Source organism: Salvelinus sp. IW2-2015, unplaced genomic scaffold (assembly GCF_002910315.2).
Source record: "Salvelinus sp. IW2-2015 unplaced genomic scaffold, ASM291031v2 Un_scaffold2876, whole genome shotgun sequence".
Lineage (NCBI taxonomy): Eukaryota > Metazoa > Chordata > Actinopteri > Salmoniformes > Salmonidae > Salvelinus > Salvelinus sp. IW2-2015.
In genome coordinates this window covers 63,101-135,189 of record NW_019944176.1, presented here as the reverse complement: position 1 = coordinate 135,189, position 72,089 = coordinate 63,101, and the positions used below count along the sequence as shown (strand labels likewise).

At 42.8% G+C, this 72,089-nt stretch overlaps 2 protein-coding genes and 1 pseudogene across 3 annotated transcripts in view; 2 read left to right on the top strand and 1 right to left on the bottom strand.

The window, feature by feature from the left end:
* LOC112074922 (polycomb group RING finger protein 5-like) overlaps positions 1-3,437 on the bottom strand; it is a 12,806-nt gene extending 9,369 nt beyond the window's left edge. The window contains exons 1-2 of one of the 2 annotated variants that reach the window (XM_024141999.2): positions 3,293-3,437; positions 2,150-2,456 (exon numbers count right to left, since the gene is read on the bottom strand). In XM_024141999.2, the coding sequence (XP_023997767.2) occupies positions 2,150-2,276 (127 nt within the window). In that variant the 5' untranslated portion in view covers positions 2,277-2,456; positions 3,293-3,437. The remainder of the gene's footprint in view (positions 1-2,149; positions 2,457-3,292) is intronic. The other variant, XM_024142000.2, reaches the window with a different exon arrangement.
* A 17,116-nt stretch (positions 3,438-20,553) lies between these two features.
* LOC112074925 (ankyrin repeat domain-containing protein 1-like) lies at positions 20,554-26,409 on the top strand (annotated as a pseudogene).
* A 21,641-nt stretch (positions 26,410-48,050) lies between these two features.
* LOC112074921 (transmembrane protein 87A-like) lies at positions 48,051-67,449 on the top strand. Its single transcript, XM_070440717.1, has 19 exons — positions 48,051-48,261; positions 49,341-49,401; positions 49,531-49,622; positions 49,991-50,125; positions 50,364-50,417; positions 50,672-50,849; positions 53,493-53,554; positions 53,993-54,176; positions 54,521-54,620; positions 54,746-54,839; positions 55,415-55,490; positions 55,851-55,955; positions 56,171-56,229; positions 58,179-58,282; positions 58,730-58,803; positions 58,903-58,979; positions 60,071-60,123; positions 60,451-60,481; positions 61,416-67,449. The coding sequence occupies exons 1-19, from the start codon at positions 48,106-48,108 to the stop codon at positions 61,455-61,457; spliced, it is 1,737 nt and encodes a 578-aa protein (XP_070296818.1). The 5' UTR covers positions 48,051-48,105; the 3' UTR covers positions 61,458-67,449.
* The last annotated feature ends 4,640 nt before the right edge of the window (positions 67,450-72,089 follow it).

The following is a 72,089-nucleotide window of genomic DNA, read 5'->3' as shown; positions in this document are numbered from 1 at the left end:
CATTTGAATGAACTACATGACAAAATACAAACCGTCCAACCCAAAAAGCCTGTGGTGTTGATGGTATCCTCAATGAAATGATAAAATATACACACAACAAAATACAATTGGCTATACTAAAACTCTTTAACATCATCCTTAGCTCTGGCATCTTCCCTGATATTTGGAACTAAGGACTGATCACCCCAATCCACAAATTTAACCCCAATAACTACTGTGGGATATGCGTCATCAGCAACCTTGGGAAAATCTTCTGCATTATCATTAACGGCAGTCTCGTACATTTCCTCAGTGAAAACAATGTACTGAGCAAATGTCAAATTGGCTTTTTACCAAATTACCGTACGACACACCACGTATTCACCCTGCACACCCTAATTGACAAACAAATAAACCAAAACAAAGGCAAAGTCTTCTCATGCTTTGTTGATTTCAAAAAAAGCCTTTGGCTCAATTTGACATGAGGGTCTGCTATCCAAATTGATGGAAAGTGGTYRTGGGGAAAAAACATTCAACACTATAAAATCCATGTACACAAACAAGTGTGCGGTTAAAATTGGCAAACATCAAACATTTCTTTCCATAGGACCGTGGGGTGAGACAGGGATGCAACTTAAGCCCCACCCTCTTCAACATATATATATCAACGAATTGGAGAGGGCACTAGAACAGTCTGCAGCACCCGGCCTCACCCTACTAGAACCTGAAGTCAAAGGTCTACTGTTTGCTGATGATCTGGTGCTTCTGTCCCCAATCAAGGAGGGCCTACAGCAGCACCTATAGCTTCCGCACAGATTCTGCCAGACCTGGGCCCTGGCAGTAAATCTCAGTAAGACAAAAATAATGGTGTACCAAAAAAGGTCCAGTCGCCAGGACCACAAATACAAATTCCATCTAGACACCGTTGCCGTAGAGCAAACAAAAAAAAACAACACATACCTTGGCCTAAATATCAACACCAAAGGTAACTTCCACAAAGCTGTGAACGATCTGAGAGACAAGGGAAGAAGGGCCTTCTATGCCATCAAAAGAAAAATCTAATTCGACATACCAATTAGGATCTGGCAAAAAATACTTGAACCAGTTATAGAACCCATTGCCCTTTATGGTTGTGAGGTCTGGGGTCCGCTCACCAACCAAGAATTCACAAAATGGGACAAACCACATATTGAGACTCTGCATGCAGAAGTCTGCAAAAATATCCTCAGTGTACAATATAAAACACCAAATAATGCATGCAGAGCAGAACTAGGCCGATACCCGCTAATTATAAAAATCCAGAAAGAGCTGTTAAATTCTACAACCACCTAAAAGGAAGCGATTCCCAAACCTTCCATAACAAAGCCATTACCTACAGTGAGATGAACATGGAGAAGAGACCCCTAAACAAGCTGGTCCTGGGGCTCTGTTCAAACACAAACCGACCACACAGAGCCCTAGGACAGCAACACAATTAGACCCAACCAAATCATGAGAAAACAAAAAATTATTACTTGACACATTGGAAAGAATTAACAAAAAAAACAGAGCAAACTATAATGCCACTGTGTACTCTCTGTTTAGGGCCACAGTGGCAGAATGACTGACCCAAGCTTAAGGAAAGCTTTGACTATGTACAGACTCAGTAAGCATAGCCTTGCTATTGAGAAAGGCCGCCGTAGGCAGACCTGGCTCTCAAGAGAAGACAGGCTATGTGCACACTGAGCACAAAATGGAGGTAGACACTGAGCTGCACTTCCTAACCTCATGCCAAATGTATGACAATAGAGACACATATTTCCCTCAGATTACACAGAGCCACGAATTTGAAAACAAACCCAAATTTGATAAACTCCCATATCTACTGGGTGAAATACCAGTGTTCCATCACAGCAGCAAGATTTGTGACATGTTGCCACAAGAAGAGGGCAACCAGTGAAGAACAAAGATCATTGTAAATACAACCTATATTTATTTTCACATTGTTACACACACACACAATATGACATGTCTTTATTCTTTTGGAACTTCTGTGAGTGTAATGTTTACTGTCAATTTGTATTGTTTATTATCTACTTCACTTGCTTTGGCAATGTTAACATATGTTTCCAATGCTAATAAAGCCCTTGAATTTAAAGACAGATGGAGAAGTACAGGGTGTGTGTCTTACATGTGTGCAGGCACTCAGTGACCGTGGTGGGTTTGATCAGGTAACCTCTGCACAGGTAGCAGGTAATGAAGTGGTTAAAGTCTTTGACCAAGCTGGTTTGGACCAAGGGTGTCCTCCGAGTGGCCATGGTGAGCCACTGCAGAGCTGGGGAGATCAGGGATGAGGTAGGGTCAACAATCACAGAGGTCCCTGCAGCCCCTGACACTGCTGGGGTGTCCCCTGTATCTGCGTCATCTTCATCATCCTCAGCCAGTCCTCATCAGTTGGGAAACACAATCTTCTGAAYATATTTTCACTCTCAGATGACCTGTCAGACACAGAATACAAGGGAAAAGAGAGGAAAGTAGATGATTATGCCATATGTTACATGCAGGTGATACACAGGTTCATTCACCTATTGGCTTGGCATGTTCATTGAATGAATGAACATTTGAAATACAATGTGCAAAATAAAATACATACAAGTATTTACCACGTTTCTGAATGCATGCCTTGCCTACATGCCTGACAAAATTCATGCCTGACAAAATTCAATTAAATGTTGTTTTTTTTTACTGTCACGCTGCCACTAAAACATGCCTCATCTATCCCCATCATATACCACGCATTGACAAGCAGATATCACAGTTTAGAAATGTCCTGTTGACAAAACACACTTGTAAATTAACTATAAATAGTAGTCGTACAAATAGCGTAATCATACAAATGCCTCCCTCGGTTTACTAAAAAATCCTTGATACACAGTTAAGAAATACAAAAGCCTTGTGAAAAATCYGTAGGCTGCACTAGGCTCTCATCGTAGAGGACCTCACGCTTTGCGTGACCTGTATCACCGTGTGCATCACCAAAACAACATTAAAGCACCACACATATAGTTACTGACTGTAGCGACGACCACATACTCGAAACAAAGTTGCGACTCGCAAGGAGATAGCACAATGAAGTCAAGTCAAATTAAACCTGTTCTATAAACGTAAAAAAGAAAAAGCACTAAGTGCAGTTATGTCACACACGACAGACGACACATTCGCAATCATCCCACCCCCAAAGTTTGACTATAACAGGGATGGTGTGAAAGCCGATTTTTTTGTAGGCTATTTCTGTCTGAAACGTTTGAACAATATAGGCTACATTTAATCTTACCTCGTAACCTCTCTACCTTTTCCATTAGGTTATTATAGCTGGTAGAATGGGAATAATAGACTGACCATGACACTGCGTTCTCCTGGTGATATCAGCGACGTAGGCTAGTATGAAACTAGTGGCAAGAATACGGAATTTAAGTTRCGTTCAAGACAACTTGGAACTCGAAAAAAACGACCTCGTGACGTCATTACTCTTCAGCTRGGGGAGGTAGGAGCATTAGGAGGACTTGTATTTACGAGTTAGATGACCAATCGGAAATCGTTTTTTTCAGAGTTCCCACTTTGCTTGAACGCACGGAAATTGGAGGTCGTAGATTTTAATGGTTCCGAGTTCCAAGTCGTCTTGAACGCACCATTACCCCTGCCTCCAGCTATGCAGATAGAAAAAGTGGGCGGGAGATCACCAGCATGTGTGATTTTGCCAATTCATAGACCTAGTGTTTCCTCGGGACCCCAAGGGGTGCATATTTAGTTTTTTGCCCTAGCACTACAAAGCTGATTCAATTAATTTAAGCTTAGTTAACCTTTTGAATCAGCTGAGTAGTGATAGGGTAAAAAACTAAATGTGCGCCTCTTGGGATTCGAGGACCGAGTTTGGGAAACACTGGCCAACTACAAACCAAATAACTCATATTTCTCGTTTTGGCAAAAAAATGGATTAAAACAAGCAGGGGCACAACTTTGGTTTTATATACATTATTTTTATCCAGTTGGATAAACACTCCAAAAAGTCTGCATGGTCCTAAAACACATTGTCGCCTTTTTTTGTATCACATTCCAATGACAAAAATGCAAATTCAGAATGTGGGGGGGACATGTCTCCCCCGTCCCAAGGGAAATTTGCACCACTGAAAAGTCATATTCTTATAATATCTATACAAATGTGTTTATCGCTATTAAGAATTCAGGTGTCATATTCAATACAACAAGAACATTTTAAATTACATATGCGACATATGTTGGCAATAGCCCCACTAAAAACAGGAAATGAGAATGAGCAGACCTACCCAAAATTTGACATTAGATTGTACAGCAAACTCAGATTTGTATACCTACCTAACGTTTTTATAAATTTTGGGGGCAGATAAACACTCCAAACAGCCTACCCAACCATTCGGAGGCGTCCGCATGGTCCTAAAGCACACCAAAGCCTAGRTTTGTATCACATTCCAATGATAAAACTGGGGTGGACAAAAATGCAATTTCAGAATGTGGGGGGAATATGCCCCCCCTCCTCAACATACAACAATTTCAACGATTTTACTGAGTTACAGTTCATARACGGAAATCAGTCAATTGAAATAAACMAATTAGCCCCAAATCTATGAATTTCACATGACTGGGCAGAGGGGCAGCAATGGGAGGGCCTGGGAGGGCATAGGCCCACCCACTTAGGAGAGATGCCCGCCCACCCAGGACAAGCCAATCAGAGTTTTTCCCCACAAAAGTGCTTTATTACAGACAGAAACACTCCTCAGTTTCATCAGCTGTCCGGGTGGCTGGTCTCAGATGATGAAGCCGGATTTGGAGGTCCTGGGCTGGCGTGGTTAAACGTGGTCTGCGGTTGTGAGGCCGGTTGGATGTATTGCCAAATTTTCTAAAACAGCGTTATGGTAGAGAAATTAACATTAAATTATCTGGCAACAGCTCTAGTTGACATTCCTGCAGTCAGCATGCCAGTTGCACACTCCTTCAAAACTTGAGACATCTGTGGTATTATGTTGTGACACAAAATTGCACATTTTACAGTGGCCTTTTATTGTCCCCAGCACAAAGTGTACCTGTGTAATGATCATGCTGTTTAATCAGCTTCTTGATATACAACACCTGTCAGGTGAATGGATTATCTTGGCAAAGGAGAAATTATCACTAATAGGGACGTAAACTAAATTTGAGAGAAAAAAATATTTTTTTGCGTATGGAATGTTTCTGTGACCTTTTATTTCAGCTAATGAAACATGGGACCAACACTTTAAATGTTGTGTTTATATTTTTGTTCAGTATATATATACAGTTGAAGTCGGGAAGTTTACATTCACCTTAGCCAAATACATTTATATTCAGTTTTTCACAATTCCTGACATTTAATCCATGTAAAAATTCCCTGTTTGAGGTCAGTTAGGATCACCACTTTATTTTAAGAATGTAAATTGTCAGAATAATAGTAGAGAGAATTTTTTATTTCAGCTTGTATTTCTTTCATCACATTCCCAGTGGGTCATACATACACTCAATTAGTATTTAGTAGCATTGCTTTTAATTTGTTTAACTTGGGTCAAAGTTTCAGGTAGCCTTCCACACGCTTCCCACAATAAGTTGGGTGAATTTTGGCCCAATCCTCTTGACAGAGCTGGTGTAACTGAGTCAGGTTTGCAGGCCTCCTTTCTCACACACACTTTCAGTTCTGCCCACAAATTTTCTATAGGATTGAGGTCAGGGCTTTGTGATGGCCATTCCAATACCTTGACTTTGTTGTCCTTAAGAAATTTTGCCAAAGGTTTGGAAGTATGCTTGGGGTCATTGTCCATTTGGAAGACCCATTTGCGACCAACCTTTAACTGCCTGACTGATGTCTTGAGATGTTGCTTCAATATATCCACATKATTTTCCTTGCCATCGACTTTTTGAAGTGCACCAGTCCCTCCTGCAGCAAAGCACCCCCGCAACATGATGCTGCCACCCCCATGCTTAATGGTTGGGATGGTGTTATTCGGCTTGCAAGCCTCCCCCTTTTTCCTCCAAACGTAACGATAGTATTTATGGCCAAACAGTTCTATTTTTGTTTCATCAGACCAGAGGATACTTCTCCAAAAAGTACGATCTTTGTCCCCGTGTGAGGTTGCAAATCGTAGTCTGGCTTTTTTATGGAGGTTTTGGAGCAGTGGCTTCTTCCTTGCTGAGCGGCCTTTCGGGTTATGTCGATATAGGACTTGTTTTACTGTGGATATAGATAGTTTTGTACCTGTTTCCTCCAGCATCTTCATAAGGTCTTTTGCTGTTGTTCTGGGAATGATTTGCACTTTTTGCACCAAAGTACGTTCATCTCTAGGAGACAGAACGCGTCTCCTTCCTGAGCGGTATGATGGCTGCGTGGTCCCATGGTGTTTATACTTGCATACTATTGTTTGTACAGATGAATGTGGTACCTTCAGCTGTTTGGAAATTGCTCCCAAGGATGAACCAGACTTGTGGAGGTCTTCAATTCTTTTCTGAGGTCTTGGCTGATTTCGTTAGATTTTCCCATGATGTCAAGCAAAGAGGCACTGAGTTTGAAGGCCTTGAAATACATCCACAGGTACACCTCCAATTGACTCAAATGATGTCAATTAGCCTATCAGAAGCTTCTAAAGCCATGACATCCTTTTATGGAATTTTCCGAGCTGTTTAAAAGGCAGTCAACTTAGTGTATGTAAACTTCTGACCCACTGGAATTGTGATACAGTGAATTATAAGTGAAATAATCTGTCTGTTAACATTTGTTGGAAAAATTACTTGTATCATGCACAAAGTAGATGTCCTAACCGACTTGCCAAAACTATAGATTGTTAACAAGAAATGTGTGGAGTGGTTGAAAAACGAGTTTTAATGACTCCAACCTAAGTGTATGTAAACTTCTGACTAAAACTGTGTTTATATATACAGTGCTGCTTGAAAGTCTTGGTTTCATCAGACCAGAGAATCTTGTTTCTAATGGTTTGAGAGTCCTTTAAGTGCCTTTTGGCAAACTCCAAGCAGGCTGTCATGTGTCTTATACTGAGGAGTGGCTTCTGTCTGGCCACTCTACCATAAAGGCCTGATTGGTGGAGTGCTGCAGAGATTGTTGTCCTTCTGCATGGTTCTCCCATCTCCACAGAGGAACTCTGGAGCACTGTCAGAGTGACCTTTGTCTTCTTGGTCATCTCCCTGACCAAGGCCCTTCTCCCCCGATTGCTCAGTTTGGCCAAGCGGCCAGCTCTAGGAAGAGTCTTGGTGGTTCAAAACGTCTTCCATTTAAGAAAGATGGAGTTCTTGGGGACCTTCAATGCTGCAGAATTTTTTTGGTACCCTTCCCCAGATATGTGCCTCCACACAATCCTGTCTTGGAGCTCTCAGGACAATTCCTTCGACCTCATGGCTTGGTTTCTGTTCTGACATGCACTGTCAACTGAGGGACCTTATCTAGACAGGTGTCTGCCTTTCCAAATCATGTCTAATCAATTGAATTTACCACAGGTGGACTCCAATGAAGTTTTAGAAACATCTCAAGGATGATCAATGGAAACAGGATGCACCTGAACTCAATATCAAGTCTCATAGCAAAGGGTCTGAATATTTATGTAAATAAGTTCATTCTGTTTTCGCATACATTTCTAAAAACAAGTTTTTGCTTTGTCATTATGGGTTATTTTATGATGGTTGATTATGGGGTATGAATACTTTCCAAAMGCACTTTATATTTTTGTACATATTCCTCTCTCTGCCCGGCTTGCTAGTATTATTTCCTAAAATCACCCGTGCTCTGCTATCCCACAGGATAGCCTGAAACATGGGACCAACACTTTACATGTTACGTTTATATTTGTGTTCATTATAGTTTACTCAACTTTGGCATACGTGTTGAGAACACTCAATAATGCAGGCTATGTAAGCAGAACTTCCCTGCCCCAGAGTTGAGTAAACTACAAATTGTGTTGTTTAAATGTTTTGAAAGGCTACCTTAGGTTGTGTACACAGTGTAGGTATAGTTTGCAACTGAAGGTCAAACAGTAAGGGTTATTGGTCACCACTACAGTGCCTTGCAAAAGTATTCATCCTGCCTTGCCTCCTGTTTTTCCTATTTTGTTGCATTACAACCTGTAAATTAAATTGATTTTTATTTGGATTTCATGTAATGGACATACACAAAATAGTCCAAAGTGGTGAAGTGAAATGAAAAAAATAACTTGTTTAAAACATTTCTTAACAAATCAAACAGAAAAGTTGTGAGTGCAAATGTAATCACTCCCTTTGCTATGAAGACCCTAAATAAGATCTGGTGCAACCAATTACCTTCAGAAGTCACATAATTAGTCAAATTAAGTCCACCTGTGTGCAATCTAAGTGTCACATGATCTGTCAAATGATCTTAGTATATATACACACCTGTTCTGAAAGGCCCCAGAGTCTGCAACACCACCAAGCAAGGGGCACCACCAAGCAAGCAGCACCATGAAGACCAAGGAGCTCTCCAAACAGGTCAGGGACAAAGTTGTGGAGAAGTACAGATCAGGGTTGGGTTATGAAAACATATCAGAAACTTTGAACATGCCATAGAGTACCATTAAATCCATTAATAAAAATGGAAAGAATATGGCACCACAACAAACCTGCCAAGAGTGGGCCACCCACCAAAATCACAGGCAAGGAGGGCATTAATCAGAGAGGCAACAAAGACACCCAAGATACCTGAAGGAGCTGCAAAGCTCCACAGAAGGAGATTTGAGTATCTGTCCATAGCACCACTTAAAGCTGTACACTCCACAGAGCTGGGATTTACAGAAGAGTGGCCAGAAAAAGCCATAGCTTAAAGAAAAAAAAAAGCAACATGTTTGGCGTTTGCAAAAAGCCATGTGGAAGACCCCCCTAACATATGGAAGGAGGTACTATGTTCAGATGAGACTAAAATGTAGCTTTTTGGCCATCAAGAAAAACGCTATGTCTGGCGCAAACCCAACACCTCTCATCACCCTGAGAACACCATCCCTACAGTGAAGCATGGTGTTGGCAGCATCATGCTGTGGGGATGTTTTTGTCGGCAGGGACTGGAAACTGGTCAGAATTGAAGGAATGATGGATGGCGCTAAATACAGGGAAATTCTTGAGTGAAACCTATTTCAGTCTTCCAGAGATTTGAGACTGGATGGAAGTTCACCTTCCAGCAGGACAATGACCCTAAGCATACTGCTAAAGAAACGTTGAGTGGTTTAAGGGGAAACATTTAAATGTCTTGGAATGGCCTAGTCAAAGCCCAGACCTCAATTCAGTGGTACGACTTTTGATTGCTGTACACTAAGGAATCCATCTTAAAGGAGATGGAGCAGTTTTGCCTTGAAGAATGGGCAACAAATCCCAGTGGCTAGATGTGCCAAGGGTATAGAGACACCCCAAGAGACGTGCAGCTGTAATTCCTGCAAAAGGTGACTCTACAAATTATTGACTTTTGGGGGGGGTAGTTATGCACACACGTTTTCAATGTTTTTATCTTATTTTGCATCTTCAAAGTGGTAGGATGTTGTGTAATCAAATGATACAACCCCCCCCCCCCAAAATCCGTTTTAATTCCAGGTTGTAAGGCAACAAATTAGGAAAAATGCCAAGGGGGTGAATACTTTCGCAAGCCACTATATCTGGATTTCTGCATAAATTGGTCATAAAATTATATCTGATCTTCAACTAAGTCACAACAACAGACAAACCCAGTTTGCTTAAGCTAATAACACACAAATGATTGTATTTTCTTGTCTAAATTCAATACATAATTTAAACATTCAGTGTAGGTTGAAAACAGTATGTGAACCCCTAGGCTAATGACTTCTCCAAAAGCTAATAGGAGTCAGCTAACCTGGAGTACAATCATTGAGATGAGATTGGAGATGTTGGTTAGAGCTGCCCTGCCCTTTAAAAAACACTCACAAAATTTGAGTTTGCTATTCACAATAAGCATTGCCTGATGTGAACCAGAAGTACAGGTAATTCCAAAGGGTTCACATACTTTTTCTTGCCGCTGTGTGTATATATATATATATATGTGTGTGTTTTCAATATATTTACATATGAGAGGGACCAAGATTTCCTTCCTCCTTGGGATAAACTGACTGAAACATGTTCATTCATATTCTATACCACTGCATTGTGAAGAAACCTGTGGGCTACTATTTAACAGTAGTCATGTCATTCAGCCATCACAAACTATTGGCTGAGTGCACATCTCTGTGGGGTTTCAAAGTCTTAAAGGTCCAATGCAGCCATTTTTGTATCAATATCAAATTATTTCTGGGTAACAATTAAAGGTAGACTCTGCAAATGACATTACCATGAGCAGCACCACAGATATTGAGATTCCAGACTTTGCTCTCACACAGTCACACACAGTATCTGCGCATGGGTTCGCTGCGCACTGTTACAGCGTGGTAGCCAGGGGACCAAAACAGCTGAGAATTTACTAGTGATGTCACCACACAGGCCAAAACTCCATCCCACCAAAAACTTCCAACCTCATAGTATGGAAATATATATAAAACACAGGTAAATCACGTTTTTTGACTGCACTGGGCCTTTAAATACCATCTTTCTGTTCTCAATCTATTTTGGAACTATTAGCCTTCCTTTTAAAAGCAGCCAGAGAGAAGAGGGAAGGAGAGAGTGAACGAAGGCTTTCTCCAGTCTTGAGATCCTGCATGTCCATTCTCCCTCAGTCTGCTTTGGCCAAGATAAGACTGGCATCAATTGAATAATGAAAAAGGTGGTTGACGCAGTGAGCCAAGGGAAATGACGTGTCAGTCATGCACTCTGACTGGTTTAATATTAAAGGAGAGTTAATATGATTCTGGACTATCAGCATGCTAATTCCACACACAGTACCTAAGCCCACCTATGGTCAAATCATGCAGATATTGCAGATTTATAACAAAACCATGAGTACACTGTAATTACTCTGAATTTTACAGTAGCTTACAGGCAGCTCGGTGGCAAATATCATTCTGTATTTCATATTACAGTACATCTATTGTAAACACAGTATCAAACCAAGTACTGTGTAATGATACACAGTACAATAGTGTAAAATATACTGTATTATACTGTAAAAAAGTAAATGCTACCGTAATCAGAATGAATGAATTAAGGAAATTAATTGAGGGGAGGGGCTTGCATTTCATAGTATTTTACTGTAATTACAAGGGATTGGTGGAAGCAGGTTGGCTGCTTTGGTTGGCTGCTCCTATGCTTCCTGGCTGATGTTTTGGTCACTTTTGAATGCTGGCTGTGCTTTCACTCTATTGGTAGCATGAGACGGAGTCTACAACCCACACAAGTGGCTCAGGTAGTGCAGCTCATCCAGGATGGCACATCAATGCGAGCTGTGGCAAGAAGGTTTGCTGTGTCTGTCAGCGTAGTGTCCAGAGCATGGAGGCGCTACCAGGAGACAGGCCAGTACATCAGGAGACGTGGAGGAGGCCGTAGGAGGGCAACAACCCAGCAGCAGGACCGCTACCTCCGCCTTTGTGCAAGGAGGGGCACTGCCAGAGCCCTGCAAAATGACCTACAGCAGGCCACAGCATAGGAACTGAGAAGTGGTCTGTGGTCACCACCTGCAGAACCAGTCCATAATTGGGGGGTGTCTTGCTAATTGCCTATAATTTCCACCTTTTGTCTATTCCATTTGCACAACAGCATGTGAAATTTATTGTCAATCAGTGTTGCTTCCTAAGTGGACAGTTTGATTTCACAGAAGTGTGATTGACTTGGAGTTACATTGTGTTGTTTAAGTGTTCCCTTTATTTTTTTGAGCAGTGTACATTATGGCCTTTCTCTTGCATTTAAAAAATGATGGTACAAAAAAATACAAAAGAACGGTTGTTTTTTTCTTTTTATTATCTTTTACCAGATCTATTGTGTTATATTTTCCTACATTCCTTTCACATTTCCACAAACTTCAACGTGTTTCCTTTCAAATGGTACCAAGAATATGCATATTCTCACTCCTGGGCCTGAGCTACAGGCAGTTAGATTTGGGTATGTCATTTAGGAAAAAAATTAATAAAAGGGGCAGCTCCTTAAGGGGTTTTAACAAAGGTTCTATACTGGCAGTGACTACAGGACAGCACAGACCTAAAGGACATGGCTAAATGCTCAACCATGGAAAATTATTTAGACTAGCTGTTCCTCCAATCTGCTCTATATACACATTGATGGGCCACTATAACACCATAGGAGTACAGCAATTCTAACTCACGGGTGCAACAAATATAACCTCTTACAAGGCATGCCTCAAAATGTGTTAATGAGCCACAAATAACAATACCATGCACCCACTAGTGGTCAAAAGAAGATACAGTACTGTATTCTCTGGGCTGGAATTACAGTACCAATCGAAATACAGCAATTCTTTAGCTGCATTTTCCCACAATGCATCACAATTTACACTATGCTGCAGTAAAACATTTCAGAGTATTAAAACTGTTGATAATACCCCAAACTACGGTAGAATTTACAGTTTTCCATTACAGTGTAGGCTATTCTACTTATTATACCACATGCACATGTTTCATAAAGGATAGCGTTAAAGTAATATGTTTTTGTTGCTCCACTCTGCCTGAGACATATTTGAAAGTTGGGTGATGATCAAAGCTGAAGAGTGTCCATTTATATTCCCTTCATCCAGAGACATCACAGATCCATTCCTGAAATAGGCTGGGTGACAGCAGAAATGCTTTTATCAACAGCTGAAAGGCAGATAGGCCTATGTTTACTTCACCACGGCTGTTAAAACAGCCTCAATATAAATAATAACACTGGTTATTTTGGCAGCATCTATTCAGTAGCCTCTGAGAGCATGCAGCATGTATATCAAAGCACATGTTTCTTGCCTGTCATGCTCTGTTTATTGCGTAACACAAAGAGGTATGTACTGGGTCGTTCCACCAATTCGGTGCCTTTTGAGTACTGTAACTTTGCCAATTTTAACATGTTTTCCCATCTCAATAGGTTAAATTTAAAAAATACTAATTTAAGTGCCAAATAAAGTATCAGTGTTTACTGTAACAGGGTTGACGATTTAATCTTAAYCAGCCATAAATCCCCTTGTGACATGGGGAAGGGAAGCTTGTTGTGTGCAACAGGAAGTGGCAATTGAATGCAAGCTTCACAAAAATATTGAAATTGTTAAAACATTTATCTATGGGTAACAGGGTTGACGTGTTATGCTAGCCCAGTTCAGTTTTCCACCACAAAACAACAGAAAATGGAGGGCCTCCTGAGAGGCGGAGTGGTCTAAGGAACAGCATTGCAGTGTTGCGGTGTCACTACAGCCTGGGGTTCACTCCCAGTGTCACAACCGGGAGTCCCATAGGGCACACTATTGGCTCAGCGTCGTCCGGGTTAGGAGAGGGTTTATATTCATTGTGGTCTATATTAAAGGTCACTTCATTTAATATAACAGGCTTTTGAAATTCAATATTGGTACACAATTTCTACTTAAAGTATCAAAGGGACTCAAAAGGCACTCATTTCGTGAAACGACCCGAACGATCAGTAATGCTTCAGCCCTCGTGAAATGAGGACCATTCTGTTCAACAAAACATCTTTCGCATCTTTGAAAATATTTGAATTCATATTTTGAACGCAGTTGTAAAAACAATGTCCCTATGATCTCTTTGCTCTTTGCTTTTAGAACACCTACTCATTCAAGGGTTTTTCTTTATTTTGACTATTTTCTACATTGTAGAATAACAGTGAAGACGGCAAAAGTATGAAATAACACCAAAAAAGTGCTCAACAAATCAAAATATATAGTTTATATTTGAGATTCTTCAAACAGCTACCCTTTGCCTTGTTGACAGCTTTGCACACGCATTGGAATTCTCTCAACCAGCTTCACCTGGAATGCTTTTCCAACACTCCTGATGGAGAACCCACATATGCAGAGCACTTGTTGGCTGCTTTTCCTTCACTCTGCGGTTCGACATATCACAAATCATCTCAATTTGGTTGAGGTCGGGGGATTGTGGAGGCCAGGTCATCTGATGCAGCACTCCATCACTCTCTTTCTTGGTCAAATACACAGCCTGGAGGTGTGTTGGGTCATTGTCCTGTTGAAAAAAGGATAGTCCCACTAAGCCCAAACCAGATGGGATGGCATATCACTGCAGAATGCTGTGGTAGCCATGCTAGTTAAGTGTGCATGGAATTCTAAATAAATCACAGACAGTGTCACCAGCAAAGCACCCCCACACCATAACACCTCCTCCTCCATGCTTTACGGTGGGAAATACACATGCAGAGATCATCTGTTCACCCACACAGCGTCTCACAAAGACACGGCGGTTGGAACTAAAACTCAAATTTTGACTCCAGACCAAAGAACACATTTCCACCAGTCTAATGTCCATTGCTTGTGTTTCTTGGCRCAAGAAAGTCTCTTCTTATTATTTGTGTCCTTTAGTAGGGGTTTCTTTGCAGCAATTCGACCATGAAGGCCTGATTCACACAGTCTCCTCTGAACAGTTGATGTTGAGATGTGTCTGTTACTTGAACTCTGTGAAGCATTTATTTGGGCTGCAATTTCTGAGGCTGGTAACGCTAATGAACATATCCTCTGCAGCAGAGGTAACTCTGGGTCTTCCATTCCTGTGGCGGTCCTCATGAGAGCCAGTTTCATCATAGCGCCTAATGGTTTTTGCGACTGCACTTGAATATACTTTCAAAGTTCTTGACATTTTACGTATAGACTGACCTTCATGTCTTAAAGTAAGGATGGCCTGTCGTTTCTCTTAGCTTATTTGAGCTGTTCTTGCCATAATATTCACTTGGTCTTTTACCAAATAGGGCTTCTGTATACCACACCTACCTTGTCACAACACAACTGATTGTCTCAAACGCATTAAGAAGGAAAGAAATTCCACAAATTACTTTTAAGAAGGCACACCTGTTATTTTAAATGCATTCCAGAATGCCAATAGTGTGCAATGCTGTCATCAATGCAAAAGGTGGCTACTTTGAAGAATCTCAAATATAAAATAGATTTTGATTTGTTTAACACTTTTTTGGTTACTACGTGATTCCATATGTGTTATTTCATAGTTTTGATGTCTTCACTATTATTCTACAATGTAGAAAATAGTAAATATAAAGAAAAACCCTTCAATGAGTAGGTGTTCTAAAACTTTGGACCGGTAGTGTAGTAGAAAGTCCAAAGATCACATACATGTCACATAGCTGCCCCCTGCTGCTGAGTGGTATGTTTAACAACACACCAATGGCATGTCTGTCATCGGACATGTGGACTCCTGAGGAAAACAACCTTGTCTCTAATCCGTCACACCCATCCTGCACAGGATCTGGGGCTAGGGGTCTATTTCTGTGCCCCACATATCACAATGATACCCACTACTCTACAACCATTATCCTTCACCGAGTCCCATCAAGCCTTGGGTGTGGAGATCAGGGGGAGGGAGTGTGTAACCATGAGGGTGGGGGTGGGTTTAACGGGGAACGTGGACAGGGTTTTGGGTGGCTTATGACTCGCTTCATGTATGGATGATGTGAGTGGCAAAGAAATTAGGCTTGTGAGAGTCTCGGAGGCTTAAGAGCCACGGCCCCCTCCAACGTGTGTTTGCGTGTATTCTTCATTTCATATAAGTAGCTGCTATACTGCTATGCAAAGATACCTCTAGTTACTCTTTTATAATTGTCATAGAGTCTCTGTATCTAAGGCACCCAGAATATTTAACGGCAGTGTGTCTTTGACGTTGGTCTCTGAGCACAAAAAAACAACGACACACACACCGTAAACTATGTCATGCTGAGTAAATCTTTGCCCAAGGTCAGTGGGTTACCGGGCAAGGAGGGTAATTGTGACACCCCTAATCTCTAGTGGGGCATTGACACATATGCACCCTCTAAAACCCCCCTCATTAGTGACACCTCTGGCTCCAGGGGCTATTAATAATCATGGCTCTCAGTCTCCTCTTCAGCCCACTGAAGGGTTTTGGGGTCTCGTGCCAGAAAATGGCTCACTCATTAATCTGATCTCAGTCACAAACACACACCTGTACAATCTCACATATATTTAACAAGTCGGTCTTTGGGCCCCCACTGGATGCAAGTTTTTAGTTTTTTACCCTAGCACTACACAGCTGATTCAAATAACCAACTCATCACCAAGCTTTGATTATTTGAGTCAGCTGTGTAATGAAAAGGCAAAAACCAAAACATGCACCGGGGGGGCAGGACCGACTTTGGGAAACCCTGATTTAGCAGAAGCTCTTATCCAGAGCAATTTACAGGTGCAGTTAGGGTTAAGTGCCTTGCTCAAGGGCATATCAACAGATTTTTCACCTAGTTGGCAAAGGGATTCGAACCAGAAACCTTTTAGATTACTGGCCCAACACTCTTAATCACTAGGCTATCTGCTGTACATCACACATAACTTGTAAAAACAGCACATATTTTGAGTGGACTGTTCCCTGTTTACTGAGTCAGTGCTTTATCGTCATGACATGGTGACAAGACACAGAATCACCTCTGTTCCCCCATTGGTGGAGGGAGCGACTGATGATATACAGTATTTAGCTCTATGCAATTGTTTTGTCTTAACCAAAGTCATTTGGCACCAGCCCTCCGCTGAAGAGATTACAACACCATCATCGACATGTTGTACAAGGACCTGCCATAAGAAACCGTTATGGTCAAATTTAGCTTGTAATGATGTTAAACCGGTGTGGGAAAACAATTTGATTTTCATAAAGTCATCAACGAATTTAGGGAATGTTTGTCTTCTTTTCAACAAACTTTAAGCCTAAATCCTATGACATGGTTGAAGATTTTGTTGGTTTAACTTTGAATTACCCTCTGTGCCCAGTCGGTAAGCATGGTATCAATCTCACCAAAACATAATACAGTAATACGCTAATGACAATACCATGCCCAACTGCACCTTATCATAAAAACTGATAAAGACAGTTGCATGGTTTACATTGGTGTTTATAGACTAAACAAGATATATTTCAAGCCTATTTTTAATTCAGAAATGCTTCTATATCTCCAGACCTGCAGGCTACTGGAGCAGAGGCTAATCAAGGACACCATCCAAACGGCTGCTCAGAAGGTCATCCATTCAAACTCATTGTACCTTGTAGATAGGGGCAGAAAGACAAGGGCAATGCAACAAAATCCCAAGAGGTTGTCTTGGCCATACCTTGCACAATAGTTTGGAGGGCAATTAATACAGTCAAATGTGGCCTCCCGAGTGGCACAGCGGTCTGAGGCACGGCATCACTACAGCCTGGGTTCGATTATGCAGGCTGACTTGAGTGTTTTAATGAGTAACTCGTGGTTATGAACATGTATGATGATATGAGTGTTTTAATGGGTTACTCATGGTTATGAACATGTACTATGACATGAGTGACCAAAGAAAAAACATAACTGACAGTTCTTCTATGGAAGTGACACTTCACATTAATTATGCTATATAGCCTACATAGTTTGTCTTCATGTAACAGTTTTAACACAATTTGGAATTGTGAGATTGGCATATTGGTTGTTGCCAAATAGTCAGGTTATGACTGCACCATTATTGATTAGACTTKTTATTATTATTACTATTATTAGCTAGTAGACCTATATATAGACAATGATGTGAAGTGTTAAACATCGCCTCTGATAGGACCATCCATATTATATAGTAGCCTCGTCCAAATGACTCATTGTAAGTTCTATGATATACTAAAAAGCACCAAGCTAAAGGCTAGAGCTGCCGCTTTCAAGATGCGGTACACTTATCCGGACGCTTATAAGAAATCCCAAAACCATCAAACAGGCAAAGCACCAATACAGAACTAAGATTGAATCTTACTACACCGGCTCTGACACTTGTCGGATGTGGCAGGGTTTGAAAAATATTACGGACTGCAAAGGGAAACCCAGCCGCGAGCTGCCCTGACACTTGTCCGATGTAGCAGGGCTTGAAAAATATTACAGACTACAAAGGGAAACACAGCCGCGAGCTGCCCAGTGATGCTAGCCTACCAGATGAGCGAAATGCCTTTTATCCTCGCTTCGAAGCAAGCAACAATGAAGCAAGCATGAGAGCACCAGCTGTTCCGGATGACTGTGTGATTACACTCTCCGTCACTGATGTGAGCAAGATTTGAAACAGATCAACATTCACAAAGCTGCGGGGCCAGACAGATTACCAGGACATGTACACAAAGAATGCGCGGACCAATTGGCAAGTCTCGTCACTTACATTTTCAACCTCTCTCTGACCAAGTCTGTAATACCAACATGTTTTAAACAGACCACCATAGTCCCTGTGCCCAAGAAAGTGAAAGTAACCTGCCTATATGATTACCGCCCCGTAGCACTCACGTCGGTAGCCATGAAGTGCTTTGAAAGGCTGGTCATGGCTCACATCAACACCATCATGCCGGTAACCCTACACCCACTTCAATTCGCAATACTGCCTCAATAGATCCACAGATGATGCAATCTCAATCGCCCTACACACTGCCTTTTCCCACCTGGACAAAAGGAACACCTATGTGAGAATGCTGTTCATTGATTACAGCTCAGCGTTCAACACCATAGTTCCCACGAAGCTCATCACTAAGGTAAGAACCCCTGGGACTAAACACCTCCCTCTGCAACTGGATCCTGGACTTCCTGACGGGCCGCCCCCAGGTGGTAAGTGTAGGTAACAACACATCTTCCACGCTGATTCTCAATACGTGGGCCCCTCAGGGGTGCGTGCTTAGTCCCCTCCTGTTCACCCACGACTGTGTGGTCAAGCATGACTCCAACACCATCAAGTTTGCTGACGACAAAACAGTGGTAGGCCTGATCACCGACAACGATGAGACAGACAGCCTATAGGGAGGAGGTCAGAGACCTGGCAGTGTGGTGCCAGGACAACCTCTCCCTCAATGTGAGCAAGACAAAGGAGCTGACTGTGGACTATAGGAAAAGGAGGGGAAAACAGGCTCCCATTAACATCGATGGCTCTGAAGTGGAGCGGGTCGAGATTTTCAAGTTCCTTGGTGTCCACATCACCAACAAACTATCATGGTTCAAACACACAAGACAGTCGTGAAGAGGTAAATGACAAAGCCTATTCCCCCTCAGGAGACTGATAAGATTTGGCATGGGTCCTCAGATCCTCAAAGTTATTCTGCTGCACCATCTAGAGTGTCCTGACCGGTTGCATCACACCTGGTATGGCAACGGCCTGGCATCTGACCGTAAGGCTCTACAAAGGGTAGTGTGTACGGCCCAGTACGTCACTGGGGCCAAGCTTCTTGACATCCAGGACCTATATACTAGGCGGTGTCAGAGGAAGGCCCAAAAAATTGTCAAAAGACTCCAGTCACCCAAGTCATAAACTGTTCTCTCTGCTACCGCACGGAAAGCGATACCAGAGCTCCAAGTCTAGGACCAAAAGGCTCCTTAACATCTTCCACCCCCAAGTCATAAGACTGCTGAACAGTTAATCAAATGGCCACCCTTTGTTTTTACACTGCTGCAACTCACTGTTTATTATCTATGCATAGTCACTTTACAAATTACCTTGACTAACCTGTACCCCCACACATTGACTCCCTAGCCTCGTTATAGTTATGTAATTTTATTGTGTTACTTTTTGTATATATATACATACATATATATATTTTACTTTCGTTTATTTAGTAAATATTTATTTACTATTTCTCTATTTCTTGAACTGCATTGTTGGTTAAGGGCTTGTGAGTAAACATTTCACGGTTAAGGTCTACACCTGATGACAAATACAATTGGATTTGATTTGATTTATTTTTGTGGCAGTTTCCGTTTTGTATTAAAATAGCATATATGCGTTTTAAGGACCTCTCTTCATGTACTTTTTTTTACCGTATGACCTCGTGCATATCAAACTCGAGTAAGTCAGCTCAGCTCTTCCTGGCAAACGCAAGTGGGTATCACAAACGGAAGCACATAGCTGAGCCGTTTTGTCACCCGCCGCCCGGTAAATCTGACTAGGCATTAGGCAGGCATTATGCGATGTCGCCTTATATATGAGGAGAGTGCGAATGATTGAAGGTGTCTAGCAGTTTAGGAATTAGTTTCTTACACGCCGCCAATGGTGACATCAGCYCATACCAGGGATGCATGCCAGGCTGGACGATTGACTAGACACCTTGGGTCGTCACTAGTTACCACAGCCACAAAGTCATAAACCCCCTATTTCTCCATTTCTCTTATTAAAATCTGATTTTAAACCTAACCCTGACCTCAACCCTAACCTCAACCACATTGATAACCTTATGCCAAACCCTGGCCTTAAATTAAGACCAAAAAGCTAATTTTAGTTTTCATACATTTTCCCCCAATATAGCCAATTTTGACTTTGTTGCTGTGGTAACTAGTGGAAACCAACACCATGTCCCGGGCTGGTAAGGGGTGCCACTTGAACAGCGGGAAACATGACCTCACTTCTGTTTTTAGAGGTACCAATACCAAGCGCGGCAGCTATATAAAAGATGATGGATCTCAGCCTCACTCAGAACAGAATTGACACTGACCACTGGAAGTTGAGCCACTGGACTACTTCTCACCACACAGACAGACTAGTTATGGGACTGAAAGGCGTTGAAAAGCTGGTAGGTTGTTTCTCGCGTGTGTCACTATGATTCACTCTGCATCAGTTAGGCACCTAATCGATGATTTCCTCTGGGTTTGGGTTGTCTGGATGTTGTTACTGATAGTATCAGTCTCTGGTTGGTAGGCTTGTGAGACTGAGGAGAGTGTCATTACATTCTGAGAAGTTTGTGAAAGGTTTCTTTCTCGGCTAAAACGGGTATATAAGTCCGAATTGGAATCCAAGTAGTAGTCTCTCTTGACAGCCGTTAGTGCTGAGCAATTAACCGACATTTCAGTAATTTTTCGTTTCAGTTCCATTATTAGAATTCCATTTCGTTCTGTTCTTTTCTGCTAGCTCAATGCACACATTGCATATGTTTTGTTGTTGAGATAAACTGTGCGATGTAGAAGAGAGTTGTAGTTTCCAACAGGCAACATTCAACATAGTGCAGAAAACATGGTAATTAAATACATGTTTTTATTTAACCTTTATTTAACTAGGCAAGTCAGTTAAGAACACATTCTTATTTACATATATAATCCATTGCACGCCTACTTGTRCAGTCTGTGTTTATTTTATGCCTGTAAAGGAGACAGAAGAATGCATGATCAAGAGCAGTTGATTCTCGAGGTATCTCTACCTGAAAATACAAGATCTCAGTGATTGATAGTTGGTATTCAGCAGTCATAGAAGTATGCCTTATTTACTTTGAAGAACTACTAAAATAATGATCTTATCACAAAGAGATGAGATGATGACTTGGAATGAAATAATAAAGTCTTCAAATAAAACACATTTAATATGGTGGTATTTTGGAGGTTTAAAAAGGCTTCTGAAGTTGGTAATTTCCAATTCTCCCTCATGAAAAACGTATCAACCCCTACAGAAATGTCCATTAATTATAATCCACATAATAATGCACATTTCCTGTTGCTGCAGGATTATTTTCCTGCTGTAGCACACTGGCTCTAAATAAGATCCTACAATTAACAGAAAATGATGGTTTTCATTTGGTCCAAAATAATCCATCAGTTGATCACCTAACAGGGTTCACTTTGATTAGTCTCTAAATGAGTTGGACACTGCTCTATTAGCAACATCCATAAGACAGAAACATCTCACAAAGGGAAGGCTTTTGTGTGAATGGCTACCTGACCTCCATTCTGCTTTTTCCTCTCTTGGAATAGAAAGTAGTGCTTAGGAGGATAGTCATCTCATCTCCAATCTGTTTTCTCTCCCAGGTCACTGGTAAGGGGTGTGAGGGGAAGGGGGCAGGTGAGCACCTGTCAGGGGCGTTTTCAAAGAGTCTGTACGAGGCAGCTGTCAACCAGGAGAAACAGGATGCCCGGAGGTCACACAAAGACCTCATCCCAGAGGAGAATGAGAACAACACTCAGGAGGAGATCACAGTTGTCAATCTCAATGTGAGTTTTTATAGCACCTCATATGCTTTGTACTCAAGTTACAACCAACAGACTGCAACGCTCGAACTCCTACTCACCTCTCCAAGCTCTGATTGCTTCCAAGCCATATCATGCTGTTTAAAATGAACCTACGCTACCTTGTTCCTTTTCAGACAGACAAATCGCCCGGGGAAGTTAGACCTGGATGACCTTTTCAACATCTTGAAACTGAGGAAGAGAGGAGGAGAGGAAGGTGCAGAACAAGAAAGAACCTGAGCCAGAGATCATGTACGTCCCACCACTTCCTGCTCACAACCTCTCTCTCCTCATGCTTAAAGTTCCTGACCATAATCAAGAAGAGGGAATTCAATACAAAAAGGCCAACAATAGTATTATTCAAACTCAACACACCTATTAACAACTCAAAGTTGTAAACATCCACTGATCATCATATTTCTGTGAGACACACGATGACACATCTACACATTCGGTTATGATCAGACTTCTCACAGTCTACGCGCCACAACACAATCGGAGAAGAAGCAAACTGTTGCGCAATAGAAAGTGTGCATGTGCAGTTGTAAGAGAATAAAGTACCTGTGCAGGTCTTTGGGAGTGATTGTAGACACACCAACGGTCTGCACAGTTATCAGTGCGTACCCCCTAACATCGCGATCGTTGATTCCATCTTCTGGAGTACGTGATGCACCAACTTCATTGTTGCTCTGCTTATAGACTGCCATCACATCTGGTCGAGTCACTGTTCCACTCATGCGCGATGACAGAGGCTCTACTATTGAGCATGCCAATGAAGAGACTTCTTAACAACCCTAACGAATTAGCAGAAATTACACAGCAGCTGATGAGCCAATATATGGAAGCGGCAGCTGTAGCCTACGCCAAAGTCTCTCAATTAATAGCACCAGATAGAGCACCTTACTACAGACACCATCTAAGACGTAGGGACCGAAACAGATTTCATCACCGAGTCACAGGAAAAGTTATTTAATATGCTCATCGCGCACACGTTAACAGTGCCTTAATTCTGAGTGCCAACATACTACCTAGTCTCTCCAATCGACCAACAGCAGCGAGTACGAAGATCACGATACCAGGTCATGCCTCTGCTCAAAGGTCCACCAATATATCAGCCTAGATCTCATACAACAGCAGCGAGTAGCGGGCAATACGGATACGTTAACACCAGCACTTCTAGGGTGGTCCCTAACATTCTACATCCCATGAATCCTCATCTCTAATAGCACACAGTCAAGCGACATCGATAACGAATGCCACCGATATAGATTGAATCCATAAGTCTTCGCCGTCTACGCGCTGCCAGCAGACAACGTAAACAGCAGACCGCACAGACCAATCTAAGTGAGTCTCAGTCTCTCACAATGCCTCAAAATCCTAGATCTACGTGAACATGCGTACAATGGCCGCAAGGGCACTAATGATAATCCCTACAGATCTTACAGATCGCCAGCCGAACACGCACGACAAGCAGGCAAGACTAGGACCATTATTAGTCACTCGTCCGCTTCAATGCCATAGGACACGTCCAACAGGCAGCAGCAGGGCCTAATGATAATATCCCTACGGATCTTACGATGCAATCAGGACACGTAGACTCCCAGGCAGCCAGGGCCAATAAACCTATCCAGTCATTGTACGATGCCCCTCAACGTACCGGACACGTAACAGGCAGACCGAGTGCTATAACTTGCCCCTAGTCTTACAGATGCCCATCGGAACACAGAACACGCAGATGCAGGACCGAATATATCCTAGTCGCTCAAACTGCCACTAGCACACGTAACAGCAGCCCGACAGGCCATAATTATGCCTAGTCTTACGATTGCCATAGACACTAACACAGCCGAGGAGCCAATATATTCCTAGTCTTACGATGCCATAGACACGTAAACAGGCAGCCAAATGAATGTGCCCTTCTGTCTGCCCTCCCTCTCTTTACAGTTCCTAAGGACAGCGCTCACAAAGCCTCATCTAAGGCCATGTGGAGCTGTGAAGAGACTGCTGGAGGCTGGGGCTTCTATTGAGAAGAAAGATAGAGTAAGTTCTCTCTCTCTCTCTGTTACACTCACTCAGTCACTCATCAGAGCTCTATTGCATACATGGGAAATGGTCGGAATGGATGGAACTGTCATCATCTAACTCTGTGTCCCACTCCCTCCAGTTGGACGCCACAGCAGTACACTGGCCTGCAGGGAGCAGGCCTACCTACTCTGGAGCTGCTGCTCAATGAAGAGGGAGTTCAACTCCAGAGACAAGTACACAGAGACAGAGAGCCCTTAAACTCCATTTGTGATGCCTACATTAGAAAACATATACAGTAATCCTCGTTTATCGCGGGGTTACGTTCGAAAATGACCCGCGATAAGTGAAATCCGCGAAATAGAAATTTTTTTTTTTTTTACAATTAGCAACTATTACATATACAAATACAGTGACTCACGTGTAGGCCGTTTCGTCACATTATGGGTTTAGGAGATGTTCGAAATTACAAGATAATTTGGCCAACTAATGTACATTTGCCAAGCTGTTTTATGTACGTACACATAACGCACGAGACGAAATATAGCACAATTCGTAGCATGTTTGATACAAGAAGCGGAGTGAGTTTTTAGCGAATCAGAATGCAGAGCACAATGCACCAAAAAAAAAAAAAAAATGCATTATGAAAATCGCGAAATAGCGAATCCGCGATAAGTGAACCCGAAGTGGCGAGGATCACTGATAATATACAGAGCAATGTAAAAGAACTTCTACTCAGTCACAGTATATGGATGCTTTTTGGTTCCCCCCCCCCCCTCTGGTTTCTCTCAGCTGCACAGTATAGGGATGCTTTGTGGTCTGACTCCCCTCCCCTCTGGTTTCTCTCAGCTGCACAAGTATAGGATGCTTTGTGTCTGACCCCCCCCCCCTCTGTTTCTCTCAGCTGCACAGTATAGGGGCTTGTTCTGACTTCCCCCTCTCTCTGGTTTCTCTCAGCTGCACAGTATAGGGATGCTTTGTGGTCTGACTTCCCCCTCTCTCTGGTTTCTCTCAGCTGCGCAGCACTCCTCTCCATGTGGCAGTGAGGACGGGACACAATGAATGTGCTGAGCACCTCATCCACTGTGGAGCAGACGTCAACGCTAAAGACAGAGTAAGACATTCAAACCTTAATATGACAAAATACAATCATCTCAGCACGGCTTCAGAAACCCACCATTGCACTTCTTGTAATATGGTTGTGTTGCTATTAACTATGTTTAACCAGGATGGAGACACACCCATGCACGATGCTGTGAGGATAAACCGATTCAAAATTATCAGGCTGCTGATGATGTATGGAGCCAGTCTTAAAACTAAGAACAGTGTAAGTACTCCCTAATCATCCAATTCTCATCTTTTCACATTCATTCAGTATATTCCGGTTGGTATGATTATTAGTGGCTATTGTATGAGCATAGCACCCCCTAGAGTGCATTTGAATATTGACGTTTGATACAGTAAGGTGATCTATTTTACAAATGCTTAGTTCATTTGACTGTTTGTGTTTTTTCCCATGCAGGAAGGCAAGTCCCCTAGTGAGAATCTTCTGGCTTGGCAGAGTGGCGCTAAAAACATCCTGTGTAACGTCAACAATGACAAATCTGTCAAGTAGAGCAATGACTGAGGTCTTGGGGAAATCCACCCAATGACTGAGGTCTTAGGGAAATCCACCCAATGACTGAGGTCTTGGGGAAATCCACCCAATGACTGAGGTCTTGGGGAAATCCACCCAATGACTGAGGTTTTGGGATAATCCACCCAATGACTTAGGTCTTGGGGAAATCCACCCATTCATTCAGATGATCATTAATATGTGATACTGATTGATTTGTTGAATGCTGATATTGCTGGCCAATATTAGGGCTGTAGCTTCCATCCATTTTGATGTTGTGTTTAAGTTGTCAATTGAGATTCTGGGGAGATGTATGTAAGCGTTGGTTAATGAGCAAGACAAATGCAACGGCATGATACAAAGTGACCTGTTTACAGTGCTACAGTATATTTAGTTTGAACATTCAAACGAGTTTTAACCAAAACTAGTTTCTGGTTACATTCACCTGTTTTAACACACAGACAGAAGTGATAACAGTGAGCTGGTAAGGAAAGTTGTTGTTGGTTAAGAGGATGTTTTGAACAGGAAATCGTTTGAGTAATATTTGTGATGTTTTTTAGAAGAGATTCTGGAATGCAAAGCGTCAAGAGACCTCACTGAGTTTTGTATGTATTGGAAAGTTCATCAGTATATTTCGCTTGTTATTTATTGTTCAAGTCAATAAACCAATCTTATGTTTTAAAATACTTTTTTTGTGATCCATTGTAAATTTGTTGTTGTTTGAGTCTCAGTAAATTAACAATGTAGCCTATAGCTTCAAAATATTAAACTGGGTGGTCCTTGCATTCATAGCGCCTCTCAGTGGCGACCCGTCAATCAGGGCATGTTGGGCAGAGCGCCACCTGTTTGGAGCCTGTCACGTATCCTACCTGACATATGCCGACCAAGGATCCTTGTGCGTTGTTGACCAGAGCTCTCTCCATGTCTGTCTGCTCCCTGCCTGCCCTGGTCTGGCTCTCCCATTATTGTACAGGTGCCCTCGACACTTTCTCTCTCCCCGGACCTTTGCTCGTCTACATCATACGTATACATCGCAGACTTTTTTTTTGATCAGCGGTTGAACTATTTGATTAGTGACTTTTAGGGCATTTAACAAACATGATGCTGTTGTTCATTTTGCTGGTGTCTACCCTTGGCTTTTACAATGTTGGCGATACATTTAGAGCCCYTTGCARTGTGAATMAGGAAATATARMATRGWTTCTCCCTCYAGTWTTGTGAGAAACCCCACYCTTGCTCCGGAAATGCACATGAGAACTATGCACATTTCTCCCGAACAATATGGGAGAAATCGGACTCTTGCGCTTACATGTCAGGACTGTTCTCTTGGTACTTAAGCATGTCTCTGGACTTCACACATCTCCTGAAATATGTGGCGTTAWAGACTCTGGTGACTATGGATTCTCGTTCAASTGCTGTCTGTAACTCCAAATGTTGTAACCCTCAATCTAGACTTGCCATTATCTTGCTGCTTCTTTTGTCTGAAAATGTCCAGTCTAATCCAGGTCCTGACATTCTTACCCCTGCCCAATTAAGTAGTCAGAGTGGCCTGTAGTTTTTGCATATGAATGTAAGAAGTCTTCTGCTGAAGCTTGATTTTGTGAATATATGGATAAGAACTGCCGACCCGGATGTATTTATGCTTTCTGAAACCTGGCTTAAAAAATCTATTACAGACAAAAATATTGGCATAAATGGTTACAATGTGTTTTGTACAGATGGTAAATCTAAGGGTGGTGGTGTTGCTGTATACGTAAAAGACAAGTTCTCTGTGGTCGTTCTGACTTCTGTTACTAAACCTAAGCAATTTGAATATCTGTCTTTGAACCTAAACCTTGGCTCATCTTTAAATATTGTTGTATCTGGTTGTTATAGACCTGCATCTGCTGCTGTTGGCTCTCTGGATTGTATTTTCAAATTGTTATAACAGAATGTCAATTCTGAGTTTGTCCTGATGGGTGATCTGAATCAGGACTGGCTAACATCTAGCTCTGATCAACTTAAAATTCTGTGCAATACCTACAATCTCACTCAGATTGTCAACAGTGTAACTAGGTTGAATATAAAATATCCTCTGAAATCCTCTTTGATTGATTTGATCTTAACCAATACTCCTCATTTTAATGCTTCTGGTATTTTTGTAAATGACATAAGTGATCACTGTGCTATTGCCTGTGTGTGAGATGGTAAAATTCCTAAGAAATCTCCACGTATTATTACGAAAAGAAACTGGAAGCGGTTTGATATTCAAGGTTTTTTACATGATTTATCTAGCATTGAATGGAATAGAATGGAATGAATCCCTGATGTTGAACTAGCCTTTTCTTACTTCCACAACACATTCCAGGATGTATGCAATAGGCCCCTTTAAAAAAATTCAGGAATAAGGGCAGAGAGAACCCTTTGTTTACTAAGGAACTTACAAAAATCATAAGGGAACGCAATGCTATGTGGGCTAAAGCAAGAGGGACTGGTTTGGCAGATGATTGGATGGCTTTTAAACGTCTTCGAAATATGGGTGTGGCTATGATCCCTAAATTGAAAGCAGACCACTACCTGAAATCTACTTCAAAAAATTTAAATAATCCATTCAAATTTTGGCAAGTAGTGAAAGGTTTGGAGTGCAGAAAAGATACACAGCTTCCTAAACAATTGTTGGTCGACACACAGATTGTAACTGAGAGAACCTCCATTCTGAAAGCCTTGAACCAGCATTTTTTTGATGCAGGCAGTTTATTTGAAAAGGTCAAAGGTATAATTGAGCCCCATATAAATTTACCTGACACCCCTGTGCAGTCCTTCACCAGGTTCTCCTTTTCATCCTTCTCTGTTTCAGAAGTGTGTAAAGCCCTGAAAAGAATTGATTTWAAAAAATCCCCTGGCCCTGATGAACTAGACCCCCGCCTTCTACACCTAGACGCAGACATCATTGCTCCCCCTTAACATGTATTTTTAACCTTACGCTTGATGTTAAGGAAATCCCCAAGTTATGGAAATCTGCTTTTGTACTGCCTCTCCTGAAAGGTGGAGATCCCTCGCTACTTGACAACTATCAACCCATATCAAAATTGTCTGTACTGTCAAAGGTACTGGAGTCCTTAGTTAGTAGGCAGCTAAAGGTCTACTTCCAAGAAAACAACATCTTAAATGGAATGCAATCAGGTTTTAGGTCTGGCCACAGCACTGTTTCAGCAACATTGAAGGTTTTAAATGACATCCACTGTGCTCTTGATAAGAAGTTACATTGTGTGTCTGTTTTTATTGATTTGTCGAAGGCTTTTGACACCGTGGACCATGCTGTGTTAGTGCAAAGGTTAAAATGTTGTGGAATTACTGGTCATGCTCTAGATTGGTTTATAAATTACCTATCAAATCGTAAACAATGTGTAATGGCGGATGGCTGTAAATCTGAGTCCATAGAGGTGTGCTCAGGTGTTCCGCAAGGTTCTATTTTGGGCCCACTGTTGTTCATTTTGCATATCAACAACATTGGGGATCTTATTGAAACAGCGGATGTTCATTTTTATGCAGATGATACTGTTCTTTATTCAAGTGGTAGTAGTTTATCTTTAGCTTTTGAAAATGCCCAAAGAGCATTTAACATCATACAACAGAATCTGTATGATTTAAAGCTGATTCTAAATTCGGGTAAAACAAAATGCATGGTATTTTCAAATGCCAGGCATGTTACAAATCATGTCATTGCTAGAAGTTAAAGTGTACAAATATTTGGGTGTGTGGGTTGATGATAAGCTGAGCTTCACTGTGCATGTAGAGAACTTGATAAGGAAGCTCAAGCTGAAAATAGGATTCATTACCGCATAAGGCTTGTTTTTCTTTTGAGGCAGGAAGGAGCTGGTACGATGTACATTACTGTCAGTTTTAGATTTAGTTGATGTTATATACAGTGGGCAAAAAAGTATTTAGTCAGCCACCAATTGTGCAAGTTCTCCCACTTAAAAAGATGAGAGAGGCCTGTAATTTTCATCATAGGTACACTTTAACTATGACAGAACAAAATGAGGGAAAAAAATCCAGAAAATCACATTTTAGGATTTTTAATGAATTTATTTGCAAATTATGTGGAAAATAAGTATTTGGTCAATAACAAAAGTTTATCTCAATACTTTGTTATATACCCTTTGTTGGCAATGACAGAGGTCAAACGTTTTCTGTAAGTCTTCACAAGGTTTTCACATACTGTTGTTGGTATTTTGGCCCATTTCTCCATGCAGATCTCCTCTAGAGCAGTGATGTTTTGGGGCTGTTGCTTGGCAACACGGACTTTCAACTCCCTCCAAAGATTTTCTATTGGGGTTGAATCTGGAGACTGGCTAGGCCACTCCAGGACCTTGAAATGCTTCTTACGAAGCCACTCCTTCGTTGCCCGGGCGGTGTGTTTGGGATCATTGTCATGCTGAAAGACCTAGCCACGTTTCATCTTCAATGCCCTTGCTGATGGAAGGTTTTCACTCAAAATCTCACATACATGGCCCCATTCATTCTTTCCTTTACACGGATCAGTCGTCCTGGTCCCTTTGCAGAAAAACAGCCCCAAAGCATGATGTTCCACCCCCATGCTTCACAGTAGGTAGGGTGTTCCTTGGATGCAACTCAGCATTCTTTGTCCTCCAAACATGACGAGTTGAGTTTTTACCAAAAAGTTATATTTTTGGTTTCATCTGACCATATGACATTCTCCCAATCTTCTTCTGGATCATCCAAATGCTCTCTAGCAAACTTCAGACGGGCCTGGACATGTACTGGCTTAAGCAGGGGGACACGTCTGGCACTGCAGGATTTGAGTCCCTGGCGGCTAGTGTGTTACTGATGGTAGGCTTTGTTACTTTGGTCCCAGCTCTCTGCAGGTCATTCACTAGGTCCCCCCGTGTGTTTCTGGGATTTTTGCTCACCGTTCTTGTGATCATTTTGACCCCACGGGGTGAGATCTTGCGTGGAGCCCCAGATCGAGGGAGATTATCAGTGTCTTGTATGTCTTCCATTTCCTAATAATTGCTCCCACAGTTGATTTCTTCAAACCAAGCTGCTTACCTATTACAGATTCAGTCTTCCCAGCCTGGTGCAGGTCTACAATTTTGTTTCTGGTGTCCTTTGACAGCTCTTTGGTCTTGGCCATAGTGGAGTTTTGGAGTGTGACTGTTTGAGGTTGTGGACAGGTGTCTTTTATACTGATAACAAGTTCAAACAGGTGCCATTAATACAGGTAACGAGTGGAGGACAGAGGAGCCTCTTAAAGAAGAAGTTACAGGTCTGTTGAGCAGCAGAAATCTTGCTTGTTTGTAGGTGACCAAAAACTTATTTTCCACCATAATTTGCAAATAAATTCATTAAAAATCCTACAATGTTTTTTTCTGGATTTGTGTACCTATGTACCTAAGTGTACCTATGATGAAAATTACAGGCCTCTCTCATCTTTTTAAGTGGGAGAACTTGCACAATTGGTGGCTGACTAAATACTTTTTTGCCCCACTGTATATGCAGGCCTCAGCCATTACCCTGAGAGCACTTGATTCAGTGTATCATTCAGCCCTCAGGTTCATTACAAATCAGAAACATCTAACACATCATTGTGATCTCCACAGCGCTGTTGGCTGGTCGTCATTGACCTTGCGTAGGCTTAAACACTGGTATACACTGATTTATAAGGCCATATTTTATAAAATGCTGCTGATGTAAAAGGGCTTTATAAATTAGTTTGAATGAATTTGAGTTTTAGAATATGTAGCTTATAATTGATCCAGTCAATGGTACCTACAGTTGAAGTCGGAAGTTTACATACACCTTAACCAAATACATTTAAACTCAGTTTTTCACAATTCTTGACATTTAATCCTCGTAAAAAGTCCCTGTCTTAGGTCAGTTAGGATCCCCACTTTATTTTAAGAATGTGAAATGTCAGAATAATAGTAGAGAGAATGATTTCTTTCAGCTTTTATTTCTTTCATCACATTCCCAGTGGGTCAGAAGTTTACATACACTCAAATAGTATTTGGTAGCATTGCCTTTAAATTGTTTAACTTGGGTCACACGTTTTGGGTAGCCTTCAACAAGCTTTCAGCAATAAGTTGAGTGAATTCTGGCCCATTCCTCCTGACAGAGCTGGTGTAACTGAGTCAGGTTTGTAGGCCTCCTTGCTCGCACACACTTTTTCAGTTCTGCCCACAAATGTTACATAGGATTGAGGTCAGGGCTTTGTGATGGCTACTCCAATACCTTGACTTTGTTGTCCTTAAGCCATTTTGCCACAACTTTGGAAGTATGCTTGGGGTCATTGTTCCTTTGGAAGACCCATTTGCGACCAAGCTTTAACTTCCTCACTGATGTCTTGAGATGTTGCTTCAATATATTCACATACTTTTCCTCCCTCATGATGCCATCTATTTTGTTATGTGCACCAGTCACCCCCACAACATGATGCTGCCACCCCCGTGCTTCACGGTTGGGATGATGTTCTTCGGCTTGCAGGCCTCCCCCTTTTTCTTCCAAACATAACGATTGTCATTATGGCCAAACAGTTCTATTTTTGTTTCATCAGACCAGAGGACATTTCTCCAAAAAGTACGATCTTTGTCACCATGTGCAGTTGCAAACCGGCTTTTTTATGGCGGTTTTGTAGCAGTGGCTTCTTCCTTGCTGAGAGGCCTTTCAGGTCATGCCGATATAGGACTCGTTTTACTGTGGATATAGATACTTTTGTACCTGTTTCCTCCAGCATCTTCACAAGGTCTTTTGCTGTTGTTATGGGATTGATTTGCACTTTTCGCACCAAAGTACGTTAATCTCTACGAGACAGAACGCGTCTCCTTCCTGAGCGGTATGACGGCTGCGTGGTCCCATGGTGTTTATACTTGCGTACTATTGTTTGTACAGATGAACGTGGTACCTTCAGGCGTTGGGAAATTGCTCCCGAGGATGAACCAGACTCGTGGAGGTCTACAATTGTTTTTTCTTATGTCTTGGCTGATTTCTTTTGATTTTCCAATGATGTCAAGCAAAGAGGCACTGCGTTTGACGGTAGGCCTTGAAATACATCCACAGGTACACCTCCAATTGACTCAAATGATGTCAGTTAGCCTATCAGGAGCTTCTAAAGCTATGACATCGTTTTCTGGAAATTTCCAATTTGTTAAAAGGCACAGTCAACTTAGTGTATGTAAACTTCTGACCCACTGGAATTGTGATACAGTGAATTAATCTGTCTGTAAACAATTGTTGGGAAAATTACTTGTGTCAAGCACACAGTACATGTCCTAACCGACTTGCCAAAACTATAGTTTGTTAACAAGAAATTGAGTTTTAATGACTCCAACCTAAGTGTATGTAAACTTCCGACTTCAACTGTATATACACTTAGGTTGGAATCATTAAAACTCGGTTTTCAACCACTCCACAAATTTCTTGTTGACAAACTATACTTTTGGCAAGTCGGTTAGGACATCTACGGTGTGCCCATCTAAGAAGGCTCAAGGTCATTGGCCACAGATAAAATGTTGTCAAATCACGTTAAATCTTTGGTATCTCTGATTAGACATGTCAACATCATACTTTCACAATCTTAGCTAGCAAGCAAGCAGTCATCATCATGAATCAAGTCGACAATCTACTGGCAATTCCTTTTCAATCCTTGTCATATGAAGAGAAATTATAGATAAAACGTATCGGGGCTCATACAAATTACACAACAAGTTGGAAATCTAAAATTCAACGATGAGTGGTTTGGAAGGAATCAGTTGCTAACTGCATGCATTGCAAAGCAATCACTAGCCTGTTATTCAGTGGAGTGGGTGTGTGGTCCAAGTCTGGGTTTAAAGGTCTCTTTTGCAAGATGTAAAGGATAAACATTCAACATTGGCCATGCTGTCAAACCAGCATGACTTCTGCCACGTTCAAAACAACGGGAAACTCGGAACTGGGAAATCTCAGACTTCAGTGAGTTCAAGACAAATGTGAACTCTGGACAAAAACTAGCTCCCACAGGGAAAATATGTTTTGAATGGTCATCCAACTTGGAATTCCAAGTTGAGAACTCTGGCCTCTTTTCTAGAGCTCTGACCTGAAAATCGCTAACGTCATGATTCAACCTTGTTTTTTACCAAGTTCCCAGTTGTCTTGAAAGCACCATAAATCCAGAGAATGCCAGACTTTGATGATAAAGTTTGATGACAAAATTTGCACACGAAGGACCGCCGCGCCACCTTCCTGTTTAAGTGAGAACAGCACAAGGTCCAAAAATGTATTGTATGCTGCTGCATAAATGATGTAATATGCCAGGGAGATATTTATACTGTAGCTAAGAAAGTAATACTAAGTGTATGTTGTGTAGTAAGCTGTGCATCACCCTAATAATTTAGTCCCTTTTCCCCTCATAATTTAGCCTACTGTTCTGACTTGGTGGTGCACATGTAGCCTATAGCCTGTTTTAAAGAAATGTCATCATTGAATATTGTAAGAGCTTTCATTGTCTGCTTTTATGCTCTCTTTATTCATTCTACGGTTCTGACTTGGTGTACAGGGAGAATACTGTAAGAACGGCCCATGTTCTGAATTATGCCGCTGAACAAATAGTTATATTGATTACGTCCATCCTAGCTCGCTCATGAATGTCTTATTTGAAATTGCTGATTGCCTCTTATCCGCTCATCGTCCCCTTATGCCATAGTTTGTACATCTCAAATGTCAGTAAGTCAGCCATATCATCTATGTTTTTTTAAAAGGCAGTAAATGAGGCTGAATGAACTGTTTCGCTGCCAGACAATGCTCCGCTGACTTAGCAGTGGTAAGGTGTTGGGACTCTGCTGTTGGGACAGCTTTATCTAGGCCCTAACAGTTTGTGGGCACTGTTTGTCACCGTTTATAGTTCAATTAATGTATTGTTGTGTTTTGTAGTGGCTTTGCTGGCAAGCATCTAAAAACTTTTTGGGGAGTCTGCCCCACCAAGATTAACATGCTAAAATTGCCACTGTATTGAGACCCTAAGCATGACAAGAGACCCTAAGCATGACAAGCCACACCTGTGTGACAAGCCACACCTGTGTAGAAACACCTGCTTTCAATATACCTTGTATCCCTAATTTACTCAAGTGTTTCCTTTATTTTGGCAGTTACTTGTACATACTGTATATACAGTACAGCTCTGACCTGAACTTTGTCACAATGTAATGATTTAATCACTGTGTTAATGCTTAATGTAAACACTTTGTCACAATGTAATGATTTAATCACTATGTTAATCATTCATGTAAACACTTTGTCACAATGTAATGATTTAATCACTATGTTAATCATTCATGTAAACACTATCACAATGTAAAGATGTAAACACTTTGTCACAATGTAAGGATGTAATCACTATGTTAACGCTTTTGTAAACACTTTGTCACAATGTAAAGATATAATCACTATGTTAACGCTTTTGTAAACATTTTGTCACAATGTAAAGATGTAATCGCATCTCACCATGATGACCTCATTGGTATGGCTGTGGTCTTATCTGGCAACTTATTCAAGTAGAAACTCACTGTTGCTGTCCACCATATTACCAAACTCACTGTTACTGTCCACCATATTACCAAACTCACTGTTACTGTCCACCATATTACCAACGTGTCATTGTTATATAAACGCGTTGCTCTAGCCTTTTTTTTAATAAGTGCCAAATGCTTATCCTGACTAGTCAACTTTGATCTGTTTCTAGTAAGTTGTATTGATTGGTTGGTCAATCTGGTCCTACAGGCTGCGTGATGACATGACGGTGTGCGTGGCAGACTTCGGCTTGTCTAAGAAGATCTACAGTGGGGATTATTATAGACAGGGCAGGATAGCCAAGATGCCTGTCAAATGGATCGCAGTGGAGAGCCTGGCCAACAGAATCTTCACTGTAAAGAGTGATGTGGTAAGGAGCCCCCCCCCCCCCCCCCCCCCCCCCCCCCCCCCCCCCCCCCCCCCCCCCCCCCCCCCCCACACACATGCATGCACACACACACACACACACACACAGATGTAATTGTGTCAGAGAGAAAGAAAATGTACTGTTATTCCACTAACTAGTTCCCATTCTGACCATTTCCCTTTCTGACCAGTTCCCTTTCTGACCAGTTCCCTTTCTGACCAGTTCCCTTTCTGACCAGTTCCCTTTCTGATCAGTTCCCTTTCTGACCAGTTCCCTTTCTGAAAAAAATTATCAGCCAGCCCGTGACGTTCAGCCCACAGCCACAGCTCTGGTCGTTGGAAAGTCCTTGGGTAGCTTAACAGAGTTCTCACCAGAATAAACAGCATGTAACATGGTATGTAACATGGTATTTTAGTGGTAGCTAGCATAACCTAGGAACCCAAAACCAAATATTGCGTGTGTAATTGTCAGCTACTCGATTTTTACTTTTATACGTATACGTGTGGTGTGTGTGTGTGTGTGTGTGTGTGAGAATATAATCGTGTGTCTTCTTGCAGTAGGCGTTTGGTGTGACCGTGTGGGAGATAGCGACGCGGGGCATGACGCCGTACCCTGGCATCCAGAACCATGAGATTTATGACTACTTACTGGAGGGCCACAGGCTGAAGCAGCCAACTGACTGCCTAGATGAACTTTGAGTGTTTATTCTTCTGTCTACCTGGTTTGGGCTTTCGTGGATAGGAACATGTAGCCTGGTCCCAGAGCTGTTTGTGCTGTGTTGTCAACATATAAGGTCATTGTCAATGAATATTGACCATACAGCACAAACAGATCTAGGACCAGGCTAAGGAACATTATGATACAGCCAGGACAATATAGACCAACTGAAGAAGTCATGTCTGCAACTCTCCCCAGTGGTTTATTACGACACAAAACAGACAGCGTTTGAATGATTTACATATTTACATTTGAGTCATTTAGCAGGTGCTCTTATCCCAAGCGACTGACAGTTTGTGCATTCATCTTAAGACCCGCTAAGTTTGATGTCCATGCGCGCCTGGAAATCCCCATAAAAATCTGCCCGTTTATACTACAGATTTCTGTTTTTTTTGCATTGGATGCCTCTCAATCTACCGCCTTCGCCTTTGTAGCATTTCCACATCTGTGGTGAAAGGTGAAGGAGCTACAGCGGTGTTTGTCAGACCATGACACATCCCGAAAATCTGTTTTCTAACAAAATCATCTGTAGAGTCCGAACGGTTTGGCCGTTTTGCTCTACGACTCCCCACAAGCGTCTTGGGACTCGTCTGAAGTTGGTACAGCCGATCTGCCATCTTCTGTCTGTAGCGTCCAAACAGTTTGGTCTACACACTAATATGACCCCTCTGTGTAAAGGTGAGACATGTTACATGAACATGTACATGTTTTGCTCTAGGATGTCCACAGGACTCACAAGACTCATCTGAAGGTCCAATTAATAGAAGTATGGATTAATGGAAGTATGGAGACTGTTTAGTGCCAAAAATAAGGGGTTAAATGCATGTAAAAAATAAAAAATAATTCTAAAACATACAATTTTTTTCTCCTGATCTTTCTTATATCTCTCAGATATAGGATAGACACTTAAGAACAAACTTCCTGTAGATTTTTTGGGGACTTTATACTTTTCGGGGGACTGTCCGTGTAGTGAATCTATTATTCAATGCGCATGTATGGGCTAATAGCTGTAAGGCCAAACATTATTATTATTATTATAGTTTTTTTTAAAGGGTCTTCAAATTCTAAATCGAATAGCAAAATGGTCCTTTGTATGACCTTCTTAAAACCTTCTTTTTTTGCGGGGGAGGTGTGAGGAAGGGGCACATTGGTGGGGGATGAGGTGAGTTTCCCCCTACTATGTAAAGAGCTTTGAGAACCGCAGTTGGTAGAAAAGCGCGATATAAATCCAATCAATTATTATTATTACTGTACTGCGCTATACTCTACTTTCCACAGTTGGATTCACAAGTTTGTACAGTAGAGTACAGTATAGTACAGTCGTGGCCAAACGTTTTGAGAATGACACAAATATTAATTTTCACAAAGTCTGCTGCCTCAGTTTGTATGATGGCAATTTGCATATACTCCAGAATGTTATGAAGAGTGATCATATGAATTGCACTTAATTGCAAAGTCCCTCTTTGCCATGCAAATTAACTGAAACATTTCGACTGCGTTTCAGCCCTGCCACAAAAGGACCAGCTGACATCATGTCAGTGATTCTCTCGTTAACACAGGTGTGAATGTTAAAGAGGACAAGACTGGATATCACTCTGTCATGCTAATTGAGTTCGAATAACAGACTGAAAGCTTCAAAAGGAGGGTGGTGCTTGGAATCATTGTTCTTCCTCTGTCAACCATGGTTACCTGCAAGGAAACACGTGCCGTCATCATTGCTTTGCACAAAAAGGGCTTCACAGGTAAGGATATTGCTGCCAGTAAGATTGCACCTAAATCAACCATTTATCGGATCATCAAGAACTTCAAGGAGAGCGGTTCAATTGTTGTGAAGAAGGCTTCAGGGCGCCCAAGAAAGCCCAGCAAGCGCCAGGACCGTCTCCTAAAGTTGATTCAGCTGCGGGATCGGGGCACCACCAGTACAGAGCTTGCTCGGGAATGGCAGCAGGCAGGTGTGAGTGCATCTGCATGCACAGTGAGGCGAAGACTTTTGGAGGATGGCCTGGTGTCAAGAAGGGCAGCAAATAAGCCACTTCTCTCCAGGAAAAACATCAGGGACAGACTGATATTCTGCAAAAGGTACAGGGATTGGACTGCTGACGACTGGGGAAAAGTCATTTTCTCTGATGAATCCCCTGTCTGATTGTTTGGGGCATCCGGAAAATAGCTTGTCCGGAGAAGACAAGGTGAGCGCTACCATCAGTCCTGTGTCATGCCAACAGTAAAGCATGTGTGGGGTTGCTTCTCAGCCAAGGGAGTGGGCTCACTCACAATTTTGCCTAAGAACACAGCCATGAATAAAGAATGGTACCAACACATCCTCCGAGAGCAACTTCTCTCAACCATCCAGGAACAGTTTGGTGACGAACAATGGCTTTTCCAGCATGATGGAGCACCTTGACATAAGGCAAAATTGGAACAAAACATCAATATTTTGGGTCCATGGCCAGGAAACTCCCCAGACCTTAATCCCATTGAATTTGTGGTCAATCCTCAAGAGGCAGGTGGACAAATAAAACCCCACAAATTCTGACAAATTCTGATTATGCAAGAATGGGCTGTCATCAGTCAGAATGTGGCCCAGAAGTTAATTGACAGCATGCCAGGGTGGATTGCAGAGGTCTTGAAAAAGAAGGGTCCACACTGCAAATATTGACTCTTTGCATCAACTTCATGTAATTGTCAATTAAAGCCTTTGACACTTATGAAATGATTGTAATTATACTTCAGTATTCCATAGTAACATCTGACAAAAATATCTAAAAACAATGAAGCAGCAAACTTTGTGGAAATTAATATTTGTGTCATTCTCAAAACTTTTGGCCACGAATGTACTATACTGTACTCTACTGTACAAACTTGTGAATCAAACTGTGGTTTGAGGTCAGCGTTCAACTCCATAGTGCCCTCCAAGCTCATTACTAAGCTCAGGACACTGGGACTGAACACCTCTCTGCAACTGGATCCTGGACTTCCCCCCCCCAGGTGGTGAGGGTAGGCAACAACACATCCGCTACGCTGACCCTCAACACATGGGTCTCTCAGAGGTGTGTGCTTAGTCCCCTCCTGTCCTCCCTGTTCACCCACGACTGCGTGGCCACACACAACTCCAACACCATCATTAAGTTTGCTGACGACTCAGCGGTGGTAGGACTGATCACCGACAACGATGAGACAGCCTGTAGGGAGGAGGTCAGAGACCTGGTAGTGTGGTTTCAGGACAACAACCTCTCCCCTCAACGTCAGCAAGACTAAGGAGCTGATCGTGGACTACAGGAAATGTAGGGCTGAGCACGCCCTCATCTACGTTGACGGGGTTCTAGTGTAACGGGTTGAGAGCTTTAAATTCCTCGGTGTCCAAATCACAAAGGAATTAATATATTCCACACACACCAACAGAGTTGTGAAGAAGGCACGACAAGATTTGGCATGGACTCTCAGATCCTCAAAAAGTTTGACAGTTGCATCATTGAGAGCATCTTGACTGGCTGCATCACCGCTTGGTATGGCAACTGCTTGGCATCCGACCTCAAAGCGCTACAGAGGGTAATGCGTATGGCCCAGTACATCACTGGGGATGAGCTCCCTGCAATCCAGGAGGTGTCAGAGGAAGGCTCTACACATGTCAGACTCCAGCCACCCAAGTCATAAACTGTTTCGATGCTACCACACGGCAAGCAGTACCGATGCACCAAGTCTGGAACCAACAGGACCCTGAACAGCTTCTACCCCAAACCATAAGACTGCTTAATAGTTAGTCCGGTGTCACGTTCCTGACCTGTTTTCTCTTGTTTTTGTATGTGTTTAGTTGGTCAGGGCGTGAGTTGGGGTGGGCATTCTATGTTTTGTGTTTCTATGTTGGGTGCAATGTGTTGCCTGATATGGTTCTCAATTAGGTGGCAGGTGTTTTACGTTTCCTCTGATTGAGAACCATATTAAGGTAGGCTGTTCACACTGTTTGTTTGTTTGTGGGTGGTTGTCTCCTGTGTCCGTATATGTTACCACACGGGACTGTATCGTTTGTTTGTAGTCTGTACCTGTTCGTGCATTCTTCGTTATATGTAAGTTCACATGTTTTAGGTCAGTCTACGTCGTTTGTTATTTTGTTAATTATCAAGTGTTATTTCGTGTTTCGTCGTTTGTTTAAATAAATCATTATGTCAACATTTCACGCTGCGCTTTGGTCCGCTCATTCACCACAAGACGACCGACCGTTACAGAACCACCCACCAAACAAGGATCAAGCAGCGTGAGAGGAACCAGCAGCAGCGGCCAAAAAAACAGGACTCGTGGACTTGGGAGGAAATATTGGACGGAAAAGGTCCATGGGCACAGCCAGGAGAATATCGGCGTCCCAAAGCTGAGCTGGAGGCAGCGAAAGCAGAGAGGCGGCGATATGAGGAGGCAGCACGTAAGCGAGGCTGGAAACCCGAAAAGAAACCCCAAACATTTCTTGGGGGGGGCTAAAAGGGAGTGTGGCGAAGTCAGGTAGGAGACCTGCGCCTACTCCCTGTACTTACCGTGGAGAGCGAGAGTACGGGCAGACACCGTGTTACGCAGTAGAGCGCATGGTGTCTCCTGTACGTGTGCATAGCCCGGTGCGGTACATACCAGCTCCTCGTATCGGCCGGGCTAGATTGAGTATTGAGCCAGGTGCCGTGAAGCCGGCTCAACGAGTCTGGTCTCCAGTGCGTCTCCTCGGGCCGGCATACATGGCACCAGCCTTACGCATGGTGTCCCCGGTTCGCCGACATAGCCCGGTGCGGGTTATTCCACCTCCCCGCACTGGTCGGGCGACGGGGAGCATACAACCAGGTAAGGTTGGGCAGGCTCAGTGCTCAAGGGAGCCAGTACGCCTGCACGGTCCGGTATTTCCGCGCCCACCTCCCCGCTCCAGCCCAGTACCACCAGTGCCTACACCACGCACCAGGTTTCCTGTGCGTTTCCAGAGCCCTGTTCCTCCTCCACGCACTAGCCCTGTGGTGCGTGTCTCCAGCCCATTACCACCAGTGCCTACACCACGCACCAAGCCTCCTGTGCGTCTCCAGAGTCCTGTACGCACTGTTCCTTCTCCCCGTACTCGCCCTGATGTGCGTGCCCTCAGCCCGTACCACCAGTGCCGGTACCACGCACCAGGCCTATAGTACGCCTTGAGAGTCCAGTGTGCCCTGTTGCTGTCCCCGCACTAGCCTGATGGTGCGTGTCCTTAGCCCGGAACCTCCAGTTCCGGTACCACTTACCAGGCCTACAGTGCGCCTCAGCCGGCCAGAGTCTGCCGTCTGCCCAGCGCTATCTGAGCCATCCGTCTGCCCAGCGTCATCTGAGCCATCCGTCTGCCCAGCGCCATCTGAGCCATCCGTCTGCCCAGCGCCATCTGAGCCATCGTCTGCCCAGCGCCATCTGAGCCATCCGTCTGCCCAGCGCCATCTGAGCCACCGTCTGCCCAGCGCCATCTGAGCCATCCGTCTGCCCAGCGCCATCTGAGCCATCCATCTGCCCCGAGCCATCTGAGCCATCCGTCTGCCCCGAGCCATCTGAGCCGCCCGTCTGTCCCGAGCCGTCAGAGCTCGGGAATCAGCCAGGATCCGCCAGAGCCGCCAGTCAGCCAGGATCCGCCAGAGCCGCCAGTCAGCCAGGATCCGCCAGAGCCACCAGTCAGCCAGATCCGCCAGAGCAGCCAGAGCCGTCAGCGAGCCATGAGCACCAGAGCCGTCAGCGAGCCATGAGCAGCCAGAGCCGTCAGCGAGCCATGAGCAGCCAGAGCCGTCAGCGAGCCATGAGCAGCCAGAGCCGTCAGCGAGCCATGAGCAGACAGAGCCGTCAGCGAGCCATGAGCAGCCAGAACCGTCAGCGAGCCATGAGCAGCCAGAGCCGTCAGCGAGCCATGAGCTGCCCTACAGTCATGAGCTGCCCTACAGTCATGAGCTGCCTACATCATAGTTGCCCACGTCATGAGCTGCCCTACAGTCATGAGCTGCCCTACAGTCCGGAGCTGCCACTCAGTCCGGAGCTGCCACTCAGTCCGGAGCTGCCATTAGTCCTGAGCTACCTCTCTGTCCTGAGCTACCTCTCTGTCCTGAGTTGTCTATATTTAGGAGGGGCCTTGGTGAGGGTTCCTGGACCATGGTCGGAACGGGACGCTAAGGACGGGACAAAGACAATGGTGGAGTGGTGTCCTCGTCCTGCGCCGGAGCCGCCACCGCGGACAGATGCCCACCCAGACCCCTCCCTTGAGTTTTAGGGGTGCGCCCGGAGTTCGCACCTTGAGGGGGGGGGGGTTATGTCACGTTCCTGACCTGTTTTCTCTTGTTTTGTATGTGTTTAGTTGGTCAGGGCGTGAGTTGGGGTGGGCATTCTATGTTTTGTGTTTCTATGGTGGGTCAATGTGTTGCCTGATATGGTTCTCAATTAGGGGGCAGGTGTTTTTACGTTTCCTCTGATTGAGAACCATATTTAAGGTAGGCTGTTCACATGTTTGTTTGTGGGTGGTTGTCTCCTGTGTCCGTATATGTTACCACACGGGACTGTATCGTTTGTTTGTAGTCTGTACCTGTTCGTGCGTTCTTCGTTATATGTAAGTTCACATGTTTTAGGTCAGTCTACGTCYTTTGTTATTTTGTTAATTATCAAGTGTTATTTCGTGTTTCGTCGTTTGTTTAAATAAATCATTATGTCAACATTTCACGCTGCGCTTTGGTCCGCTCATTCACCACAAGTCCACCGTTACATCCGGGGAGCTATTTGGTGAACTATTTAACTATCTGCATTGACCCTTTTTGCACAAACTTTTTGACTCATCACATACGCTGCTGCTACTGTTTATCTATCCTGTTACCTAGTCCCTTTAACCCTACCTATATGTACATATCTACCTCAACTACCTCATTCTCCTGCACATTGACTCAGTACTGGTACCCCGTGTATACAGTGCGTTCGGGAAAAATTCTGACCCCTTGATTTTTTACTGCATTTAGTTACGTTGCAGCCTCATTCTAAAAATCTACACACAATACCCCATAACAACTAAGTGAAAACAGGTTTTAGAAATTTTTGCAAATGTAATAAAATTATAAAACAGATGCTGTATAGTCAATATATTATGTATTTATTCCATGTTTTATTATTTTTCTATTACTTATATATTTTTTCTCTGCACTATTGGGAAGGGCCCGTAAGTAGTAATTTCAATGTTAATCTATACCTGTTATTTACGAAGCATGTGACAAAATGTGATTTGATTCGACTACTATGATTTCGCATTGTAGCCAATTCAATTACAGAAATTATGTGACCGTTTTTATTTTTTTTATTTACTCATTTATTAATTTTTTGGGGGGGTGTTACGTTACTTATTTGGTAACAGAATTTTGAGTTAAAATCCCTTAATAATCAAATCGTATTTGTCACATGCGCCGAATACAATGTTTTAAGAAGTTAAGAAAAAAAATAAGTGTTAAGTAAAAAATAGAAAATAAAAGTAGAAAATAATAACAGTAGCGAGGCTATATTGTAACGATCGTCTTGAGGAGAGAGATTGGACCAAGACGCAACGGGTAATGAAGACATGATGAATTTATTAAACAAGACGAAAACGAACTACACTTGATAATAAACAAAATAACAAAACGARGTAGACAGACCTGAACTGGAAAAACTTACATAAACACMCAGAACAGGAATAGACTACACAAACCGAAACAGTCCCGTGTGGCGCGACAAACACAGACARGGAAGACAATCACCCACAAACAAACAGTGAGAACATCCTACCTTAATATGGTTCTCAATCAGAGGAAATGAATTACACCTGCCTCTAATTGAGAACCATATCAGGTAAACCATTAACCAACATAGATACACATAACATAGAATGCCCACCCCAACTCACGCCCTGACCGACTAAACACATACACAAACAACAGAAAACAGGTCAGGAACGTGACATATATACAGGGGGTACCGGTACAGAGTCAATGTGTGGGGGCACAGGTTAGTTGAGGTAATTGAGGTAATATGTACATGTAGGTAGAGTTAAAGTGACTACGCATAGATTATAAACAGAGAGTAGCTGCAGTTTAAGAGGGGTCTGGGTAGCCCTTTGATGAATTCATAAACAAAATTGAAATCAGTGAAAACACTTTAACTAATTGATAGGTCTACCTATACTTGTTACTTGTGAGAACTTTCATTATCCTCCCTCCTCATGAGGGAGAGAAATTAGAAAATATCTTAAAGATACAGTATGTGGGTTTTAGTAGATGAATTACAAGGCACAAGGCAATGTTTCAAACGTATAGAAGGCAGAAAAGTTTCTCCAAAACTAAATAGAGGTGTTGATATTAGTTGGCAGTGGTTTTACTTCAACATTATTGTGTTTTGATGTATTTATAATACATTTAGACTTTTTCTGGTGGATGTTGTCAAAGACCGCTTTTCTATCTGTTTGTCCAGAAATTAAAGCCTTTTTTTATTGCTTATTCCTAATTGGATGGAAAATGGTTGAACAATGTAGTATATATGCCTTAACTTCAACAACAAAAATATAGACTCTTAGCTTTCCTTTGACACCCAATTTGACATGCTCCTATGAACTTCACATGTTGGTGCTCATGGAACCTTTTACATGGAAATGCCCTTAATCCTTCTCCTGTCCCACTGTCTGTCCACTAGGTATGAGATCATGTACAGCTGTTGGCGTACTGACCCCCTGGACCGCCCCATCTTCACTCAGGTGAGAGAACTGCTGGGGTAGTGCTCTAGACAACGGATGTGTCCCAAATGGCACCCTATTACCCAAGGGGCTCTGGTCAAAAGTAGTGCGCTATATAGGGACGGGGTGCCATTGTGATGCAGCCATAGACATAGACACCCTGGTCAAAAGTAGTGCACTACACTCTTTAGGAGAAAAAAAAAAATGTTTTATTGTCACATACACCAGAAAGGTTTGGTGAAATGTTTTTTTTACAGCAGGGGTGTCAAACTTATTCCACCTAGTGTCTGCAGGTTTTTGTTTTTTCCTTTCTATTAAGACCTAGACAACCAGGTGAGGGGAGTGTCATACTAATTGGTGACCTTAATTCATCAATCAATTACAACGGTGGAGTGAAAACCCACAGACACTCGGTCCTCCGTGGAATGAGTTTGACGCGTGTCTTACAGGGTCAGCCATGGTAGTATGGCACCCCTGGAACAAATTAGGGTTAAGGGCCTTGTTTAAGGGCACATCAACAGATTCTTCACCATGTCAGCTCGAGTATTAGATCCAGCGATCTTTCGTTTACTGGGCCAACGCTCCCTGCCACCCCTATCTAGAACCTATAAGGGTTCTTTGGCTGTCCTTATAGAATACCCCTTTTTGGTTCCAGGTAGAACCCTTTCCACAGAGGGTTGTACTGGGAACCCAAAAGGGTTCTACCTGGAACCAAAAAGGGTTCTCCTATTGGGACAGCCGAAGAACCGTTTTTTTAATCTGCGTGTGTATATAACGAATAGGGTGCAATTTGGTACGCAGACATAAACAAAGACTGCGTAAACATGAATCTTCCCATCTTCCCTTAGGTAAGAGAACTGTTGGAGAAGCTGACAGAGAAACTTCCAGAGGTTTCTACCAGCAAAGAGGACATCATCTACATCAACACCAGTTTCGCTGAGGAGGAGCATGGGGTTTGTGCAGACCCCCACCTAGATTTGATGCTTTTTAGCACCTCCCCTTCCTGCAGTCATAGCAACCAATTCAGCTCCTCCCCTTCCTGTTGCCACCTGTTTAGCCCCTCCCCTTCCTGCAGCCAGACGAGACCGGACCTCCCCCTTTTCAGTTCCTTCTCTTCCTGCAGTCAGTCAGAGACCAAATAACAGAGATCTGGTGACAGCAGTCATCCACGAGAGTAAGGAAGATGATCGTTACGTTGTTGTCATCTCTAATGCCAATCGGAGTGGGGACCCCGTTGTCGCCATGACCACAGCAACAGCAGCAGCTGTGGACAGTGACACTCCCCCGTTCTCGAGGGAGGGCTTGGGTGGGGCTGTGCGTGGAGCTACCCGTGACTCAGTGGGTGATGTCACTGGAATGGAGCAGCACCCGAGTGACACCACGCTGTTACTCTGACGGGCATGGAACATTGGGACTAGAAATCCAGGGATTTGAAAGCAAAAAAGAAAAGAAAAGCTCTCTCTCAGGTGTCATGTCTGATGATAATACACATCCTTCTTGTCTGCACTCTGGTCTGTTAAGGACATTATATGTATGGTAATGACCCGGCCGGTGATAAGCACGATTACCGCATGATTACCGCCGGTAATGTGTCCTGCTCTGGACTCTATGGTACTGGGTTCGAATCTTGCCTCGGAATATCATGCTACTCCTTCATTTTATTACAGTATGAAGAGATGTTACTGTGGATCATGAGCACATAGGCTTTCTGCTTGGTGCAGCATGTGCAGTCTTGAGTTGCCACCCTTCCAAGTCCTGTTTCACAAAGGATCTGCCCAGTTCCCATAGAAATCGAAAACCTATTTCTATGATTCTGTCTTGTGGCATTATTAAAACAGTATTATAGGCTTGTCTATTCCCTAATGCTTTGCATTGAAATAATTCTGACCAGTTTTCCGGTGGATATTTATACCTCAAATGGTTACCACTAGCTATCAGTGTGCAAGAGATGTACATAAGATATTCTACATTTGCACATCTCTCTTATAGTATACAGCATTTCCAATGAGATAAGCTTTGCTCACAAATTAAATCAGTGTATCCCTAGCAAATATTGTCCCTCCTGCAGCAAAGTACCCCCACAACATGATGCTGCCACCCCTGTGCTTCACGGTTGGGATGGTGTTCTTCGGCTTGCAAGCCTCCCCAAAAAGTTCGATCTTTGTCCCCATGTGCAGTTGCAACCCGTAGTCTGACTTTTTTATGGCGGTTTTGGAGCAGTGGCTTTTTCCTTGCTGAGCGGCCTTCCAGGTTATGATGATATAGGACTTGTTTTACTGTGGATATAGATACTTTTGTACCTGTTTCCTCCAGCATCTTCACAAGGTCCTTTGCTGTTGTTCTGGGATTGATTTGCACTTTTCGCACCAAAGTACGTTCATCTCTAGATATTGAAAGCTGTGAACAAGGCATAAATACGGCCAAATACTGTTCTAAATCAGTGTACTACACTTCCAACTAAATGCTTGCATTCAAACTGTATGTAAATTGCCTTTTATATATTGAAGTATTTTTTAAGTGGCATTGTGTATATGAACTTTACCTACTAAGTGTATAGAGAGTATTGTACAGGGATCTCTGAGGACCCTGTACAGCCTTGAGGTACTCAACCAAGTTTAGGCAGTAGACCTTGGAATGTGCACAAGATCTAATAGTTTAAATTAAAGATTTTAATACAAGTACAACTTTTGTAAAATATAGTCAATGTTGATATTGACTTGTTAGTGATTTGCATTAGTTTGACATAACGTAATACACGATTGCAAATACAAAAATGTGCTATTTTTTTTAATTCTTCTGAAAATAAATCCATCCTGGAATGAATAAAATATACACACAATATGATGATGATCATTGAAAGGTAAATGAATAACAGATTTCAAGTTGCTATCGTTTTTATAAAGTATATGGTAACTGGCACTGCTTTACATAGTATATGGTGCAATGCATCTAATGCCAAAACGTCAACTCAAAGATACCCAGGTGTGGCGTTTTCCACTCAGGTGAGTTGGCCAGCCAGCCACGCAACACTAGAGCTACTGAAAACATGGCTGCTTCTGTACGGGTGAGGACGTGGAACAGCAAGGCTAGCTCAGTCAAACCCTGGCTCCTTCTTTTGACAGGGATCCTTTTATTATGCTATGCAAATAGCGGGGTCATGGCAGCACCAGAACTGGGACAATGGAGTATTACAGTTATCAATGTGAGTATTAAAATATTCAATTTACCTAGCTGTCAAGTTAAAGTTAGCATTCGAGCTAACTAGCAAGAACAGCAGTGCGATTCATCCGTCCAGCATTAGGCTAGCAATCTAGCGAGCCATCTTTTCTGTTCATAAAATTGAACATTAACAGTATTGATTGATAATGCATTTTCCTGAACATATTTAGGCTATCGATTTTCACAAGCTATTGTACTGTCTATGCACTGTTAGCTAACGTTAGTTAACGTTAGTTGGTTTGGGAATATTGTTTGAATGATATACCATGCTACCTCGGACAATTAGGCAAGCTGTTTTAGTTTAGACCATAGATATAACGTTACCCCAAATGTTTTCTTAATGTATTTCCCAAACATAGCTAGCTGCCTAACCTAGCTCGGCTAACGTCACATACAACGTTAGCGGTATGTAAACAAACACCAGACAGAGAGACCACTGTCCTGTACTGGGCTAGATCATTGCCTGCAATTTAGCCCCGATATAAGAGAAGTCTAACAACCATTTAGCTAGCTAATGTCCAGATTAGAATATGTAGCTAACTAGGCTATGCCAGAAGTCTATTGCTATATTAACTATATAGCTAACGTTACAATGTCCAATGAATTGAAGGGGTAAGACAAACATCGTGTCTACCAGTCATTTGCTTTCAAGTCAGTGAAGTGAACAAGTGCACACTTTAGGAGGAAGGAATAGGTAAGCTAATTAGGACATAACCCCAATTTTCCATGGAGGTGGTCAGATGTCTGTCCACCACCATATCCTGTTGCAGAGTAATGTGAGAGCTACCATTGCCTGCCTAGGGACTCCCAATAATGGTCACCAGGGCCCATATAAAGTGTCTGAGTCGGAATGAGTGCTGATCTAGGATCAGGTCCCCCGCCCTTTTAATCTCATTCATTGCGATCTGATCTTAAATCATCACTGTTACTCTGAGAGGATGGATACATAGGTCACCAGCCTGTGTTTTGTTCCAGTGCTGGCATTAATCAGACCTGACTCTAGTGTAGGCCTATCACTCAGTTTATCTAACTAATGTAAACACTGTTTCCTCTTCTTCTCAGACCTCAAGACCATTGCTTTTGAGGAAATCCATGTATAAAGACACTGATATCAAATTGAAAGGTAAGATTAGCAGGTCCAGGATTTGTTTCAGACAGAGTACCAAGCACTCCCAGGATCCGGATCACAGAAGGGATATGAAAGCGCCCAAAGAACTACCTCTGTAACACCAATTTATTGTTTTTCTTTTAGTTGTGTCCTTTGGTTGTCCAGAGGAGATGACTTTTACCATTCAATGGTACTTGAAATACTATCCCTGTCACAATGAGTTCAATAATATTGAGGTAAGTAAAGTACAGGTAGTAATTACAGTAAGTGACTAGTACTAAGTTATAGGCTATTTAATGTCTATAGGCTGACATATCGGCGTGGAGCAGAAAGTGAGTTTGCCGTAGTCGTCTTTCATTATCAATACCTTGAACATTTTCGTAATGACTCATTTGTTTAGAATTCCTATGGTAATGCCACATTTTGACAGTTGGTGTGAATTACCAGTTGACTATACTAAGTGTAAGAGTTATTTTTAAATCCCATCATTCCTCATAGGGAATGTATGTCTCCCTACATTCAACTACTAATAAATATGGTTGAATATTTTATGTATTAAATAGATGTGAAACATTGAATATGAATATAAATCATTACTTTAAAGGAAATGTATGAGAGGACGCCACTGAGTCGAGGACAGAGTATGGATCCTAACCCTCTAGGACAAGGGGAATGCATTGAGCACAAGCACAAGCCCTTGACCTGCAACAATGACCTGCGATACTTCCCAATGCTAAATGTAAGGGCTTATAGGTTACATACATGAGTTCCATTACATTACAGTGCTTTTCACACTACTGAGCTGGCCTGCTTACTCCTTTTCCATAGTAGGTAAAACTGTGCTGAAAGGGAAAGTGTGAAAACAAAATATTCGGGTCGCCTCAATAGTTTGAAAAGGATATATTGGGAAGAATAATTAGTTTTGGAACTTTGCGTTTGACTTACGGACAACTTACTGTATGACAACTTTGTTTCAGAAAGCCAAGGCAGAACCACGGCCCGTTGTCCCTCCCATGGAAGGAGTAGCACCGGTGAGATGCTACCATGAGGTCATGATGTTTCACTATGATGATGCATAGTTTTTTTAGTTTTTTTTACACACACACTTACTTTCGGAAGTTGCTAAGGTTGTTGTCAATGACCGTTGGAGTTGGCCATATACAGCATGCACAAAGAGATCTGGAACCAGACTATCACTTTTCACATTCTCATTACTTCCTGCGTTCTTCATTGCATAATGCATATAACCCCCTTTCAAAACAAATGTTGGTTCAATCCTACCCAGGGCTCAGATGAAAACTACACGAAGTGGACGATGGAGGAGTACGACAAAGTCGGCGGTCTGAAGAACGGCAGTGTGTCGCTTAAACATGACGTCATCGCCACCACGTGGAAGGACGGCCCTTATCTGCTGGTGGTGGTGATTAAGTCTAACAAACAGGAAGCCAACTGGAATCTAACAGGTGGGTTCACTACATTAAACCCAATGCACCTCAACTGGGTTGTGTTCATCAGGCACCAGACGGAAGAATACAGACTGAAACAGGGAGGGACCACCAGAACTAACAAGAGAATTGACTGTAACGGGAAGGTACAAGCTGGACTCTGCAACATTTTTACGGTGATCTACCCTAATGAACATGACCCAGTTATTGAATACTTGGAATGTTAAACTTGCTTGTGAGGCTTACAAAGAAGAAAATTAAGTTTCTTTAGGCAGCCTAAATACTAATTAAAATGATATAAAGGACATTGGCTACTGTACCATTTTGATCACATTGCTCCATGTTCTATTTAAAAATATATATATATTATTTCACCTTTATTTAACCAGGTAGGCCAGTTGAGAACAAGTTCTCATTTACAACTGCGACTTGGCCAAGATAAAGCAAAGCAGTGCGACACAAACAACACAGTTACACATGGAATAAACAAACATACAGTCAATAACACAATAGAAAAAAAGTATATATACAGTGTGTGCAAATGGCGTGAGGAGGTAATGTAATTAATAGGTCATAGTAGCAAAGTAATTACAATTTAGCAAATGAACACAGGAGTGACAGATGTGCAGATGATGTGCAAGTAGAAATACTGGTGTGCAGAAAAAGTAAATAAAAACAATATCGGGATGAGGTAGGTAGATTGGATGGGCTATTTACAGATGGGCTGTATACAGCTGCAGCGATCGGTTAGCTGCCCAGATAGCTGATGTTTAAGTTAGTGAGGGAGATATGTCTCCAACTTCAGCAATTTAATTTTTTTAATTAAATGTTTTATTTTTTTGCAATTTGTTCCAGTCATTGGCAGCAAAGAACTGGAAGGAAAGGTGGCCAAAGGAGGTGTTGGCTTTGGGGATGACCAGTGAATATACCTGCTGGAGCGCGTGCTATGTGTTGGTGTTGTTATCGTGACCAGTGAGCTGAGATGATGCAGAGCTTTACCTAGCAAAGACTTATAGATGACCTGGAGCCAGTGGGTCTGGCGACAAATATGTAGCGAGGGACAGCAGGTCACAGTGGTGGGTGGTATATGGGGCTTTGGTGACAAAACGGATGGCACTGTGATTGACTGTATCCAGTTTGCTGAGTAGAGTGTTGAGGGCTAATTTGTAAATGACATCGCCGAAGTCGAGGATCGGTAGGATAGTCAGTTTTACGAGGGTATGTTTGGCGGCGTGAGTGAAGGAGGCTTTGTTGTGAAATAGAAAGCCCGTTCTAGATTTTATTTTGGAATGGAGATGTTTAATATGAGTCTGGAAGGAGAGATTACAGTCTAGCCAGACACCTAGGTATTTGTAGTTGTCCACATATTCTAAAGTCAGAACCGTCCAGAGTAGTGATGCTAGTCGGGCGGGCAGGTGCGGGAAGCGATCGGTTGAAAAGCATGCATTTAGTTTTACTAGCATTGTAGCTCGTTTTGGAGCTTTGTTAACACAGTGTCCAAAGAAGGGCCAGATGTATACAGAATGGTGTCGTCTGCATAGAGGTGGATCAGGGAATCACCAGCAGCAAGAGCGACATCGTTGATATATACAGAGAACAGTGTTGGCCCGAGAATTAAACCCTGGGGTACCCCCATAGAGACTGCCAGAGGTCCGTACAGCAGGTCCTCCGATTTGACACACTGAACTCTGAGAAGTAGTTGGTGAGGCAGTCATTTGAGAAACCAAGGCTGTTGAGTCTGCCGATAAGAATGCGGTGATTGACAGAGTTGAAAGCCTTGGCCAGGTCGATGAAGACTGCTGCACAGTACTGTCTTTTATCGATGGCGGTTATGATATTGTTTAGTACCTTGAGCGTGGCTGAGGTGCACCCGTGACCAGCTCGGAAACCGGATTGCACAGCGGAGAAGGTATGGTGGGATTCAAAATGGTCAGTGATCTGTTTATTAACTTGGCTTTCGAAGACTTTAGAAAGGCAGGGCAGGATGGATATAGGTCTGTAACAGTTTGGGTCTAGAGTGTCACCCCCTTTGAAGAGGGGGATGACCGCGGCAGCTGTCCAATCTTTAGGGATCTCGGACGATACGAAAGAGAGGTTGAACAGACTGGTAATAGAGGTTGCAACAATGGCGGTGGATAATTTTAGAAAGAGAGGGTCCAGATTGTCTAGCCCAGCTGATTTGTGCGGGTCCAGGTTTTGCAGCTCTTTCAGAACATCTGCTATCTGGATTTGGGTGAATGAGAAGCTGGGGAGGCTTGGGCAAGTAGCCACGGGGTGTGCGGAGCTGTTGGCCGGGGTTGGGGTAGCCAGGAGGAAAGCATGGCCAGCAGTAGAGGAATGCTTATTGAAATGATCGTGGATTTATCGGTGGTGACAGTGTTTCCTAGCCTCAGTGCAGTGGGTAGCTGGGAGGAGGTGCTCTTATTCTCCACTTTAGTGTCACAAAACCTTTTGGAGTTATGCAAATTTCTGTTTGAAAAAGTTAGCCTTTGCGTTCCTAACTGACTGCGTGTATTGGTTCCTGACTTCCCTGAAAAGTTGCATATCGCTGGGACTATTCGATGCTAATGCAGTACGCCACAGGAAGTTTATTGTATATTGTAACCCTAATTATTGTGTTTTGGAGCTGATGTAGCTGATGTACACTCTTTATTTTTCCAGTCAACGTCGTAATGAAAGGAACCCACGGCTACATCTCCATCACGGAATGGCCTCTCATGATCGTGAGTATACATACAATTAAACATAGTCAGTGACACATTGAATAAACAACAGTGGGATGCATTGCACCATGACATTTTAGCTCACGCTCATTTCCAGTGCTTGTCCCTAGTCACACATACATTGTAGGGTTAATCGTTGTCATAGATATCAGACGCCTGTTTTGTGTTGTCTTCATGTAATAATATATTAGCTGACTTTCATCGAAAGCATTCAAGCACACAATCCTGCCGTTGCCATGCTCTACTAACTGAACCGTACAGGACCTTGTGATTTGTTCAGAAAAATACCTTGTGTGTTATTTTGTTTTAACACGCATCTCAGTTCAACATGGTGATGTGTACATCCTGTGTGCGTGTTACTCTGGTTCATGTCTTCAGCCTTCTACTGGAACAACCAATATTTTTCCCCCTCACGCTCACCCTTTGTGTCTCTCTCAGTTCTATATGGTGATGTGTACAGTGTACATCCTGTATGCGTTACTCTGGTTCCTGTGGGCTGCCTGCTACTGGAAGGACTTACTGAGGATCCAGTTCTGGATAGCTGGAGTCATCTTTCTGGGCATGGTGGAGAAGGCTGTGTTCTGTGCTGAGTACGAGAACACCAACGGTGTTGGGGCAGCTTGTAAGCTTACACTACTATTACACCTAACTCTGTTGTCTGACTGGTTTAAAGAAAGTACTAAGATCCTCTGTATAGTAGCATGGTGGAACGGATCACGTTGATCTGGTCCCAATTCCCTCCCTACCCCTTGGTCCTAACCTTTCAATGTTGGCAGATCTGAAGGGTCTGGATAGGTATCAGCAGTATAGTGGTGGAGAGTCCACCATATTAATTCTACCTTACAGATTTGCAAACATCGCAGGCTTAGGGCCAAGGGGGAGGTTTAGGGAGTGTTATTATTCTGAGCGAGAGTTTTTCTGTCTCATGTGAGAGAGAATTAATTCCAATGTGGATGTTGTTTTCAGCTCCAGGCCTGTTGATCTTTGCTGAACTCATCTCTGCCCTGAAGAGAACCCTGGCACGGCTGCTGGTCATTATAGTCAGTCTGGGATATGGTATAGTCAAGTAAGTTGAGAAAATAAAGGTCGTCACAAACTCTTACTCCCTGTCCTTTGATAGGTGACCCCAGTGACGTTATCATGCTGTATGTATTTAGTCATTTTTCCTGCGTTGTGTGCGTTTCCCATCAGACCTCGACTGGGTACAGTGATGCACAGAGTGGTGGGACTAGGTGTGCTGTACTTTGCCTTTGCTGCCATCGAAGGTGTGCTTAGGATCACTGGGGTAAGGCGTATTCCTGAGCTTGCTTACCTCCGGTGACCTTGCATTTTGAACCTTCATTTCTAGATGGCGTGCTGTTTTTCTAATGTGTGTGTTATGGGAATTATGTTCAATATGTGTGTATGTATTCACTAAAGGTTCGTGACAATGGCCCCGCCCTCATCACATCCATTGTTCTAGCATTGATGGACTTCTGTATCATCTGGTTCATATCCTTCCTTATTTATAATAATTACCCCATAATGCACCTCTAGTGGTCTATCATAACTTAATGGTCTACTTGGCTGTATCACTTGTCTATCAGTGTAACAGAATGACACCTTTTTGTGTTGCTTACTAATGATTTTCACTGATAGTCTAGGTGCTGGGGTTATAATGTATCTTGTACAGTTTGGGTTGTAAACTTATATTGTATATTAAATCAAGTTTCACGAGGTGATTTTCTTTGGTTACTGCTGTTATTTTTCTCTCCCCCACTCACTCCATCACTTTCACCTTCTGTCTTCTCTCTTTCCCCCCCCCTATTATTCCCACCTGTCTGTCCATCCTGTCTCTCTCCATCCCTTTCTTCCTCTCAGGCGAAAGACTCTGACCTGGCTCTGTTGGCCAACATTCCTCTGGCTCTGCTTGACTCTTCTCTCTGCTGGTGGATATCCTTTTGTGTGCTGATAGCCCTGTTTGAGGCTCCTCTGTCACCTGGGCCCCCCCCCCCCCCCCCCCTCCCTGGTCCCTACCCCGGGCTACACCGTCCCTCCCTGGGCCAAACCAAAGGGTCTCTGCATGAGGGCAAATAATCTATTCTTGCACGCTAAGACTGGAGGTCTGATAGTAGAGGTCTGGGCCTTGCCCTTGGCCGCTATCCATGCCCGGGGCATCATCTGTACAACTTGCATGTTATCATCCCTGCTGATTTTTGCTAGGTTCTTCCATGATTCAGTCTCATTCATTCATTCGGTCTGTTAGTTACATACTGTGAAGCCCAGCCGCTGTTTCCTTGACTGCCTCCTAACATATTTGTGAGCCTGGCTCACACTATAAAGACACTGAAGCTGAGAAGAAACCCAGTGAAGCTGTCTCTCTACAGACATTTCACAAACACACTCATCTTCGCCATTATAGGTGAGTACAGCCAGGAAGACCAATTTCATGTTTTTATAGTTCATGAGTATCATAACACATTATTACTGTATAAGGCATTATGAACAACGTTATAAAGTGGTGTACGTATGTAGCCTACTTCATAGACAGTGTTGCCAAACTATTCAGAATTAGTCTCACAATTGAATGGAAATGATCTGATGCAGTTTTGGTTGTATTTTTTTTCCCACCTTCAGCTTCAATCATTTTCATGGTGTGGACGACGAAAAAATTCAGACTAGCCGACTGTCAATCTGTGAGTATGTCTTCTTGTAATGGCAGCAAATGGTCCAGTTGTCATATCAAGTTTGACTGCTCTGTGCATTTCTTAAAGGTTCCAGGCAATGCAAATAGTCTGGGTAGCCATTTGATTAGATGTTCAGGAGTCTTATGGCTTGGGGGTAGAAGCTGTTTAGAAGTTTCTTGGATCTAGACTTGGCACTCCGGTATCGCTTGCCATGCGGTAGCAGAGAGCACAGTCTATGACTAGGGTGGTTTTTGACAATTTTTAGGGCCTTCCTCTGACACCACCTGGTATAGAGGTCCTGGATGCTAGGAAGCTTTGCCCCAGTGATGTACTGGGCCATTCACACTACCCTCTGGCGCCTTGCGGTCGGAGGCTGAGCAGTTGCCGTACCAGGCAGTTATGCAACCAGTCAGGATGCTCTCAATGAGGACCCATGCCAAATCTTTTCAGTCTCCTGAGGGGGAATAGGTTTTGTCGTGCCCTGTTCACAACTGTCTTGGTGTGCTTGGACCATGTTTGATGTGGACACCAAGGAACTTGAAGCTCTCAACCTGTTCCACTACAGCACCGTCGATGAGATTGGGGGTGTGCTCGGTCCTCTTTCCTGTAGTCCACAATCATCTCCTTTGTTTTGATTACGTTGAGGGAGAGGTTGTTGTCCTGGCACCGCACGGCCAGGCCTCCTCCTTATAGGCTGTGTTGTCGGTGTCGGCGATCAGGCCTACCACTGTTGTGTCATCGGCAAAATGAATGATGGTGTTGGAGTCGCGCCTGGCCGTGCAGTCATGAGTGAACAAGGAGTACAGGAGGGGACTGAGCACGCACCCCTGAGGGGCCCTGTGTTGAGGATCAGTATGGCAGATGTGTTGTTACCTACCTTTACCACCTGGGGGCGGCCTGTCAGGAAGTCCAGGATCCAGTTGCAGAGGGAGGTGTTTAGTCCCAGGGTCCTTAGCTTATTGATGAGCTTTGAGGGCACTATGGTGTTGAACGCTGAGCTGTAGTCAATGAATATCATTCTCACATAGGTGTTACTTTTGTCCGGGTGGGAAAGGGCAGTTTGGAGTGCAATAGAGATGGCATCATCTGTGGATCCGTTGGGGTGGTATGCAAATTGGAGTGGGTCTAGGGTTTCTGGGATAGTGGCGTTGTGAGCCATGACCAGCCTTTTGAAGCACTTCACGGTTACAGATGTGAGTGCTATGGGTTGGTAGTCATTTAGGCAGGTTACCTTAGTGTTCTTGGGCACAGGGACTATGGTGGTCTGCTTGAAACATGTTGGTATTACAGACTCAGACAGTGAGATGTTGAAAATGTCAGTGAAGACACTTGCCAGTTGGTCAGCGCATACTCGCAGTACACGTCCTGGTAATCCATCTGGCTTTGCGGCCTTGTTAAAAGGTCTCTCTCACATCGGCTGCGTAGAGCGTGATCACACAGTCATCCGGAACAGCCGGTGCTCTCATGCATGTTTCAGTGTTATTTGCCTCGATGTGAGCTGTAGCTTGACCAGCTGTAGCTTGACTAGCTGTAACTATCAGTCACGCCACAGATGAAAGGTTACCCGTATTCTGCTTGAGATTTACATTGACATTTGTCATTTAGCAGACTGTCTTATCCAGAGCTACTTGCAGTAGTGAGTCATTTAGCAGACTCTCTTATCCAGAGCCACTTTCCGTAGTGAGTGCATACATTTTCTTACTTTTTCCCCATACTGGTCCCCTGTTGGAATCATACTGGTCCCCTGTTGGAATCAAAACTTTCTTTGAACTGGTACTGGTTTCATCCAAATATCATTCAATTTGATGAAAATATGATTTTCACTGTTCAGGACTTAAGGTATTGAATCAACATATTGTAAAAAAATAAATAAAAATACCAGCTCAATACAGCCATATTGGGTCATGTATTGAATAGTATCATGGCTGACATATTGTTTGTATTATTCCATATAACAGGACTGGGTGGAGTTGTGGGTAGATGATGCCTTCTGGAGGTTCCTGTTCTCCATCATACTGCTGGTTATCATGTTCTTATGGAGACCCTCTGCTAACAACCAGAGGTGAGGTTACATGGTGTGTGTGGCTATCCTCGTGGGTACTGGAATTCCCCACAAGGATAGTAAAAAAGGACAAAGTCTATTTTCAGGGTTAGGGAAAATAGGATTTTGAATGGAAGTACATTTTAGGTCCCCCACTAGGATAGTAATATCAAACGTGTGTGTGTCCTCATACTATATGTGGACCTTGTTGTAATGGAGAACTCCAAATCAAATTTTATTGCACCGTAGCTACCTTGTTGAGTGTGCTGTAGATTTATCAATGGCAATATGTTGACATATCAAACTACCAACAGTCAGTCAGGGAGAAAGTGCCTCACCTTACCACTCTTCAAAGCTTCAGAGGAAACACAAACTTACACAGCCTTTCTCTAAATGTTCTGGCGCTTTATAACAATTTAAGGCTTTATAACTGTTCATAATTTGTAACTCTTCCTTTGTTCTCCTCAGATATGCGTTCACTCCATTGATGGATGACTCTGACGATGAGGAGATTGAGGAGTTCCTGGTGTCAGCTAATTTAGGTACTGTACATGCAGTCTGTTTTTGTTTAACTTCTTTAGTGATAATGTGTTTGAACCTTGGTGATCGTTCTCTCCGTGTTTCTCTAAACACACACACAGCTGATGGCATAAAGCTGAGAGCCTCCAACTTTAAGAGTGAGACGAACGGCTCAGCCAAGCCTTCAGGATCTAACCCGGTTAGTATCAAACCTTCAATTCAATTAATACAACTTGATTTGTTCCCTCGGGGAATTAAGTCCATTTCCAATTATCCAATCAATATGAACACAATATCTCCACATAGAAATACAGCATACCAACAAGCCAACCTTTTCTGTCAGTCAATAAAGTTCGACTTTCAGGTAACTGACACTCAAATGTTTGCTCTGACCTGTGATGCAATTCAAGCCCCCTACCAGCAGAACAAATGACCATCTACTGTATATACTGAACACAAATATAAACGCAACATGTAAAGTGTTGGTTTCATGAGATGAAATAAAAGCACAAAAAGCTTCTCTCAAATTTTGTGCACAAATTTGTTTACATCCCTGTTTGTGAGCATTTCTCCTTAGCCAAGATAATACATCCACCTGACAGGTGTGGCATATCAAGAAGCTGATTAAACAGCTTCATTACACAGGTGCACCTTGTGCTGGGGACAATAAAAGGCCACTAAAATGTGCAGTTTTGTCACAACACAATGCCACAGATGTCTCAAGTTTTGAGGAAGCGTGCAATTGGTATGCTGACTGCAGGAATGACCACCAGAGCTATTGGCAGATAATTAAATGTTAATTTCTCTACCATATGCCGCGTCCAATGTAATTTTAGAGAATTTGGTAGTATGTCCATCTGGCCTCACAACCGCAGACCACGTGTAACCACACTAGCCCAGGACCTCCACATCTGGCTTCTTCACCTGCGGCATCGACTGAGACAAGCCACACGGACAGCTGATAAACTGAGGAGTATTTCTGTCTATAATAAAGCCCTTTTGTGGAGAAAAACTCATTCTGATTGGCTGGCCCACAAGTGGGTAGGCCTGGCTCCCAATTGGATGGGCTTATGCCCTCCCAGGCATGTGAAAATCCATTGATTAGGGCCTAATGAATTTATTTCAATTGACTGATTTCCTTATATGACCTGTAAGTTACGAAAATTGTTGCGTTTTATGTTTTTGTTCAGTATTTTTAGTCTAGTGAATGACATCTGAGTTCAAACAACAGAGGGCAGCGTTGAGTAGTTCACTTTTCTCTTTTATTTTCACTCTTTCCCACCTGTCCAGGATGAAGACTTGAAGTGGGTGGAAGAGAACATTCCTACCTCTCTAACAGATGTGTAAGCATCACTTATCAATAAATATTTTTATCAACACCAAAATAGCAGGTGTGTTTATAGCAGCGTTTTCCAAACTCGGTCCTGGGGACCCCAAAGGGGGCACGTTTTGGTTTTTACCCTAGCACTACACAGCTGATTCAAATAACCAACTAAACATCATGCTTTGATAATTTGAATCAGCTGTGTAGTGTTAGGATAAAAGCCAAAACCTGCACCACTTGGGGTCCCCAGGACTGAGTTTGGGAAATCCTGGTGTAAAGTGGTCACCATTATTAGGTGGTGGTTTCATAAAAACAAATGTTTTCTCCTTATTTTCCTCCATTGTAGAGCGTTGCCTGTCCTTCTTGATTCAGATGAGGTGTGTATATTTTTAACACGGGGTCATTTCTGTCAATGGCAAAATACACTGAGGATACAAAATATTAAGGACACCTGCTCTTTCCATGGCATGTGCTATCAGGTGAAAGATATGATCCCTTATTGATGTCACTTGTTAAATCCACTTCAGTCAGTGTAGATGAAGGGTTGGAGATTGGTTAACGAAGGATTTTTAAGCCTTGAGAAAATTGAGACATATTGTGTATGTGTGCCATTCAGAGGGTGAATGGGCAAGGCAGATAGATTTAAGTGCCTTTGAACAGTAGGTGTCAGGCTCACCGGTGTGTCAAGAACTGCAATGCTGCTGGGTTTTTCACACTCAAGTTTCCCGTGTGTTTCAAGAATGGTCCAACACCCAAAGGACATCCAGCCAACTGTGGGAAGCATTGGAGTCAGCATGGGCCAGCATCCCTGTGAAACGCTTGAGACACCTTGTAGAGTCCATGCCCTCGGCGAATTGAGGCTGTTCTGAGGGCAAAAGGAGGAGGCAACTAAATATTAGGAAGGCTTTCCTAATAAGGGCGGCAGGTAGCCTAGTGGTTAGAGTGTTGGGCCAGTAACTGAAAGGTTGCTGGATCGAATCCCCGAGCTGACATGGTAAAAATCTGTTCTGCCCCTGAGCAAGGCAGTCAACCCACTGATGTTGATTATGGCAGCCTCCCGCACCTCTCTGATTGAGGGGGGTTAAATGCAGAAGACACATTTCAGTTGAATGCATTCAGTTGTACAACTGACTAGGTTTCCCCTAATTCCCCTAATGTTTTGTAACTCAGTATATATGGTTTATTTTACTGTGCATTTCCTATAATGTTATTACATTCTCAGTAGGCAATTTTATATGTACAGCCACTATGGTATTAGAGAGAGAGAGAGATATATATATATTTTTTTTCTTCACTGTATTCCTTACCCAGGAAATCATGACTACAAAATATGAAATGTCCAAGATGGAGTAACATGGGAAATCTTCCTACTACGCACGATGGATGCAGAGCATCTCTTCCTCCTGAGATTGGTTCCTCCTGCATGGCATGGAAGAGACAGATCACCTGGAGCGCGACACCTCTTCCGTCCTAGGCCTGTTTAGGCTGAGAGTCAGACCTCTGTCTACAACACTACTGGGGCTTAACACCTCTGACTTGGCGATCAGCAGGGTCCTATTCATTGGGTATCAAATGGAAGAAAACTGATTTAAACAGGAGGTACTACCTGAACTTGTCCAATAAGAAATGCTGGTTATAGTTTTCCGTTGCAAAACGTTTTTGCTGCGGTGTGCCCTAATGTATTTAGCCCTCTCACCCTCTCCACAAACCAAGACATAATAATTAGTGTGTCCCAAAGTGCACCCTATTCCCTATTCAGTGCCTTTTGAAAGACTCCTTGACTTTTTTTCAGCCGTATTCTAAAATGGATTAAATAGTTTTTTCCCCCCTCGTCAACCTACACTCAATACCCCATAATGACTAAATGAAAATAGGTTTTTAGAATGTTTAGCAAAATAAAATAACTGAAATATCACATTTACATAAGAATTCAGACCCTTTACTCAAGCATTTTTGGCAGAGATTACAGCCTCGAGTCTTCTTGGGTTTGACACTACAAGCCTGCCACTCCTGTACTTAGGGAGTTTCTCCCATTCTTGTCTGCAGATCCTCTCGAGCTCTGTCAGGTTGGATGAGGAGTGTCGCTGCATAGTTTTTTTACGGTCTAAAGTGATGGTAGGTTGGGTTAAAGTCCAGGCTCTGGCTGGGTCCCTCAAGGACATTTAGAGACTTGTCCCGAAGCCACTCCTGCATTGTCTTGGTTGTGTGCTTAGGGTCGTTGTCCTGTTAGAAGGTGAACCTTTGCCCCAGTCTGAAGTCCTGAGCACTCTGGCGCAGGAGGACAATTCCTTTGACAACATGGCTTGGTTTTTGCTCTGACTTGCACTGTCAACTGTGGGACCTTATATAGACTAGTGTGTGCCTTTCCAAATCATGTCCAATCAATTGAATTTACCACAGGTGGACTCCAGGTTGTAGAAACATCAAGGATGATCAATGGAAACAGGATGCACCGGAGTTCAATTTCAAGTCTGATAGCAAAGGGTCTGAATACTTAAATACGGTATTTTTGTTTGTTTCATACATTTGCAAACATTTCTGAAATCCTCTTTTCACTTCGTCATTATGGGGTAATGGTCAAATGTAGGGAACTACATTTGGTGTGGCTCAGTTGGTATACCATGGCGATTGCAACCCCAGGGTTGTGAGTTCGATTCCCACAGGGGGTCCAGTACGATTAAGTATGAAGGTGTATGCACTCACTTCTGTAAGTTGTTCTGGATAAGAGCATCTGCTAAATGACTATAATGTGAATAGGGAATAGGATGCCATTTGGGACAGTTTTTGTGATTAAAAAGAGAACTGGACGTTAGACTGTATGCATATTTACCTTTTTGCCCACTAAACTTGACTTTATACTGTATCTTGGAGAGGGGAACAAGCTGGTATATTATTTCTACACCAATTGGATACATTACGTAATATATGACCAACGTGTTATTTTGATGGATGGTAATTCAGAGGTGTGTGTGTGTATATAGTATTTATTATATCTCACTGAGTGAAGCTTTATTGCTTCCTAACCAAAGTATAATGTGACGTGTTTTGTGTGTGTGGGGGAGAGTTGTCTGCATTGTATTTTCTAGGCTGGGACACAGGATTCATTCGTTTAGTGTGAGTTACACAGTACTAAACAGAAGTGTTGATGTAAGTGTAGGATCGCAGGGCTGGGGTCTGTTCAGATAGAAATGTATTGTGTAGAACCAATCTGATTGTCTGTCAAAAATAATGACTAGAGCTGACACAATTCCCTGTTCTATCTGCTATTGATGTTCAGAAAGTTTCGCATCACTGATGCACCCCTGAGGTTGGTTGGTAGAGGCAGTACTGTAGTTGAGGCCCATGGTATTGAGAAGTTATAATGAATAATAATTTATTCAGCTTCTATAGTGCTTTTCATTAGACAGAATCTCAAAGTGCATGTTAAGCAAAATAACCAACAAGCATTTATTTAGAGATATAGGCTACAACAGTAGATGGGTCAAGTCTGAGTGCTTCCTGAAACCCCCAGATGGACAGCTGCTCTCATGAGAGGATCTGGAAGCTCATAGCTAGATGGTCAGCAGCGGTGGTGGTCTGGTCAGCATGTCCAAGGGCAGGCAGGTAGGCCGGCAGCTCCATGTCATCAGGGCGTCTCCTCCGTCTGCAGATTCTCTGTATTGGGACTATGTGATGAAGGTTGAGATCCCCAAAGAGTACAGTCATCACTTCAGAAGTATCCTGAGTAATGAAAAGCTGTCCCACTGCCTCTTGGATCACCGTTGGTGAAAAGCAACCCTGAGTCATTGGTGTAACTCAAATGAAAACACACTGGCTAGCTAGCATTACCTAGCTTGTTGACAATGCTGATTTACATACATTTCCTAGTGATAGAAAAAGTACCCAATTATCATACTTGTATAAAAGTAAAGATACCATAATAGAAAATGACTCAAGTAAAAATCACCCAGTAAAATACTACATAAGTATATTTAGAACTAAATACTTTTCCTCAAGTATCAAAATTAAATGTAATTGCTAACATATACTTAAGTATCAAAAGGATAAATCATTTCAAATTCCTTATATTAAGCAAACCAGATGGCACCATTTTCTTTTAATTTACAGATAGCCAGGGGCACACTAACACTTAGACATAATTTACAAATGAAGCATGTGTGTTTAGTGAGTCTGCCAGATCAGAGGCAGTAGGGTTCTTTAAGAATGTAGTGGAGTAAATGTAAAAGTTGGCAAAAATACAAATGGTAAAGTGCAGATACCCCAAAAAGCAATACTTTAAAGTATTTTTACTTAAGTACTTTACACCACTACAATTTACGGGCATGAATCAAATTCATGATATCAAGACTTGATCTGCACTCATTCAGCTATTGAAAAATTAAAAACTTGGTACAAAATATTAAATATGATTACATGTGTACATGAGTTCTCTGCCGAGGCTGCCACTAGGCACTATGACAATTATAGAACCCAGGAGCTCCGTACTACTATGGCTGACCATGTAAAACAACACATTTCACTGCACCCATCTGGTGTATGTGATTAAACAATGTTTTTTTTCTTCTGGTACCCTCCCTTTTTATTTTTCACATTGTGGTTGTGCCCTAAATGGTATCCTATTCCCTATATAGTGCACTACTTTTGACCAGAGCCCTATTGGCCCTGGTATAAAGTAGTGCACTATACAGAGGATAGGGTGCCATATGGGACTAATATTGGTCCTTGTTATTTCTTGTTTAAGTGTACTTCCACCTTGCTCCTGAGTTACACAGCGGTCTAAGGCACTGCATCTCAGTGCTAGAGGTGTCACTACAGACCCTGGTTAGATTCCAGGCTGTATCACAACTGACAGTGATTGGGAGTCCCATAGGGAGGCGCACAATTGGCCCAGCGTCGTCCGGGTTAGCGTTTGGCCGGGGTAGGCTGTCATATTAAACAGAAATTTGTTCTTAACTGACTTGCCTAGTTAAATTATTTATTTATTTTTGTATATGTGCTAAAGCCTCTAGTTTACTCTATTGGTTCATTTATGGGGATATTGTTATTGTGTTTTTTTTATTTTGATCCCAGATTTGCTGTCTTTACCTTAACTCATTTTAAAGGAGAAACTATTGGAAATTATGATTCATGCATTTGTTTTCCATTGAAAAGGGGATGTTGGTATGAATCCAACATAGCTATCCCAATCCCTATGTTTTGTAATAGTTGAACACTTTCAAAGTATACATTTGTTGTCTGCCATTTATGAAAAGGTTCTGGTACTGGTGCCAGTTAGATAGTATAGGTGTCTGTTGAAGTCTTCATATGCGTGTTACGGTGTATGAGACGGCACAAATGTAGGGGTGTTAGTTTCATGTGGACCAACATTCCCAATCCCAATCTTTATTTAACCAGGTAGGCCAGTTGAACAAGTTCTCATTTACAACTGCGACCTGGCCAAGATAAAGTAAAGCAGTGCGACAAAAACAACACAGAGTGTGCAAATGTAGTAAGATTAGGGAGTTAAGGCAATAAATAGGCCATAGAGTTGAAATAATTACTATTTAGCATTAACACTGGAGTGATAGATGTGCAAGTAGAGATACTGGGGTGCAAAACAGACTATGGTGACCAGTGAGCTGAGAAGGCGGGGCTTTACCTAGCGAAGACTTATAGATGACCTGGAACCAGTGGGTTTGACAACGAATATGTAGTGAGGGCCAGTCAACGAGAGCATACAGGTCGCAGTGGTGGGTAGTATATGGGGCTTTGGTGACAAAACGAATGGCACTGTGATAGACTGCATCCAATTTGCTGGGTAGAGTGTTGGAGGCTATTTTGTAAATGACATCACTGAATGCAAGGATCGGTAGGATAGTCAAGTCAGTTAAAGATCGGTAGGATAGTCAGTTTTACGAGGGTATGTTTGGCAGCATGAGTGAAGGAGGCTTTGTTGCGAAATAGGAAGCCAATTCTATATTTAATTTTGGACTGGAGATGCTTAATGTGAGTCTGGAAGGAGAGTTTACAGTCCAACCAGACACCTAGGTATTTGTAGATGTCTACATATTCTTAAGTCAGAACCGTCCAGAGTAGGGATGCTAGTCAGGCGGGCGGGTGCGGGCAGCGATCGGTTGAAGAGCATGCATTTAATTTTACTTGGATTTAAAAGCAGTTGGAGGCCACAGAAGGAGAGTTGTATAGCATTGAAGCTCGTCTGGAGGGTTGTTAACACAGTGTCCAAAGAAGGGCCAGAAGTATACAGAATGGTGTCGTCTGCGTAGAGGTGGATCAGAGAATCACCAGCAGCAAGAGCGACATCATTGATATATACAGAGAAAAGAGTCGGCCTGAGAATTGAACCGTGTGAGACTGCTAGAGGTCCGGGACAACAGGCCCTCCGATTTGACACACTGAACTCTATCTGAGAAGTAGTTGGTGAACCAGGCGAGGCAGTCATTTGAGAAACCAAGGCTGTTGAGTCTGCCAATAAGAATGTGGTGATTGACAGAGTCGAAAGCCTTGGTCAGGTCGATGAAGACGGCTGCACAGTGCTGTCTTTTATCGATGGAGGTTATGATATCGTTTAGGACCTTGGATAGGCACGAGGGGTTTATGTTGGATTGGTCCATGTTGTCCTCTGCAGCCTAGGCACAAGGTTAGTGGGTTGATGTTGGATTGGTTCATGATGTTGTCCTCTGCAGCCTAGGGACAAGGTTAGGGGGTTGTCCATTTACTCGTTCTCAACTCCAACTATTTCCTAGGACCTGTCCAGAAACAACCCCTAATCCCTACCCCCTAGACTTTCCAATCTTACCCCTCAGATCTCGTGTGTAGGCAGTAGGGGCCTGGGGTCCGTTTGGGAATCAGGCCTAGTGTATTTGGAGCTTTTCTTCACTTGTAGAAAATCAGATTTAGATGCTTCCTCTTACTCAGACCCTGGCCGCCTTCATGCTCATTCTTTCCCTGTCATGTAGCCTACGACTGTATTCACTTGTCTGTTATTTTCACAGAACAGTCTGGTTTTGGCTGACTGTTAGTCCTGTTGTTTCCTAAGTCACCAGGTGACTGAATATTGTTTGCCTTGTACCTATTTTTGGAAGGTTTGTCTTCAGAACTATGCTTGAACATTTCATTCCAGGGCTGCTTCTGAAATGGCTCCCTATAGAGTGCACTACTTTTGACCAGAGCCCTATTCACCCTGGTCAAAAGTAACTCACTAGATCGGTGCCATTTGGGAAGCACATATACATTTGCCTGTATGTCTTTTTACTTCTGTTGACTTGGAGAGAAAGATCATCTGTATTTCTGATTGTTATTGCAATACAATGGTTAATTTAATTGTAAATAAAACATGTTTATTTTACCAATATGTTTTTGTATTATTGCAGTCACAGGAAAATATTATAACCACTGATCATGATAAGATCTTGGATATTTCAGTGTCCTGAACCCAGCCATGATCTAGTCAGGCAGATGTGTGATCATCATGATATGATGTGGTATACTGTACCTTCTGGCAGGACTCTGTTCCCTCAGTCAGATTTAACTGTCCTGGCAGATTTCTTACCAAACCAATGTGTTATTTTTTTTTGATAAAAAAGGAACTCAGTCCGGCTTTAAACTTACTCTTGAAAGTCATTGCATACCTTAGAGAGCTATTTGTAACTTGTCAGAAGTGTCCAGATCAAGTAGCCCAAGTCAGCTGTAAAAAAAAAAAAAAAAGGCCTATAGATATTGTAATTTTTTTGTCACATATCACATGAACACACAGCAAAATGTATAGAATTGCAAGACAATTAGCTTTAAAACTGATAAGTTTTCTTTGCACCCCGTGACAAAGTGTGTAGAATTGCAGGAAATATGCTTTAAACCTGCAAAATTCTCTCCACCTGCGAGGGGTGTGAACAGTTTGTTTCATGAACAGTGCTTGTGCGCGCAGGGGGGGCGCTGGACGTTACCCAATGCTGGAAAGGGAACCCATGTTTTAGTCTAGTGGAATGAGATGTTTCATTTGCACAGCTTTTCGTGTGCCGCAGATAGCAAAGACTAACTAATTTTCATCCGAAGTCAGAGAAACCGCTCATAGAACATGTACATATACTGTATTTACCATGAGGGGGTTTTAGGACATCCTTTTGATAACCACACCAAGCAGTTTTTTTATGGTATTTGAATCTTATATTTTTAAAGTGAAATTTGTATTTTTCTTCACTGACAAATGATGCGGTGTAGGGACTACTATACAGAATTAATGTGTTCCTGACTTGCGTGAATAAACCCAATCTGTTCCAGAGGGCTATAGGCTGTTAATGTTGTGAAGGCAGTTATGTAGGACCACCTCGTGAACTCTACAACCGCATGCACCTGCAGTGTGTGTCCTGTCACAATGAAAGCTTGTTTTTCAGTAACATGTTTTTAAAGAAAGCTTTCTTTCTTCAAAGGATCAAGTGAGAAAAGTTTGTTAAATGACACAGCGTTTGTTAGAAAGCTGACTGCTCCAGGCCAGGGTGTTTGTATGGTTATGAAATCCCTCAGCCAACCATATCCCTATGTTGACACCGACGGAAACGAGAAGTGGTGAGTGACAGCCACAGCCCGTCCCAATTAATTCTCTCCCTCTTGGCCCCAGAAGTTTGCTGATCTAAAGGGTATTGGGGAAGTATGAGGTGGAGCTTACACCTTACAGATCTACTAACATCGAAGGGTTGCTTAGGGGTTTGTCACTAGTTAACACAGCCACAGCACTATTTAACAATTATGACTTTGTGGCTGTGTTAACTAGTGACAACCTACTCGGGGCCAAGAGGGACGTAAAGATTGGCAGGGAATGAATTGGGATCAACAGACCGTGTGGAGCCCAGGGCCCATATTCACAAAGCATTTCAGAGTATGAGTGCTGATCTAGGATCAGTTTTGCCTTTTAGATTGTAATGAATAAGATTAGAGGGGCAGCAGGTAGCCTAGTGGTTAGTGTTGGGCCCGTAACCGAAAGGTTGCTGGATCAAATCCCTAAGCTGACAAGGTAAAAAGCTATGGCAGCCCCCCGCACCTCTGATTCAGAGGGGTTGGGTTAAATGCAGAGGACACATTTCAGTTGAATGCATTCAGTTGTACAACTGACTAGGTATCCCCCTTACATGGACAGGGGAGATCTGATCCTAAATCAGCACTGGGCCCTGACTGTAAGTAACCTGCAGAGGCCCCTGTGTTTTACATTTTTATGTCAAGGTACCCCTATGTACCATCATCACCTTCCACCCTGTGACCCCTTTTCTAGCGATCAGACACTTTTAGAACCTCCTTTAGTGGCTAATGTAAACCTCTAAGAGCTGCTTGTCAATGATGGCCTCACAAGTGACGATCATGAGGCCTGTTTCTTCGTGTTCCCATAATGCGGCATTTGTTGTTTCTCTGATGCTGGCTGTGGTTGAGTGTTAGCTTTGTTGCTGATATGTTGGAGGTTTTGAGGTAGAGAGAGAGTGATAAAGAGAGAGAGACTAGAGTTCTACCTGAAAAAAAGATCCTCATTGTCTTCTCCTCTACTGTTGGACTACCTCCAGACATTTATCCCACATCGATCCACAGCCGACCTCCCCGTCCTCCAAATTTTATTCTGAAATAGCCCACTGACAAAAATCTCTGCTTTTCTATGTTTTCATAAAGTGACTCACGCTCCGGGGGGAAAGAAGGCTCTACTGTTGGCCTTTCAGAATCACTTTCTGGTTTTCCATAGAATTCTATAGTTTTGGTTATTACTGGGCCGTTTTGAAATGGGTACAAAAGTAAAGAGGAGAAGAAGGAAGGAGGGATGGTGTTTGTTGTTTCAGGAGGATGGAGAGCACATGGTCGACGGGCCATGCCGTCGGAATCTGGACAATTTGGAATGTTGGAGATGATAATATCTTCATTTTGTGTGTAAAGGGAACACAAGCTGGGAATGCTGTGTGATAGCTTTATATGACAACTTTCCATTCTGATAATGTTCATGTCTCTCTTTTGACATTGTGACAGACAACAGCAAAATGTTGCATGCTACCCTACACAGAACTTGGTAGTAAACCCCTGTGCTTGGGTTTCTCCTGGAGGCCTTGACTCCAAGAAATGCATATAGCAGGGTTCCCCAATAGGTGGCCGGCAGGTGATTTTCTTTGATCCCCGTACTTTGAGTATTTATTTTCATATATATGTCTTTCTAGTATTTATTTTCATATATACAGTGGGGAGAACAAGTATTTGATACACTGCCGATTTTGCAGGTTTTCCTACTTACAAAGCATGTAGAGGTCTGTAATTTTTATCATAGGTACACTTCAACTGTGAGAGACGGAATCTAAAACAAAAATCCTGAAAATCACATTGTATGATTTTTAACTAATTAATTTGCATTTTATTGCATGACATAAGTATTTGATCACCTACCAATCAGTAAGAATTCCGTCTCTCACAGACCTGTTACTTTTTCTTTAAGAAAGCCCTCCTGTGTTCTCCACTCATTACCTGTATTAACTGCACCTGTTTGAACTCGTTACCTGTATAAAAGACACCTGTCCACACACTCAATCAAAACAGACTCCAACCCTCCACAATGGCCAAGACCAGAGAGCTGTGTAAGGACATCAGGGATAAAATTGTAGAACTGCACAAGGCTGGGATGGGCTACAGGACAATAGGCAAGCAGCTTGGGGAGAAGGCAACAACTGTTGGCGCAATATTAGAAAATGGAAGAAGTTGAAGATGACGGTCAATCACCCTCGGTCTGGGGGCCCATGCAAGATCTCACCTCGTGGGGCATCAATGATCATGAGGAAGGTGAGGGATCAGCCAGAACTACCCGGCAGGACCTGGTCAATGACCTGAAGAGAGCTGGGACCACAGTCTCAAAGAAAACCATTAGTAACACACTACGCCGTCATGGATTAAAATCCTGCAGTGTACACAAGGTCCCCCTGCTCAAGCCAGCGCATGTCCAGGCCCGTCTGAAGTTTGCCAATGACCATCTGGATGATCCAGAGGAGGAATGGGAGAAGGTCATGTGGTCTGATGAGACAAAAATAGAGCTTTTTGGTCTAAACTCCACTCGCCGTGTTTGGAAGAAGAAGAAGGATGAGTACAAACCCCAAGAACACCATCCCAACCGTGAAGCATGGAGGTGGAAACATCATTCTTGGGGGATGCTTTTTCTGCAAAGGGGACAGGACGACTGCACCGTATGAGGGGAGGATGGATGGGGCCATGTATCGCGAGATCTTTGGCCAACAACCTCCTTCCCTCAGTAAGAGCATTGAAGATGGGTCGTAGCTGGGTCTTCCAGCATGACAACGACCCGAAACACACAGCCAGGGCAACTAAGGAGTGGCTCCGTAAGAAGCATCTCAAGGTCCTGGAGTGGCCTAGCCAGTCTCCAGATCTGAACCCAATAGAAAATCTTTGGAGGGAGCTGAAAGTCGTATTGCCCAGCGACAGCCCCGAAACCTGAAGGATCTGGAGAAGGTCTGTATGGAGGAGTGGCCAAAATCCCTGCTGCAGTGTGTGCAAACCTGGTCAAGAACTACAGGAAACGTATGATCTCTGTAATTGCAAACAAAGGTTTCTGTACCAAATATTAAGTTCTGCTTTTCTGATGTATCAAATACTTATGTCATGCAATAAAATGCAAATTAATTACTAAAAATCATACAATGTGATTTTCTGGATTTTTGTTTAGATTCCGTCTCTCACAGTTGAAGTGTACCTATGATCAGACCTCTACAGACCTCTACATGCTTTGTAAGTAGGAAAACCTGCAAAATCGGCAGTGTATCAAATACTTGTTCTCCCCACTGTACATATGAAAATAAATACTCAAAGTACGGGGCCCATAATATTATACTGTGTGTATATATATACACACACACACACACACACAGTATATAAACAGATATATATATATACACACAGTATATACAGTATATATAAATACACACAGTATATACAGGATATACAGTGGGGCAAAAAAGTATTAGT

What these genes read in the sequence shown, in the direction of transcription:
- LOC112074921 (XM_070440717.1), top strand. Translation starts at nt 48,106, where the DNA reads ATGGCTGCTTCTGTACGGGTGAGGACGTGGAACAGCAAGGCTAGCTCA. An exon ending in AGCCAACTGGAATCTAACAG is followed by an intron (nt 50,850 to 53,492) that starts GTGGGTTCACTA and finishes TTATTTTTCCAG; the next exon opens with TCAACGTCGTAATGAAAGGA. An exon ending in CCCTCTGCTAACAACCAGAG is followed by an intron (nt 58,283 to 58,729) that starts GTGAGGTTACAT and finishes TGTTCTCCTCAG; the next exon opens with ATATGCGTTCACTCCATTGA.